The 72,089-nt window shown below is 44.3% G+C and overlaps 1 long non-coding RNA gene across 1 annotated transcript; it reads left to right on the plus strand.

Moving 5' to 3' along the window:
• Positions 1-3,532: 3,532 nt before the first annotated feature.
• LOC138745263 (uncharacterized) lies at positions 3,533-41,718 on the plus strand. The gene is made up of 3 exons (XR_011346113.1): positions 3,533-3,798; positions 6,113-6,208; positions 41,430-41,718. It is a non-coding gene; the product is annotated as an uncharacterized lncRNA (long non-coding RNA).
• The last annotated feature ends 30,371 nt before the right edge of the window (positions 41,719-72,089 follow it).

The following is a 72,089-nucleotide window of genomic DNA, read 5'->3' on the forward strand; positions in this document are numbered from 1 at the left end:
CTCTTAAATGCTCCTTACGTGATATTGTAATGGATAAATATATTTGGAGAATTTGGTAATATTTGGGATTTTGGTAAGATTTAGAGTAGGCAAAGGAGGAAAAACCCAACACCCAACCCCAACCAACCAATTTTCCCCTGCAACTGCTGCAACCGTGTCTGCCTGTCCCGCATCGGACTTGTCAGCCACAAACGAGCCTGCAGCTGACGTGGACTTTTTACCCCCTCCATAAATCTTCGTCCGCGAAGCCAAGCCAAAGAAGAAAAAAAAGAAGAGTAGGTTACATACATACACACACATACATTTTAAAACATCTTATTTGAAAGACTGAAGAAATATTGAAGGTCTCTGGAGAATGTTATGCACATTCACAAGTAGGTGTTAATCGAACTGATGTCATAAAATGAATGACCATTGTTTGGAAATGGAGCCAGGATGGCTACAAGTACCTTTCTGCAGGCTGCTTACAGGAAAGTCACTCCTAGGTTTTGTTTATCTAACACTAGGTTAAGCAGAAGAAAGAACTCCTGTTGTTTGGAATAAGAGGAATGGAACTCTATAGTAGCTTGCAGAAATAAGTTACCATCTGGAAAACCCTAACGGGGCAAAGTTCATCAGTGAGACATTGAGGTGACTAATGGTGGTACCTCAGTTGTGGAAATCCTGGAACAACACATCTCTCTAAAAACCCTACAAGAACTATCCTGAGCGGTAAACATTTACCTTTCGAGCACCAAATCCTGTTGAAATTTATACACATTCCATTCTGTGCACAGCGGAATTGCCTGCATCCAGAGAACTTGGAAGAAAGAGAAGTAAGATTGAACTGTGAACCAAATCACTTTTCTTAAATTTAAACACATTACAAATATGTGCACTTAGAATTAAAAAGGGGTTAATTTGGGTTTGTTAAGTATAGAGTTAGGTTAAAGTTTAATTCTATTTTCATGATTAAATTTGATTAAAAATAACTTCTCTTTTAAAAACCACTTGTCTTGCTGCTGGGTTTTGGGATCCTTTGGGCTCTTAACAATATCTGCTTGGATAATGACATTGGGCCTGTTCAAAGTAGGAAATGGCTTCTACCAGCAGGAATTTCTATTTGATAAAAAAATATTGATAGGTGGCTGGCCACATACTTTTCCTAAAAATTAATACCCTCTCCCTCCCTAAACCACATTCAGCCCCGTGACATCTTTCTACGTTGCATTACTGGGACCACCAAAGACCTGACCCATTTCCCATCTCTCCTTGCAATGCCAATAATGGCAGCTGCCATTAAGAACTGACAAATCACATTTTAATTCAGCAAGCAAGATGAAAATCATCCTGACATACTGCTTAAAAAGAAGGGTCAACAAACCTTCCTAATTTTGTCACTTCATTTTTATTTTGCTTCCCATGGGGCATTAGCAAAAACTGTCCTATCCATTGGCTCACCAAATTATGAGTAAAATCATGATCCCTGTTCATGAAAACCCATAATTTTCAATGTTACACAGATAAACTAGGAAGAATTCTGTAATAAAAGTGAATAAAACATTGAAAGAATTTCCCCCTTATCAACGCTGAGATTGTAGCGCACCAGGCAACTGGGCAAGCAAAAAAGGCCAAATCACTGAAACACTTGGACAGTCCAAGATGGCACAGAGTCCCCTTTACCACTGAGCAGGAGCGTGGGCCTTGCACCATGTGCGGGCTGAGATGCCCTTCACTTCCGCGTAGCGGCCAGCCAGCTGGAGAGTGATGCTGGAAATCAGGGGTACGTCACCAGAAGTGGGTGGGCCAGTGAGCACATGTGGGGAATTTAAACCAGAAAAGCCAGTCTTTGTTTTACACTCACCTTGGTTGGATGTCTCTTTATTTGGTAGCGCTGCCGCAGCGGATGCTACAAATGGAAAACTTCTTACTTGCTGCAACCAAACAGGTCTGCAAGATACACCAACCTAAATAGAAAACATGACCAGAAATCTCAGAGATCATAAATTCAAAAGGATTGGTGAAATCTTTACACTGTATTTTTAACACCAAAGTCCCTATATTTTTAAGGCATTCGATCAAGTAACTGAGAAACATTACATTTTAAACACATGGTACATCAGGATCAGAAGGATTGGAGCATTATTGTTCAAGTAACACAACTTTAAAAAAATAACATCTAACTTTATGAAGAATGTGATACTACAACAGGAAAAACGAATGGAATCAGACACATTCTATGAGCATTGGGAAGCAAAAAATGGATTGGTTTTCCATCCCTTCCTCAGCGACCCAATGACCCCGACAGGTCCTCCCCGACCTGCGACCATAGTGTAGTCCAAAGGATCAATCAGACCCCACAATGGTCGCAAGTCGGCGTTTTGCCCCCGTGCGAGGAGCCCTGAAGTCTTGTAGGAGTTTATAAATAGTTATTATTTTAATTAAAGGAGTTTAGTCCAAAGGTCCCACAAAGGTCGAGTCGGGAGGGAGGGTGGGTCCACGATGGTCGCAAGTCGGGGTATTGCCCCCGAGCGAGGAGACCTGAAGTCTTAGAGCCTATTTTTAAAATCAAATGATTTGACAAACGAGAACAGTCACAGGATTGACTTTGTGACTCAAGGTCCATTAGCTGGGGGCAGCCATCTTAATTTCGGTGCGCATGCGCCAGTTGCCGCTAGCGCAAAGGGTTCGTTTCGTCGCCCTCAATCGGCACATGCGTATCTGCAACATATGCGCGAACTCACCACGCATGCGCAAACAAGACTTGCCAATCACCTGACCCCGCCCCTTCCCGCTGCAAGTAACCCCGCGGCCTCCAGCCTCGCCCTGTCGGCGGCATCAGGCCTCGCACCGACGCCTCGGCTCCACCCAAACACCCCGCCGGTACCGGCCGCTCCCGGGTGGGGCCCGGTGGGCTGCGGGTCGCCCGCTTACCCTGGACCGCGCGGCTGTGGAAGGTTCCGGCGCCTCCGCCAACTTACTCCCATTCGCTCCCGAGGCGACACGACGGACCCCGAGCAGACGACGCTGCCGCAAATGTCCCGCCTCCTCACAGCAAGAGCCAATCAACCCGCGAACCCGCCCATCAATCCAACCCGACTTCAGCGTCCAATCAAATAGCGGCCTCACCGAATCAACCCGTTGCCTCGCGTAACTGAAGAAACCAATCAGCGAGCGAGCGAGCGAATACACAGGTGAATCCAATCAGCATCAGAAGACAAATCAAGCAGTCGAAGGATCAGAAGACCCTTCGGCCCTTCCACTTTTTACTAATCCAACAACAATCAAATCCTTGGGAAACACAGGATCACTTTGTTTTGGCTCCAGGATTCCTCTGATCTCAAGCAATACATTGTACCCCAACTGCAAGGGAGACTATTTATTCTCAATCTTTCCTTCATATTTATTACCGCTTCCAATTTAATGTCTGCTACTTTTTTCAAAGTATCTACATCTAAGTTCAATGCATATGATCCCTCTACGAGTGGGTACGGCAATAAACTCATCACAAGTCCATGGATCCCAATTTCAAATGCACCTTCAAAAGCGGAGAGAATTCCAAGGATATTACATTTTCATTGAAGACATTTCTTAAAGTCTAAGCAGCTGATCGGTTATTGGGAAATTGTGACACTTGGTGTTCGGCTCCTTTGCATTATCCTCTCTCGATCCGTGCTGCTGTGTCCTCTCATAATGTTGTAAGGTCATCTCCCTTTTTACCAACGACCAAGAGATCCACATTCAAACTTTCCTTCTATCACCTGCTTAAAACACCCCAGAAACAAATCTGACGATTTTTGTGCACTTCTCATGCTTCAGGTAAGGAAACTGTACACGTGACTCCCGATGTAAGATGAGCAAGACCATTCGATGTGAACTTGGAGCATGCGCACTACTGTGATGGGTGTAAAGGCGGACACACGCCCAAAAAAATCAAAGTCAAAGACTCCTTTATTACACTCGCAGCTCTGCTTCTATTCTCTCCCTGCTGCTATCGACTGGAGTGATGTCACATCCATGCCGGCCTCCAATTGTTCGGTGTTCCCTTCTTTGTTGATTCCTGCCGTGCGCGTTGTCCCCTGGTATGAAAGTTGTTGGTCCCCGTGGACTCTGAACAGTTGCCACATTCGTCGGCCATCTTGTGTACAGGGTGGCATCCCAGTTAGCATGATGCCCTACCTCCCTAGAACCAGCGCTGTTCGCTGCTTTCGGTCGCCTATATCTGGGTCGTGGGGGGTGAATTTGCTAATGTCCAGATGTGCTGGTTTGAGGTGGTCAATGGTGAAAGTCTCTTCCTTCGCACCGATATCCAGCACACTCACCATGATGTGTGGAATGAATGATACACACCCGTGAAGTCGAAGTCGAAGACTGGTTCATTGAACTGGCAGCTCTGCTTATATACTCTCCCGCTAGTGATGACAGGTCTTTCGAGACGGCAAAGCCAGCCTCGGATTGGTGGGTGTTCTCGCCATTGCTCATTGCTTCCCACTGTGTGGGATGTCACCTGGGACGAAGATGATTGGTTGCCGCAGGATCTGTGTAGTCACCGCGTTCGTCATCCATCTTGTGTACTGGCTTTCGTCCTGGTGAGCAGGCCGCCTCAACCATATATTGTGGAAGAATATGGACCCCATATTTAGAAAGGGTGGCTCTAACATTCCCTTTCTCCTTAAGGCCTCAGTTTTTGAAAAGGAACGTTAAAGTAATTGGTTCTCCTGTTGGGGGTCCCTTGTCCTCATTTTTCTTCTTTTTCTTTTAGCAAGGGGATGGAGGGCAGATGGGGTGGTTTAATGGGGGGGGGGGGAATTTCTTTATTCCTTCTTTTAACTATGACAAGTGTATTTATATTTGATTTGTGTTATTATTAATTGTGTGAATTCTTTGTGGATTTTATTTATAATTAATATTTTTAAAAAATGATCAGAGGTCAATCCACAGGACGTAAAGTGGCCTAGAGCAACACTGGGGACACCCTCCTGCTCCCCACCACCACAAATATCAATGTGATCCACTATGATCATTGACAAAATCATCGAGGACCCCTTCACCCGGCCAACAGCATCATCCAGCTATTCCCGTCGGGAAAGAGATCCAGGAATTTCAGAGCCAGTACCTCCAGGCCCAGGAACAGCCTCTTCCTCCAGGCAGGGAGAACGTGGAACGATTGATGAGCTGCTCATACAAATACTCCTCCACTCTGCTATTTACTCAACAATATCGAGTAATTTTTCTGGTCGTGCTGCACATGTATCATTTGTCTGTTGTGTGAGGGCTTGGTTGTGTGTATGCGTATGTTTATCCCAAGAACTCTGTTTTATCAGGTCGTACTTGTGCTATCCAAGGGTAATAAATTTGATCTTGTACTCTGGAGCGGGTGCAGAATAGATTTCCTGGATCGGAGAATGTATCTCATGAAGCAAAGTTGACTGAGTAGGGCTTTTCTCTTCCCCTCCCCCAACCCCGCAAACCTGACTTTATTTACAAATATTTTCCAAAGAGGAAGACCGTTCCGTCTTTTCTCCTCCTCCTGTTGTATCCAGATATTCCCTTCACTACACATTGCTGCATACGTCTCTGTTTACCTTCATTGCCACCACTTTGATACCGTGTGGTTACTGCCCCCCTCTGCTGTTGGAGGAGTTCCCCTTGCTCTCAGCCTCTCAGTGCACGGTTATGGAAGGATTATGATCCATCCCCTTAGTGCCTTCGTGCTGGCTACGCCAAGCCTCCGTGCATCCCTCAGCATGTACCCCTGCAGCCTGGAATGTGCCAGTCGGCAGCGGTCCCTCCCCGACATATCCGCTTGCTGAAAGACTGACAGGACACGTTTAACATAGAACATGAGAGCACAGTACAAGCACTTCAGCCCGCGATGTTGTGCCGACCGATGTATTCATACCAAAATAAAAGTAACTAACCCCTTCCTCCCTCATAACCCTCCATTTTTCTTTCATCCACGTGACTCAGAGCCTCTTAAATACCCCTAAGGTTTCAGCCTTCACCACCACCCCAGTTCTAGGGCTCGTCCCATGTCCATGACCTGGTACACATACACTGCATTCCCTCCCCTTGTCACCCTCCTGCTCCCCCCACCCTGAGCCAGTAGTGAAGGTGGTTTCTGTCCCAACAGGTGTTGCGGAGCTCATCCAGGGAGCAGATCTGGGAGATGAACCTAAACTGCAACGAATTCAGCTTCCCGCAGATCAAAGCACGTCCGTGGGCCAAGGTGAGTGACCGGAGGTGAACCAGAGCTCCAGGGGTGGTTTTGTCCTCTGGGTCCTTCCCTAATACTGTCCCCTGTCACCCACCTGGCCCTTCCCCAAAGCCCTCATCTCCCACCAGGCCTGTCCCCAAACCCCTCCCCCTGCTGAGATCATCCCCAAAATACTGTCAGGCCTGTCAACAAAGCCCCTATTCCCCACTGGGCCCATCCCCAATGCTTCACCCATTGCTTGGACCGTCTCCAGAGCTCCTGTCTCCCACCAGGGCTTTCAACAAGCCCCTGTCCCACAACATGACCAGCCAAAAGTCCCTGTCCCCGTCCCCCACGCCAATTCGCCTGTATCCAGGTCTGTCCTCCCACCAGACCAGTTCCCTCACTGGGACCCTCTCCAATCGATTACCCATCACAACTACCCCACCAAAGTTCTTTAACCTTCCCCTTCCCCCACCCACAGGCCTTGGTATCTGAGCTGCTCCTAGGACCCCTAGACAGTAGAGATGTGGGGAGGGCAGTGGTCCATCTCCTTCCCGTTGACAGTGTCCCATACCTTCACAAAACTAGGGAATCCCCTGACCCTTGGCACACAGATATCTATCCCATCTGAGCCAGTCTTCTCTCTCTCTCTCTCCCCCACCCACCATCCTGGAGAATGTGGCCCAGTTCAGCTAGCTGCTACAGTACACACTGCCCTTCACTCTTCCCCAGGACTCCTGCTCCCACTTGTCCTTCAACGAGCTGTGTGCCCACAGCCAGGAGCTTCCCCCTCCTAGTTACCCTTGGCCCTGTGGGTGAGTGGGTGGGACATGACAAGGGTTTGTAGGTGGTGGAATTGGGGTAAGAAAGTTTGGGTGAGACCTGGGAAAGAGAACGGTGATCATCCGGCCGGTGTGAGGCATTGAAGACGGAGTCAATGGGCAGTCCCCTGCCGGGTCCATCCCCCAGCATGTCTATCTCCAAAACTGACCCCGCCAGGTCCATCCTCAATATCATCCCCTGCCGGGTCCATCCACAATCCCGTCCCCTGCTGGGTCCAACCCCAAAACCGTCCCCCGCTGAATCTGTCCCCAATACCGTCCCCCGCCGGGTCCATCCCCAATTCTGTGCACGCCGGGTCCATCCAAAATCCCGTCTCCCTCCGAGTCCATCCCCAATCCCACCCCCCGCTGGGTCCATCCCCAATCTTGTCCCCCACTGGGTCCAACCCCAATACCATCCCCCACCTGATCCATCCCAATACCATCCCCCACCGGATCCATTCCCAAACGCATCCCCGCCGGGTCCATCAACATCCCATCTCCTGCTGAGCCAATCCCCAATGCCATTCCCAACTTGGTCTGTCACTAATTCTTTTGCCCGACAGGTCCTCCCACAAACCCACTGGTCTCTCCCCAAAGCCCCTGACCCCCACCAGGTCCATTTCCAAAGCCATTGTCCCCCACCGGCTGGACCCCAAAACTCCTGCCTCCCCACGGGATCTGTCCTGAAGCCCCAGCCCTCATGTGTGTCATGTCTGTCCTCCCACTGGACCGATCCTCTCGATCACCATTCAGAACTACCCCACCCCAATTCCCGAACCTCCCCCTTCCCCCACTGACAGGCCTTGGAACCTGAGCTGCTCCTGGGATCCCCAGATGGTGGAGATGTGGGGAGGGCAGTGGTCCAGTCTCCTTGCCGGTGGCAGTGTCCCAGACCTTCACCGAGCTGGGGAATTCCCTGACCCTTGGCACCGGGACATCTGTCCCATCTGAGCCAGTTCTCTCTCTCCCCCCACCCTGGAGGCTGTGACCCTGTGTAGCTGGCTGCTACAGTACACACTGCCCTTCACCCCTTGCCCCAGGACTCCTGCTCTCACTTGTCCTTCGACAAGCTTTGTGACTACAGGCTGGACCTTCCCCCACCTTGCTACCCTTGGCCCTGTGGGCGAGTGGGTGGGCCATGACGAGGGGGTTGTAGGTGGTGGAATTGGGTAAGAAAATTTGGGTGAGAGCCAGGAGAGACTGGTGATCATCTGGCCAGGGAGAGGCATTAGGGACAGAGTCACTGGGCAGGGGTCAGAGTCTCAGGGAAACAAGGGCACTGGAATTGGAAGCAATCACAGCTCATGGAAAGTAGGAGGAAGAACCCTGGGAATAATTGAGAGTGGCGAGTTTAGTGCCACAGTTAGAAAAACGCTGATAAGGGGCCAGCGAGCCGGGTTCAAATTTGACACTGTCTCTGGGGAGTTGTACATTCTTCCTGTGTCTGCGTGCATTTCCACCAGTTGCTCCTGGTCCTTCCACCATTTAAAACGGGGTTTGTAGGTCATTGGTGTAATTGAGTGGTTGTGGCTCAGAGGCTGAAAGGGCCTGTTCCCGGGCTGCATGTGTCAATCTTAAATCTCCATCTAAAATGATAGTCCTGCCTGTCATGAATTATTTAAGGATTCAACTCAAAAGTGTGGACAAGATAGACAACTCCGAAACCATCCTTTTGGCCCTTCTTTTCTGATGGCCAAGCTGCTTGCAAACAGTCCATATCCCTCTCATCCTTTTCATTCCACGGACCCATTCAACTCGCATTGCATTGTCAATTTCATGGCCTGTTGGAAGAAGTTATTTCCCTGTCTGGCAGCCTGATTTTGTTCCTCCATATCTCCTTCCTGATGGTAGTGGGTCAAAGATTCTGTGTGCTGGATGTCTGCGGGTCTATTTACAGGCCCCATCCCTGGACAATCAGAGGCCCCTTGTCTCGAAGTCCCATCCATGTGGCCCCTCACTCATCAATCCCTCGTCGGTACACAACTATCCCCTCCTACCTACCTCTACCAGCCCTTAGTATCCTCATGACAGTTCCAGGCACCTGTTATGTCGACCCTTGATGACCTGCGCCAGCTCTAATTTGGACCCTGGCCTCACCTAAACCATTGGAATAACCTGCGCCTTCTACCCTTGAGAGCCTGAGGGAATCTGCACCCTCAGCAGCGTCCTGCTGGTGCACCATCGAATGCCCTCCATCCCCTTCCACGGGTTCCCTGCTGTTATCATGCTCCTGGATGGACCCCACCCTGGAAAAACTACCCATATTTTCACTGATCCCTCTGTACCTCTACATTCCGTCCAGGGGTCAGGGTTGTGCTGTGGGACTGGTGGAGAATAAAACAACAATATCAGGAGACACTGAGCAGTGTAGAGACCCCCAGATCTCCAAGAAGGGGACAGTGCAGAGACCCCCAGCTCCAGGAGACAGGGAGCAGCACAGAGACCCCCCAGTTCTGGGAGACCGGCTGAGTTGTACACAAGTCTGTAAGTGGCTGGACCAGGAAGTATACAAATCTATGTTCCAGGGTAAACTGGAACAAAAGCGAGGAATGCACTTTGGTAAATCAGTCCGCTGTCCTCTTCACAGTCAGATCTGACTACCTGAAGGTGTCAGGGAACTGGCTTGGAGAGGCCGAGGCATGCAACAAAAAAATGGTCAGAGCCGATTGTAAAAGTCCACCAGAAACTGGGTCTGTGGGAATGACATTCCCTCTCAGTAATGGGGAAGAACCTGGTCATCAGGTGCAAGGTGCTCTCGGTACTGCTGCGTGTGATGCAGGCGTGGCCCATCCCACACACCTCTGCCCTGGCTATTACCAGAGCAGTTTCCCTCTTCATGTGGGGGTCCAAAATGGATGGAGTGGGAAGGAGGTCCATGTACATCACCAGACTATGGTGTTATGAGCCCAAAGGATCCCAAAACCCAGCAGCAATAGACATTCACCAGGACGAGTCGTTATTTAAAAATAAGTTGTTTTATTTATCTTTTAAAATGAAAACAGAATCAAACTTTAACTTATCTCTATTAACTTAACTAACCTTAATCCCCTTCTAAGTCTAAGTGCACGTGTATGATGTGTGTGTAAATTTAAGAAAAGTTATTTGGTTCACAGTTCAATCTCACTTCTCATTCTTCTAAGTTCATTGGTTGGAGGCAATTCTGATACTGTGCACAGAATTGAACATGTATAAAGTTCATCAGGCTTTGCCACTTAGGAAAGTTCTGTAGGGTTTGCAGAGAGAGGTTTGTTGTTCCAGGATTTTCACAACTGAGCTACCACCATTAGTTACCTCAATGTGTCGCTGATAAAACTTGGCCCATCAGGGTTCTCCAGATGATAACTTCTTTCTTTCAGGCTAGCACTGTGGTCCTTCCTGTTTCACTTATTCTGAGAGTAACATCAGGCAGCTAGCACTTCCAGCGAGCACCTAGGATTAGGTGGAGGTTAAACATGTGGCTCAAGGGGTGGAGTCAGAGACTGGGTTTCAATTCTTGGACAACTGGGACCTTTTTTGGGGAAGCTGGGACCTATACCATAATGATGGGTGACATCTTAATCTCAGAGGGACCAGACTCCTGGCGGGGGCATTTGCTAGGGCTGTCAGGAGGGGTTTAAACTAGTATGGTTGGGGACAGGGTTTCAAGTTTGGCAGGATGGTAGGGTGAGGGTTAGTAGGATAAGGAAAGAGAAAAGTTTAGATAATTTGAGGGAGGAAAAGCAGGAAGTAGTAAACAGATACTGCAGTGAAAATTGTGAGAATGGTATAGAGGAGGATATGCAGAAGGTAGGATGTTGGAGATCCCTGAGTTGTATTTATTTTAATGTGAGGAGCGTAGTAAGGAAGCTGGATGAGCTAAAGGTGTGGATTGACATGTGGCATTATGATGTGTGGCCATTAGCGAGATATGGTTGAAAGTAGGTTGTGACTGGCAGTTGAATGTTCCAGGATTTCGCTGCTTTAGATGTGACAGAGTTGGTGGATTAAGAGGGGGAGGTGTGGCATTACATGTCAAGGAGGATATTACAGCAGTGCTGAGGCAAGACAGACTGGAGGGCTCGTCAAGAGAAGCAGTATGGGTAGAGCTGAAAAATAAGAAGGGTGAGGTTATTATTATGGGGATTATTAAAGGCCTCCAAATGGGGAAAGGGAACTAGGAGAGCAAATGTGCAAGGAAATAGGTGGGATATGCAGGTGAAATAGGGTGGTGTTGGTTGGGGATTTCAATTTTCCAAATATTGATTGGGAAATGCAGTCAATAAAAGGGCAGGATGGCTTAGTATTTATGCATTGTGTTCAGGATTGCTTTTTGCAGCAATATGTTGAGATGCTAACTAGAGTGGGAGCAGCGTTTGATCTGTTGTTTGGGAATGCAATGGGGCAGGTGACAGAGGTGAGCGTTAGGGAGAACTTTGGATCCAGTGATCAGGCTTTGCCACTCAGGAAAGTTCCATGGGGTTTGCAGAGAGAGATTTGTTGTTCCAGGATTTTCACAACTGATCTAACACCATTAGTCAGCTCAATGTGTCGCTGATAAAACTTGGCCCATCAGGTTCTCCAGATGATAATATCGTTCTTTCAGGCTAGCACAGTGGTCCTTCCTGTTTCACTTATTCCGAGAGGAACATCAGGCTGCTAGCACTTCCAGAGAGCACCTAGGATTAGGTGGAGGTTAAACATGTGGCTCAAGGGGTGGAGTCAGAGACTGGGTTTCAATTCTTGGACAACTGGGACCTTTTTTGGGGAAGCTGGGACCTATACCATAATGATGGGTGACATCTTAATCTTAGAGGGACCAGTCTCCTGGTGGGAGCATTTGCTAGGGCTGTCAGGAGGAGTTTAAACTAGTATGGTTGGGGACAGGGTTTCAAGTTAGGCAGGACGGTAGGGTGAGGGTTAGTAGGATAAGGAAAGAGACAAGTTTAGATAATTTGAGCGAGGAAAAGCAGGAAGTAGTAAACAGATACTGCAGTGAAAATTGTGAGAATGGTAGATAGGAGGATATGCAGAAGGTAGGATGTAGGAGATCCCTGAGTTGTATTTATTTTAATGCGAGGATTAATGTGGATTGACATGTGGCATTATGATGTGTGGCCATTAGCGAGACATGGTTGAAAGAAGGTTGTGACTGGCAGTTGAATGTTCCACGATTTTGCTGCTTCAGATGTGACAGAGTTGGTGGATTAAGAGGGGGAGGTGTGGCATTACATGTCAGGGAGGATATTACAGCAGTGCTGAGGCAAGATAGACTGGAGGGCTCGTCAAGAGAGGCAGAAAAATAAGAAGGGTGAGGTTATTATTATGGGGGTATATTATAAGCCTCCAAATGGGGAAAGGAAACGAGGAGAGCAAATGTGCAAGGAAATAGGTGGGATATGCAGGTGAAATAGGGTGGTGTTGGTTGGGGATTTCAATTTTCCAAATATTGATTGGGAAATGCAGTCAGTGAAAGGGCAGGATGGCTTAGTATTTATGCATTGTGTTCAGGATTGCTTTTTGCAGCAATATGTTGAGATGCTAACTAGAGTGGGAGCAGCGTTTGATCTGTTGTTTGGGAATGCAATGGGGCAGGTGACAGAGGTGAGCGTTAGGGAGAACTTCGGATCCAGTGATCATTTTGACATACTCTTAAGAACTTGAAGAGGGAAATTAGAAAGGGAAAAAGAAGGGATGAGGTGTCCATAGCTAATAAGGCGAAGGTGAATCCTCAGGGTTTGTTCAGATATGTGAACAGTAAACGGAGGGTTAAACATAGAATAGGTCGACTGGATGATGGGACCGGAAACTATGTCAGGAACCGTATGAGATGGAGAAATATTGAACAATTTGTTCTCGTCTGTATTCACGAGGGAAACGGACATTGGGCAATACAAGATAAGAGAGGCAAAGGGGTTAGTTATGGAAAGGATAAGGATTAGTAAAGTGAGAGGTTTGGAGCTTCTTGGGTCAATTAAGCTGGATAAGTCTCCTGGTGCTGATGGGATTTTTCCCAGGACTTTAAGGGAGGTCAGGGAACAAATAGCGGGGGCACTGACAGCAATTTTTCAAAGATCACTGGAGGAGGGTGTGGTGCCGTGGGATTGGAGGGTTGCAAATATAGTTCTTTTGTTCAAAAAAGGCAGTAGGTGGAGTCCAAGTAATTATCGGCCAGTAAGTTTGACTTCCGAGTGGGGAAGATTATGGATGGTATACTTCGAGATAGTATGTACAAATATCTGGATAGGCAGGGATAGATCAGGGGCACCCAGCATGGGTTTTTGAAAGAAAAGTCATGTTTGATGAATCTTGTTGAATTTTTTTGAAGAGGATGAAGGTCGGGTGGTTGATGAGATCTATTTGAATTTTAGTAAGGCTTTTGATAAGGTGCTGCATGTAAGGTTATTTAGGAAGGTTCAGTCATCAGGGATTAATAGATAGTGGGATGGGTTCAGAAGTGGCTAGGACATAGACAGCAGAGAGTCATGGTGGACAACTATATGTCATGTTGGAAGCCTGTGACAAGTGGAGTGCCTCAGGGATCGATGCTGGGTCCCTTGTTGTTTATCATTAATATTAATGATTTAGAGGAGGGTGTGGTTAACTGGGTAAGCAAATATGCAGACGATACGAAAATAGGGGGAGAGGTGGACAGTGAGGTAGATTTTCTTGTTTGGAAAAGATGGCAGATGGAATTTAATGTTGACAAGTGTGAGGTGCTGCATTCCGGAAAAAAAAATAAAAAATAGAACATATGCAGTTAAAGGGAGGGGGTAGAGGAATGAAGAGGAACAGAGGGATCTTGGAGTTATGGTACAGAGTTCACTGAAGGTGGGTTCCCAGGTAGACAGGGTGGTTAAGAAGGCAAATGACATGCTGGCCTTCATAAATCATAGCATAGGCTAGAGTGCAGCTGTTTAAGGCATTAGGGAGGCCATGTTTGGAGAATTGTGTTCCGTTCTGGTCTCCAAATTATAGGAAGAATATAGATAAGGTGGAGAATGTGCAGAGATTTATAAGAATGTTGCCTGGCTTCTTTCTTCTTTGGCTTGGCTTCGCGGACGAAGATTTATGGAGGGGGTAAAAAGTCCACGTCAGCTGCAGGCTCATTTGTGGCTGACAAGTCCGATGCGGGACAGGCAGACACGATTGCAGCGGTTGCAAGGGAAAATTGGTTGGTTGGGGTTGGGTGTTGGGTTTTTCCTCCTTTGCCTTTTGTCAGTGAGGTGGGCTCTGCGGTCTTCTTCAAAGGAGGTTGCTGCCCGCCAAACTGTGAGGCGCCAAGATGCACGGTTTGAGGCGTTATCAGCCCACTGGCGGTGGTCAATGTGGCAGGCACCAAGAGATTTCTTTAGGCAGTCCTTGTACCTTTTCTTTGGTGCACCTCTGTCACGGTGGCCAGTGGAGAACTCGCCATATAACACGATCTTGGGAAGGCGATGGTCCTCCATTCTGGAGACGTGACCCATCCAGCGCAGCTGGATCTTCAGCAGCGTGGACTCGATGCTGTCGACCTCTGCCATCTCGAGTACTTCGACGTTAGGGGTGTAAGCGCTCCAATGGATGTTGAGGATGGAGCGGAGACAACGCTGGTGGAAGCGTTCTAGGATCCGTAGGTGGTGCCGGTCGAGGACCCATGATTCGGAGCCGAACAGGAGTGTGGTTATGACAACGGCTCTGTATACGCTTATCTTTGTGAGGCTGTTGTGAGAATGTTGCCTGGCTTACAGCATCTGGATTACAGGGAGAGATTAAGGAGACTGGGACTTTATTCATTGGGACGTAGACGAATGAGAGGGGACAATATAGCTATTTAAAATTATGAAAGGAATAGATAGACGAGACATAGACAGACACTTTCCCGTGAGGGAAGGGAAGGTTGGAACAAGAGGCCATGAGTTAATGGTAAGGAGGCAAAACTTCTGGAGAAATTTTAGAGGATGCTTCTTCACTCAGAGAGTGGAGGCAGAATGGAATGATCTTCCGAATGAGATAGTTGCGGCAGGGTCCCTTCTGTCATTTAAGAGAAGGTTGGATGTGTACATGGAGGTGAGGGGGTTGGAGGGATATTGGCGGAAATCAGGAGGATTGAGCTAGTGGAGTTGTTCTAGTGAACCGGTGCGGTCTCAAAAGGCTGACATGGCCTGTTTCTGCTCTGTAAATGGTTATATGGTTGCATGGTGCCACAGTTTTCATTTCAATGTCCCATCTCTCGTTACACAACTCTCTGCTCTCCACGTTCATGCTGCACATTTCTTCACTGCTGTTATGGCTGGACTCAGAAAATGTTTTTGATATTTATTCAACTTCAGTTTTGTATCTGCTTCATATCTCTGACCAAGCACAAATATTCTCACATCCTTTTGTATTTTAATCTTCATAATTTGTCCTAATAATAGACTGAAATCCTTCCACTTTTACACAGGTCCAAACCGAATGGAAAGAAAAGTCTCAATCACCTGATTACATTGAAAACATTTCTCGGAATAATTGGAGATAGTCCATTTAATTTATATGTAGTATAGCAGAATTGATGTGGAGATTTTTATTTTTATATCTGGCATTAATCATATTTGTAACACTCTTGACACAATCCTGACCCTATTTCTTCTTGAATTTGTATATTTCAATCTTCACACCACTCTGAACAGCTTCTTTCTGAAATCGTCACATCCAAGCCCGACTCCCATCTTTCTCCTGACCTCTGCTATCCTAGTTTTGGATTTTCTCTCTGGAGAGCATCATACATTTCATTGATAACTTTGGGTGTATTTCCCATCCAACTCTTTGTTCCATTTCACTAATTTTAGGTGGCGTCAATGTTGGTCCCTATCTTTCTCATAAGAACGATCTAAGTGGGAGAAAACAGAAGAAGGTCCCACTTGCCTCTCCATATTTGTGTTTAATTGTTTGAAGAATTTCTTCCATGTAGCGTCTTCAAAATATCTTATACTCTGTCATAACATAAATTTAATATTCTATTGCCTCTGTTCATAGGCAATAACACATTTTGACATACTTTGCTTCCCCTCCTCCATTGTTGTCACATTCGTGTGGGTCCCACAGATTAAGAACCAGACCAAAGCGGAGGTAAAAAGCACACATTTATTTCGGGGATGGAAACAGGACAACAGGGTTGATATGTTAGGCAAGCCTCTACACTTCTAATTAGGACGGAGAAACCGACAGAGACGGGGAAATTACATGAACATACACATTCAACATTCAGGATCAAGGTGATAAAAGGTGAGAAGGAATGCAGTGGTCATTGGGTCTCCATTGTCAGAGGTACAGACAAGAGATTCTGTGAGCCAGATAGGTATACCCACATGGCGTGCTGCCTCCCTGGTGCAAGGGTACAGGAATATCTCAAATCGGGTCCAGAGTATTCTGAAAGGAGACTGTGAGCAGCCTGATGTCTTGGTATATGCCTCATTGGGTACCAATGAGATAGATAAAAAGAGGGAGGAGGTACTAAAAAAGGATTACAGCGAGCTGGGACAGAAGCTAAAAAAAAGGACCGCCAGGGTGGTGATCTCTGGATTGCTACCTGTGCCAAGTGCAACTGAGGACAAAAATGGAAGGTTAAGACAAATAAATGTGTGGCTGAGGGGCTGGTGTAAAAGACAGGGTTTTGGCTTCTTGGATCATTGGGATCTCTTTTGGGGAAGTCATGACCTTTACAAGAAGGATGGGTAACACCTAGACCCAAAAGGGGTCAATATATTGGCAGCTAGGTTTGGTACAGCTGTCGGATGCGGTTTAAACTAATTTGGCAGGGGGATGGGAACCTGTATGATAGGGCAAAGGACAGGAAAGATAAAATAGGAAAAGTTAGGTTGGGCAGCGAAAGTAAAAAAATCAGAAAGAGCAGGGAAGGTAAAAAAAGCAAATTTGAAGGCTTTATATCTTAAGCATTCGGAACAAGGTAGATGAATTGGCTGTGGACATTGAGACAAACAAATACAATTTGATTGGGATTACAGAAACATGGCTGCAAGGTGGGTAAGCCTGGAAACTTAACATCCCGGGGAATATGATATTTAGGAGGGATCGACAAGAAAGAAAAGGGGGGTGGGGTAGCATTGATGGTGAGAGAAGGGACCGACACGATTGACAGAAAGGATATTAACTCGGAAGATACCGAATCTATATGGGTAGAACTGAGGAATAGCAAGGGGCGGAAAACGTTAGTGGGAGTGGTATATAGGCCTCCAAATAGTAATGTAGAGGTGAGGGAAGGCATAAAAAGAGAAATTAGATAAGGGAACAGCTGTCGGAGACTTTAATTTACATATTGATTGGACAAGCCAAATTTGTTAAAATACTGAGGAGGAGGAGTTCCTTGAATGTTTACGGGACGGTTATCTAGACCAATATGTCGAGGAACCAGCTCGGGAGCAGGCCATTTTAGACTGGGTAGTATGCAATGAATAGGGGCTAATCAGCAATCTTGTTGTACGAGGTCCTTTGGGTAGGAGCGATCACAATATGATCGAATTCACACTCGACATGGAGAGTGAAGAAATTAAAACCGAGACTAAGGTCCTGAACTTAAATAAAGGGAATTATGATGGTATGTGATGGGAGTTGAGTAAGATTGATTGGGTGGTGTTTATGGTGGGGGGGGGGTGTTGACGTTGGATAGACAATGGAAAGCATTCACAGATCTAATGGAAGAATTGCAGAAATCGTTTATACCAATTTGGCATAAAAATAAACCAAAAAAGGTGACTCAACCGTGTATAACAAGGGAAATTAGAGACAGCATTAGGTCCAAAGAGAGAGAATATCAATTGGCCAAAAAAGTACCAAATCCGAAGACTGGGAACAGTTCAAGATGCAGCAAAGGAGGACAAAGGGATTAATCAAGAGGGTAAAAATAAATTACGAGAGTAAGCTTGCGGCAAACATAAAAACCAACTGCAAAAGCTTTTATAGATATGTCAAGAGGTAAAGATTGGTGAAATCCAGAGTAGGTCCTGTTAGAAATAGAAGTACCTTTAAAGAAATTGCTCGAGACAAATATTGAGAACAAAGAACATTTATTACAACAACAATGCAAAGTTGGGTGCTTCCCCTTACCCTGGGAATACACGCATACACTGGGGCTCACCCAACTTTTATACAGTAAATTTCAGTATCAGAATACCCTCCCCCTTACATTCTTCTGCCCCCTGGATGGGTTTGGCAGAGGCAATCCTTCCTGCCTACGTGCAGTTTCAGTAGACTTGGAGGACCAGGGGGTATCCTGTCGGTGTCTTCTTATGCCATTATTCCCATTGTCCTTATTCACATCCTAGCCCTTGTCCCCATTCACACCTTCCCGACTCTCAGGGCTACAGTCCCTTCATCTGGAGGGTTCGTTAATCTTGTCTAGGGTTTACAAGTTAAATATGCATACTTGAAAAATCTGTTGTATGGCTTACTAATTATAGATGTATAACTTGCTAATACTGTCTAAGGTCTTCTAATTATTTATGCAAGCCTTGCTAATTCTTTCTGGGGCTTGGCGACCCTTATCTCGTTCAGACTAACTCTACTTCTATTCTCAATTGTCTGTCCTTCTCTCCTTCATTCAGTGAACTTGCTGGTGTAGGAGATTCTTATCTTACTCAGACAGTGTCAGCTTCCTGCCTTCTAATATCCATGTCTCATGTTGTTTGCACTGGCTTCATTCATTTACTTATGTATCAATTTTATTTTCTTCATTTCTTCATGTTCATATTGCAATGTCAGTTTTTCTCATCTCTCACAATCCTCACTTTTCTTTTAGATCAGTAATACTGATCTCACGCAATGATCAGTGTTACTGATCTCAGTGTTACTGGTCTCTCACAATCCTCCGTTTTCTTTTAGATCTGTATTACTGATGCGGTAAAGTGGAACTTGTCGGTTTTCCCAGCTGGTCAATAAAGGGATAGCAGTTTCCATGTCCTCAGAAAGATGTTGGGAATTGTACATCCTTTGGGTGTAAGTGTTCTGACGAAAGGGTTGATGAGTTAAACGATGTGTACCAGTCTGTATGTAGGGAAGCAGTAAGATGGTGAGAGTAATGAGTCCAGCTGTTAAAAGGGTTGCGAGTATCAGATTCCAGTAACCGGTGAAAAGTCCAGTCCATCCCGCAGAGGACCGAGGTTGCAAAGTCTGTCCCTGGGCATGGGAAGTTTTTTGACATCCTGAAGAAGTGTTCTTAACCACCTGCCCATTGTGAGTAGTGTCTTTAAGGAGTCTTTCACAAGTGCTGCGTTCAGCAGCGAAGCTGTAATCGAGAGGCAGGCGGTGTTGTTGAAGTGTGTCTGGTAAACGTTGTTTATCTTCAGCCCGTAACCTCAGGGCCATTGTGTTGTGTTGGATGATAATGCCCAAGGCTGCATGGAGTCTGATTAGATGTTTCAGATGGCAAGGAGCATTAGCGATCTGTAGCAGCTGTTGCCGTTTATAACTGGAACTTCCCTTAACGATGCAGTAGTAAGGATTGTAAATGCCGGCGGAACCCAAAGGATGTTTGAGAAAAGACCCATCTGGGGAGGATTGTGCATTACGATTAGAGATGTGTTTAACAGTCTGGGTAGAATTGAAGTTGTGAGTCGAAGCCTGTCTGTGTACATTAGTAAAAGTCTTCTCTCTCTCTCTCTGACAGGTGCATTGGTTACTGACATTCAGTGTGTCTGTGTCATATCGCTCTCTTTGTGCTACAGGTTTAGAACTCATACCTTTAATATCTATGTGGGAAGTTAAGTAACGGTCTCTACAGCTGTTCTGGTCCCCTGGTCCGTACTGGAATCCCTTATTAAAACATATCTTACTATGGCTAAAAACTAAATCTACACCTTCTCTAAACTCTAAAGGAAAAAAATTGTGACCTCTGCTGCCCCTATTCCAGGAGGACTTAATACATTGTGAGTAATTAAGTGATGTCCCAGAAATGGAGAAGCAACAATTAAACAATACAATAAAGAATAAAAACAACATTATGGCACTTTTTCACGGCGTAGTGTAAATTTCAGGTCAGAAGGATGAGGCACTGCACGCCAGGTGGAGGGTTGAGTTTGACTGTCTTGATCCTGTGGTTCGGTAGCTGGTTTAATCCATTGGATGTGGGTCCAGCCTTTTTCTCTTGTTTGCACGGCAGCGTCTGAAATCAAAAGGACACAGTAGGGACCATCCCAGGCAGGTTTCAGTTGGTTATCTTGCCATGCTTTGACATAAACCCAATCACCAGGTTTAATAGAATGGATAGGAAATTCCAGGGGTGGAGTTTGGGCTAATAATCCCTTCTGTTTCAGGTCGTGTATAGAAGTAGAAAGACCCTGTAGAAATTTTGAAATGTATTGATCATTAGCCTCAGGGATAGGGGTATCAGTGTGGAATCCCATAAATGGAAGTCCAAACATCATTTCGTATGGTGAGACTGCAAGGTCTTTACGAGGGGCTGTGCGAATTCTAAGCAGGGCTAATGGTAAAGATTTAATCCAGGAGAGGCCAGTCTCTTCATGAAGTCGAGTAAGTTGATTTTTCAAAGTTTGATTCATTCTTTCAACTCGACCTGAACTTTGGGGATGCCATGGGGTATGTAGTTGCCAGTCTATTCCCAGTTTCTTGCAGACACACTGGAGAACCTGAGAGGTAAAATGTGTTCCTCGGTCTGAATCAATGGTTTGAATCAGACCATATCTTGGAATCACAGATTCAATAAGTATTCCGATTACAGTGATAGCTCGATCATTCGGGGTGGGGAAAGCTTCAACCCATCGTGTAAAATGATCACCCATGACTAGAAGGTATTTGTAAATACCAATTTTAGGAAGTTCTGTAAAATCAACTTGTATGCGTTGAAACGGGCAAACTGCTATGTCGCGACCGCCAGGCAGTACAGGGCGCATAGATTTCTTATTAATTCTCTGACAGATCGGACAGCTGCGAGTAGTAAGTTTAGCTATTGTATATATACCGGAGCAGTGTAAGGATCGTTGAAAGGCATCAACAAGCGCCTGAGTTCCCCAATGTGTCTGTTGGTGTAGCTGATCTACCACTTGGCGGGCTAATGCTTTGTTAAGGACTTGACGTCCATCTGCCGTCCACCACAACCTGTCGGCTGTTTGGCGAAATCCCTGATCTTTCATTGAGACCTCCTCTTCCCGTGAAAAGATGGGGGTTTTTTTAATCTCTAGTGGTGTGGGCAGTAATAGGTGGATGTGAATAGTTTCCGCAAGTGCAGCCTGTTTGGCAGCTGCATCAGCCTGTCTGTTGCCCTGAGCTTCAGGACTGTCACCACTTTGATATCCTCGGACATGTACTACGGCTATTTCAGTCGGGAGCGTCAGAGCATCTAGGGATTGGACAATTAAGTGTTCATGGGCTAACTTCTGTCCTTTACCAGTTATCATTCCCCGTTCTTTCCAGATCTTCCCAAAGGTGTGGACTACACCAAAAGCGTACTTAGAGTCAGTGTAGATAGTCTCTATTTTGTTCTCTAAGCCGTGGAGTGCTCTACATAGGGTGTATAATTCACAGGATTGTGCTGACCAATGACCAGGGAGGCGACCGGCTTCAATCACTAGTCCTTGCTTCCCATCCACTACACTGTACCCACTATAGCGAGTTCCTGCAAAGCATCGTGAAGTGCCGTCAATAAACCACCTTTCACCTTCTTTTAAAGGGACATCAGTTAGATCTTCCCTAATTTTGGTTTGTAGATCTATGACTTCTAAGAACTCATGTTCTAATTTATTTGTGGAATTGTCCAAATTTGGAGCAACGAGGAACGCTGCTGGGTTAAGGGTTTTAGTCGTGAGCAAGGTCAAATCATCCCTATCCATTAGGATAGTTTCATATTTTAAAATTCTAGGGTCCGTGAGCCATCTCCCAGCACGTTGTAAGAGAATATTGCGGACTGTGTGAGGGGTGTGAACTATCATAGGGGCGCCGAAAGTAATTTTCCGTCCTTCCTCAACTAAAACAGCAGTGGCTGCGATGGCTTGTACACATTCTGGCCAGCCACGACAAATGGGGTCTAAAATCTTTGATAGAAAAGCCACTGGTTGTCTATAGCCTGCCCTGTCCTGGGTTAGTACTCCGGTGGCTACACCTCCTTTGGCATTAGTATATAAATCAAAAGGCTTATTTAAGTCGGGTAGTGCCAAGACTGGGGCACGCGTAAGGCTATGTTTAACGAAGTCAAAATCTTTAATCTCATCGTCTGTCCAGACTAGAGCTTTGATTTCTATAATCGTGAGTTTATCGTAAAGAAATTTGACAAGGCTAGAATAATTTTCCATCCAGATTCTACAGAATCCCACTAAGCCAAGGAATTTCCTAAGTTCCTTGGCATTTTTGGGAGGGGGAATCTGCAGAATACCACGTATCCTCTCTGAACTTATTTTCCTAGTTCCCTGACTTACCAGATGACCTATGTATTTAACTTCTGATTGAACAAATTGTAATTTGGATTCGCTCACCCTGAGACCTTTTTTTTCTAAAAAATTTAAAAGTGCAACAGTAAATTCTTTAGCCAATTCGTATGTTCTTCCAATAATTAACAAGTCGTCTACGTATTGTATTAGCTGACAATTGTCTCTCCGAGGAGCCTCATCTAGTATCTGTTCCAGGACCTGACCGAATAAATTTGGAGATTCTGTAAAGCCCTGAGGAAGAACAGTCCATCGGTACTGATTTTTACGTCCAGTAAAAGGGTTTTCCCATTCAAAGGCAAACATGTCTCTGCTTTCTGTTGCTAACGGACAGGTCCAGAAAGCATCTTTGAGGTCAATCACACTAAACCATTTACTATGGGGATCGATTTTACTCATGATCGTATAGGGATTAGGTACAACAGGGTGACGGGTGAGAATGATTTTGTTCAACTCCCTTAAGTCCTGTACTAATCGATAGGTACCGTCTGGTTTCTGGACAGGTAAAATCGGGGTATTAAAGGGTGACATACGAGGTTCGAGTATACCATCCTTAAGCAGCTGGTCAATTACGGGCTGCAGACCTTTGCGGCCAGCCATAGGAATTGGGTACTGTTTTCTTCTAATTGTTAAAGTAACTTGGAGGGGAGGAACGTCTAAAACTCCTCTATTGCCTTTTTCTGCCCATACTCTTGGATTGATAAGTTCTCGATCTTCCTCGCTTAAAATATAAAATTGAACCCTGATGCCTGATTCTAGTGGTCTGGTACCGATAGCCAATTGGTCCTGTAAGTCTCGTCCTAATAAGCATACTCCAGCTTGGGAAAGTAGTAGAAGATCCTCTACTATTACCTTATTTCCCATTTGGATTCTGACCTCTCTTAATACAGGGACTGTGAAGTCTCTTCCTCCCACCCCCGAAACTATCATTGTCCCTTCTATTTTAACCCCCTTTGGTTGGTGTAAAATACTAGATCGGGCTGCTCCAGAATCAACTAAAAATATCATGTTGTCACTGTGGGGTCCTATGCATAAATTAACTAATGGTTCTCCGTGCAGCCCCACAGTGTGTATTGACTGAGAACCGTGACCCCCCTATTCATAATCTGCTTCCATCAGGGCATAGGATCGTGTGTCCCTGGCTCGCAGTGGGCAATCCTTTTTAAAGTGTCCTTCCTTTTTACAATGGAAACAGACAAATGTTCCCGTTTCCCCAATCTCTACCTGGGTTTCTAAGGTGCCCCGGGAAGGGTCTTCGTCCCCGGAATCCTCCTCTACTCCTCCATCCACTGGGGTCCGCACTTCCCCACCCGTGGCTTCCCTCACCGCATACAGGAGCTGGCACACAGTCCCTATCCTTTTTATGTCGCTCATCTACTACCTCTCTGACTGCTTGGATTAATGTTTTTGCCTTCCCTATTTGCTTATCTTCAGACCTCTGGACAAATGCTTTCTGTGCAATATGTAGTAGCTGGGTAATTCCTTGCTCATGCCAATTTTCTGTTTTTTGTAATTTTCTTCTAATGTCTGGGGCTGAGTTGGTAACAAAACCAGTTTGTACCAATTGTTGCCCTGCTGGGGATTCTATGTCGAGACCCCCATATTGCTGTATTGCCGTGCGCAATCTATTCAGAAATGCGGAGGGGGTCTCGTCGGGACCTTGGGAAACCTCAAAGGCTTTCTTGAAATTCTGTCCCTTTGGGACAGATTCCTTGATTCCTCTTATCAAATTAACCCTGTACTCTTCCATCAATACCCGACCGTAATTGGTATTTTTATCCCAATTAGGTCTTGCCAAGGGGAATTTAGTTTCTCCTGGTACCGCATCTAGTCCCCCTTGGTGATCCCTATCCCAGACTTTAATCCCTGCCTGGCGGATCATTCCACGCTCATCCAAAGTAAACAGGGTCTTAAAGATAGATGTTAACTCCTCCCAAGTATATAGATTTGGTCCAAAAAATTGGTCTAACTGTTCGGCACATCCCTGGGAATCTTCTATCAGGGAGGTGAGTTCTTTCTTAAAGTTACGCACTTCAGTACTGGTCAGGGGCACATTTACGAAACCAAGACCCTCTCCTACGGGAACTTCCCGCAGGGTTCGCATCCAGTTGGTTTCTGGCTTATTAGGTCTGGGTTCCTGCCCCCTGGGAGATGGATTGGGGGGCTCTGCCCTTTCTTCCTGAAGAGTCTCACACTGTTCTGAATTAAAGTTTCCTCTCTCTCCTGTCAACGGGGGTGGTAATCGAGTGCTTTGTGAGCGAGTCATCATACCACTCCTGCTCTCTTCTCTCTTCCCTAGTGGTGGGGGAGGTGGGGAAGGTGCAGAAGGGTAGGTTATAGGAGGGGGAGGAAAGATAGGAGCCGGCATAGGAGGAACATAAGGTGGAGGGAGGGAATGTAGCACATCCCATCCTTGTGGTTCAGGGACAAAAGGTTCCTCATCTCTCTTGTCCCTGTACTCTTTTTCTTTCAAAATCAATTGATCACACGATCCCCTAAGCCAGCAGGCTGCATATTCCTTGCTCTCTAGGTTCTCTCCCTGGTTTTGATAGAGCCAGATGTTCAAAGCTTGACACATCCAGTCATCCTCGGATCCGAGTTTTGGCCAGTACACGGAGCTCCCTTTTATCGGGTATTTAACCCAGTCCCTACAACAATACCTGACCATGGTCAGTTTGTCCTTTCCACGGGTCCTTCCCGTGCCCCAGTCAGATAACATCAACCCAAGCGGGCTGTGTGTAGTTATCTGATCCTCACATCCTTTACCAGGACTCTCTTCCTTCATACCCATATTTCCCATACTGATAGGCAAGTAAAATTCCTCTTACCGGGTTCCAGTAGCAAGGCTCTAGCGCGCTTCCTTAACGTTCTTCCATTGTTTGTTCTCAATGCCTCTTCTTGGATATCACTCGCTTCTTCCACTGACTAGCCACCCGTCGTCCGTGAGTCCAGCTGAATCAGCTGGGATGCACCTACTCTCGTCGTCGGGCACTCTGTCAGTGGAGGGAGTGTGATCCCGGACAAGACCCCATTTGTTAGAAATAGAAGTACCTTTAAAGAAATTGCTCGAGACAAATATTGAGAACAAATAACATTTATTACAACAACAATGCAAAGTTGGGTGCTTCCCCTTACCCTGGGAATACACACATACACTGGGGCTCACCCAACTTTTATACAGTAAATTTCAGTATCAGAATACCCTCCCCCTTACATTCTTCTGCCCCCTGGATGGGTTTGGCAGAGGCAATCCTTCCTGCCTACGTGCAGTTTCAGTAGACTTGGAGGACCAGGGGGTATCCTGTCGGTGTCTTCTTATGCCATTATTCCCATTGTCTTTATTCACATCCTAGCCCTCGTCCCCATTCACACCTTCCCGACTCTCAGGGCTTCAGTCCCTTCATCTGCAGGGTTCGTTAATCTTGTCTAGGGTTTACTAGTTAAATATGCATACTTGAAAAATCTGTTGTATGGCTTACTAATTATAGATGTATAACTTGCTAATACTGTCTAAGGTCTTCTAATTATTTATGCAAGCCTTGCTAATTCTATCTGGGGCTTGGCGACCCTTATCTCGTTCAGACTAACTCTACTTCTATTCTCAGTTGTCTGTCCTTCTCTCCTTCATTCAGTGAACTTGCTGGTGTAGGAGATTCTTATCTTACTCAGACAGTGTCAGCTTCCTGCCTTCTAATATCCATGTCTCATGTTGTTTGCACTGGCTTCATTCATTTACTTATGTATCAATTTTATTTTCTTCATTTCTTCATGTTCATATTGCAATGTCAGTTTTTCTCATCTCTCACAGTCCCTTGCGGTCAGAATCAGGGGAATATATAATGGGGAATAAGGAAATGGCAGACCAATTAAATTCTTACTTTAGTTCTGTTTTTACAATAGAGGATACAAATAACCTCCCAAGGATGTTGGGAAACATAGAGACTAATGTAAGGGAGGAGGTGAAAGAAATCAGTATCTCTAAAGACATGGTCTTGGGGAAATTGAAGGGATTGAACGCCCATAAATCCCAAGGGCCTGATAATCTACATCCTAGTGTACTTAAGGAAGTGGACATTCTGAATTATTTTCCAGAACTCAATAGACTCAGGATCAGTGCCCATGGATTGGAGGGTAGCTAATGTTACCCAACTATTTAAAAAGGGGGGTAGAGAAAAAGCGGGGAATTATAGGCCGGTGAGCCTTACATCATTAGTGAGCAAAATAATGGAATCCATTATTAAGGATGTAATAGCAGAGCCTATGACTAGCAGAGAAGGGATCGGACAGAGTCAACATGGATTTACAAAAGGAAAATCGTGCTTGACAAATCTATTGGAATTCTTTGAGATGGTGACAGGTAATATAGATGGGGGAGAGCCAGTGGATGTGGTGTACCTGGACTTCCAAAAGGCCTTCGATAAGGCCCCACATAAATGTCTGGCATGCAAAATCAAGGCTCATGGGATTAGGGGCAAGGTATTGATGTGGATTGAGAACTGGCTGGCAGATAGAAAACAGAGAGTTGGGATAAATGGCTCATTTTCTGAGTGGCAGGCGGTGACCAGTGGGTTGACACAGGGATCTGTATTGGGACCCCAACTGTTCACAATTTACTTTAATGATCTAGATGAGGGGATTGGATGTAATATCTCCAAATTTGCAGATGACTCTAAGCTAGTGTGCACTGAAGATCGGGTCAGGAAGCTCCAGTGTGATTTGGATAAATTGGGGGACTGGGCAGATACATGGCAAATGCACTACAATGTGGATAAATGTGAGGTTATCCACTTTGGTAATACAAACTGGAGGGCAGATTACTATTTGAATGGCAATAGATTGGGAGATGGGGAAGTGCAGAGAGACCTAGGGGGTTCTTGAGCACCAGTCACTGAAGGTGAGCATGCAGGTACAGCAGGCGGTTAAAAAGGCAAATGGTATGTTGGCCTTCATATCAAGAGGGTTTGAATATAGGAATAAGGATACCTTACTGCAGCTGTACAGAGCCTTGGTGAGACCCCATCTGAAATATTGTGTGCAGTTTTGGTCACCTTATCTGCGGAAGAATGTTCTTGCAATGGAGGGAGTGCAAAAGTGATTCACGAGGCTGATACCTGGAATGGCAGGTATAACTTATGAGGAAAGATTGCGCAATTTGGGATTGTACTCGCTGGAGTTTAGAAGATTGAGAGGGGATCTCATAGAGACATATAAAATTCTGGCAGGACTGGACAGAATGGATGCGGAAGGGATGTTTCAAATGGTGGGGGAGTCCAGAACCCGGGGCCATGGTTCGAGGATAATAGGCAAACCATTTATGACTGAGATGAGGAGGAATTTATTTACCAAGAGGGTGGTGAATCTGTGGAATTCATTGCCACAGAGGGCAGTAGAGGCAGGTTCATTGAATATATTTAAGAGGGATTTAGATATATTTCTTCAGTATAAGGGAATTAGGGGTTACGGAGAGAAGGCGGGGACGGGGTACTGCACTTTAAGATCAGCCATGATCTCATTGAATGGCGGAGCATGCTCGAAGGGCCAAATGACCTCCTCCTTCTCCTATCTTCTATGTATCTATGTAAGCTATATGGGGAAAACACCACTGTCAAGTCTTCTGCCTTAAAGGAGTAATTATATTCAAATGGGCAGTAGATCAAGAGATGGAAACAGTGAAATCAGACAGAGGTGAGTGGCTGCTTAAATTAGAAACATTCGTGTTCATGCTATAGAGTTTAAGGCTGCCCAGGAGGAATATAATGTGTTTTCTTTAAGATTGTTTGCCCTCACCTTGGCGAAGGATGGGGCCAACAGACATGTTGCTGGAAGGGTTCGAAAATTCATATGGTAGGTCACAGGAAGCTCAAGTTTAGATCCACAGAGCACAGGTGTTTAGCAAAATGGCCTCCCAGTCTGAATTTGGTCTTGCTGATATCGAGGTCAACTGAGTCGACCAAATGTATTAGATTAGGTTGGATGGGGTGCATGTGAAACTCTGCCTCACCTGGAAGGCCTGATTGTGGCCTTGGATGGAGGTGAGAGGAGATGTAGGGACAAGTTTGGCAATTTCTGCAGTTCCAATGGGGAGTGCATCAGGTGGTGGTGGGTGGAGAGGGAAGTGCCGTCGAGGGAGTCACAGAAAGACGTGCACCTATAAAAAAAGGATATAAGTGGAGCGGGTTAGATGTAGCAGGTTAGAGAATGGTGCTGAAGTTGGAAGTGTCCAAGGATAATGTGTCAGATGTGGCAGCTGATGGGTGGTAAGTGAGAAATCTGCGGGATTCTGTCCGTGTTCTGCCGGAAAGGAGGTGGGGTAAAGGCAAAAAGATAATTGGAGATATGGGTGCAGGCTTTATCAATGACTGTATGGGGGAATCGGCAATTATTGAAGAAATAAGACATTTTGGGTATCCTGGTATGAGGACCTAAACTTGGGGTTGTTACAGGCCCAGAGGACCCCAAAACCTAGCAGCAATAGAAAATCACCAAGACAAATGGATACTTCAACAAATGTCTTTTTAATTTCCTTGAAACAAAAAAAAACAGGATCAAACTTTAAACTATCACTATTAATTTAACTGCCTAACATTAACCCTTTCTAATTCTAAGCACAGGTGTATGTAAAGTGTATAAAGTTCTTTGACACTCCTACGTTCACCGGTATCTATCAATTCTTATACTGTGCACAGAATTCAACATTTATGACTTTTCACCAAGCTCTGGTGCTTAAAAGTAAATGTTTACCCTCCAGGAATGCTCTTGTTGGTTTCAGAGAGGGATTTCTTGCTCATTGGACACACAAAAACTGATTCCCTCTGATCAGCCACTTTGGTGTCTTGCCAAAGAAACTTTCACCATCAGAGTTTTCCAAATGATAACCTCTTCTGCAGGTCACCATTGAGTTCCTTTTGTTTCCCTTATTTTAGGTGAAACACCATTTCTAGCCAGCCATTTCCTCTTGTATGTAGAACAAGGTTTTTCAACAGGCTGAACTGAGAACTCACAACCCGTCTTCAAAATGGGGTTTCAACAAGATGCCAGCTTGCCATCTCTCACTCTCTCTCTTTTAGCAAAAAGCCTATTTGGTGTCTCCTCTCTGCTTGAAAAAGCACATGACCTTCTTAGAACAGTAAACTTCTGAGTCCAATAATATGTTGTTTTAAAAACAATATTCCATTTTGCACCTGCTTTTGAAATTATTTAGCAAAACAATCTTTGCAAAGGCTCTCGGCGGATCTGAGCGCCTGCATGACTCACTCTCGGCAAAGGTCTTGCATTTTAAGTAAGAGCTGTTTTGCAAAGTGTTTGTATTTGTTTGTGACCTACACGACTCCTACAATCTATCCTTCAAAAACATATCTACATACAATATAAAATATAGATAATCTGTCATAGGACAGATGCAGCAGAGGAGTTGTGATAAAATCAATGGTGTCCTTGCAAAAAAATAAGTGGGAAGAGGTATAATCCAGGTAGCTCTGGTGAGTGGAGTTTATAATAGTTTGAAACTTGAACCTCTCTCACTATTTCAGGAGGCAATTTACTGTCATGTATTTAAAATGTGTCATATCACACAAAGTTGCTTTTTTCTTGCTGAAAGACAGACAGATTCTCCATTTTCAGAAATTGCCTGAAATGCCTCTTGCAGCCAGAGAAGGAAGGAAATGAGAGTCACTCTCCCCCACCCCCACCATTCCGAATCCTGGGCCAAGTCACTGAGGGTCTGTGGATTCTCTTTCAATGCTCACAGACCAATCCAAGCCATTGGTTATGCGAGCTCCAGTTTTGAACCTCTGACACGATTAGGAACCCTTCAGCACCCACTCATATCCCAGGTCTGACACCCTTTTAGCCAGTCTTCAACCAGTCTCTAGGAATCCACGGACTGGTGTGAGTTCCTTGACTGCTTTATGCAGAAGCCCACAGCCTGCGTGGGTTCCTCTCCTCAAGTCACCAACAGCCTGTCACCTGTGTGGTTCCTTCAGCTGCAGAACCCCTCACTGGTCTGCTTCCATTGTCACTGACCTGTGGATTGAATCCTCTGCTTCTAAGATGTTGATGGGGTTTGGTCTTCTTGTTTTCTGGTGCCCTGCCCTAGTCCTTCGCTTCCCTAGAGTTTGCGGTGCCGAGGAAATTTAACACATCTAAATTAAAATTTTACAACTTAGAGGAGAATCTCCCATGTCTAGAGGGATGGAAAGGGCATTATTACAAATTGAAGCCTAATATTTGAATATTCATGTGCCAAATTTGGAAAAGCATAGAGTATATATTTCTCAAGCTATATGTAATTTTTTCCAAAAGAATACAACTTTGAATGTTTGCATGTCATCTTGGCATCCCTAAAAATATATCTGATTTCCAAGTAATGCAATACATTTCCTCATCACCACTAAGGCTAATTTAACAAATTTCAATTGATATATTAATAGTTTTAATTTGGGCCTTGTTTATTCAATATTTCCTAATAAAAATAAAGTTTGATTTTGCGGAAAAACATCTGCTGTAGCTTGTTCCAAAAAATTTATAATTCTCCCTAAAAAGATCTTACATTAGGGCAAAGATAAGTTTAATGCAAGAAAGTTGCCACATCTTCACCACACCTAAAACATTAATCTGATAATTCTGATTTTATTCTAATCAATTTCTCTAGTGTAAGAAGTAACTGTAGAAGAAAAACGAGTTGTGAATTCCTTCCTCACTGCTGTAGTGTGGAACTCTGGTCAATAGTTCCAGACTGCTGAGTTGAAGTGAATTAATACATCTCCCCTTGATCAAGTGATCTCTATTGCCAAATCAGCTTCCTACAGTGCTTTTCATATCCAACTGCCTGAGTCACCTGATTCCAGGTGTAGCTTTCAGATAAAATCCTTGCTGACATCTGCTCCATGACTGATGTAAAAACAATTATATTGAACTAATTTATATCATACATTACTACAACATTAAAATCCATTTCCCACATTTGTCTAGACTTATGAACTCCTCATTTAAAAGTTCCTACTAGTAATAAAGAATACATTATCGAAGTAAACATTTTAACTATTTCTCTTTATAAGGAATTTCTATTTCAGTACAACATGGTTGGTCCTAACTTATCCTTCAAATATGTCCTTAGTTGGAAAGAGCAAAAAAGATTGTGATGAGTTATACGATATTTATTTCTCAGTTGCTCAAATGACATTATTTTACCCCTTTCATCACAATCTTCAACATTTATAATTCCCTTACGAAACCAGCTATTCAGAAATTGATGATCCTTTGAAAAAGAGACGAGGATTTGTATATCCACTTACACCAATTTCATCATTTATTTGATTCCATATATTAATCAAATGTTTCAACAATGGTTTATCTTTATCTCCAACCATTAATTTCAATTCCCACTTGGATATAGATTCTTCTGGTTTTCCTCTCTCCTATTTTATTTGATTCAATTTTAACACAAGGCAATTTTTTCCCTTTCAAAAAAAGAAGGAAGAAATCTCATTTGAGCTGCTCGATACTAATTTTTAAAATGAGGAAGCTGTAGTCCTGTCAATGTAGAATTTGCATTAAGACAAACGCAGCTGTCTTTAGCTACCTTATTGAATTGGCTAAAATGGCATAACATGAGAATAAATGTCCCGGAGGAGTGTGGGTCATTTGTAACATGGGATTCGATCGGAAATGGTTTCACATGACATAAACTCATGACGCAGACTGTTTTATAAGAATGGAATACAAGAGGAAGGTTGTCTAGGTCTCCAGCAGGATATAGGTCACAAGATATAGGAGCAGAAGTAGGCCCTTCGAGTCTGTTCCACTATTCTTCCACTCAGCCCCACTGCCCATCTCTCTCCCCATAACCCTTGATTTCTTAACTAATCAAATACCTGTCAATCTCTGCATTAAATAAACCCAATTACCTCAGTTCCACGGATTCATGACCCACTGACAAAATAATTTTTCCTCATTTCTTTTAAATTGACACCCTTTTATCCTGAAATTATGCTCTCCTGTCCTAGAATCCCCTACCATGGGAAACATCTTTGCCATATGTACAATGTCCAGGCCTTCCAGCATTTGAAATGCCTCTGAGGTCCCCCTTACCCTTCTGTACTCCAACTAGTACAGTCGAAGAGTCGACAATTGTTCCTCATACACTAACCCTTTCATTCCTGATATCATTCCAGTAAATCATCTTTGACCTTCTCTAACACCAGCACATCTTTTCTCAAATATGGCACCCAAAACTCTAAACCTGATTGAATGGAAAGGGAATTCTCCAATGACACAAACACAACAGTTAAATGATATTATGTCGTGTTGAAATTTACAAAAAATTATTAAAGAGTCAAATAATAACTTGCAAAAGATGCCGGGACCCAATTATGGACAATTATCACAACCTAAAGAATTCGGGTTGTTCTGAAGCTTGGTGCTGTGTTACGAGACTAGAGGATCCCAAAACCCAGCAGCAATAGATATTCACCAAGACAAACGGTTGCTTAAATAAAAGTTGATTTTAATTATCTTTCAACATGAAAACAGAATTACACTTTAACTTATCACTATTTTACTAACTTACTTTACCTAACTTAGCCCACTTCTAATTCTAAGTGCACGTGTGTGTAATGTGTGTGTAAGTTCAGAAAAGTTCTTTGGTTCACAGTCCAATCTCACTTCTCATTCCTCCAAGTCCACTGTTTGCAGGCCATTCTTATACAGAATTGAACATATAAAAAGTTCACCAGACTTTGGTGCTCGAAAGGTGAATGATTACCACTCGGGAAGGTTCTTGTTGGTTTTCAGAGAGAGGTGTGTTATTCAGGGAAGCATTAGTGTTTATTTGTGCTCAACGAACCAGCATCTGAAAACCATTATATCATCAGAAAAGCTCTGATAGCTTTAGCATGGAGCAGAGCTGATCCAGGACTTTGCAGGTATTTAAGGGAGTGTGTGGGCAGGGTTTGTTCTGGACCAACCAATCTCACCAAATGATACTGCTTGAAATCAAGATTCAAACCATTTTGAGGAATACAACAGGAATTGTTCAACAAGAGCCTGGTGTTCCCTGAGGAGTTTTCTTTCAATAGTGGAAATGATTTTTTTTTAAAGTCCATTAATCTTCCTGATGCAGATCTTTGTATTTAACTTTCAGGTTGCTATCTGTTGTTAACTTGGAGGCCTTTAATGGGGTGATGGGGTGGAATCTTTGCTTTAACCAAGCAGTTCTCTTGCAATTTTCCAGCTGTAGGATGCGGTGCAGTTGCTTGCAAGTTTAGCAAGTGGGATGATGATGTGAAACTGCAAGTCACAGCGTCATTTTTGTGTTTGAAAAAGCAAATGTGAAAATATTAACTTTAGTCTCCTTGGTTTGCTTAAGTTTAAAGAGGAGACGTTGGGTCAAGCTGAGAAGACAGAGTTGGATGCACATTTGGCGAATCTGCTGGGCAAAGCAGAAAGTACAAAACAAGGGACTGAAAAAATAATGAAGCAGAATGAAGTGCCGTTGAAACCAAACCCAAGTAAAATTTAATTTTGTGCAGCGTACTTTAGAGACCAAACGATTTGGGGTTTTAGTGGTGACCTATTTAAATGAACAAAATCTGATTAGAATTGAAGTTCATGGAATGTTTTGAAGTTGCCACAAAAAAAATGAAGCATCTAAATTAGATGTTGTAATTAAGATAAATGAGCAATACAATGAGCCTGGTGTCACAGTATCTGCCTCACCGTTAAACCTTCTCCCCAATATGAACCTGATGTCAAAGTATATGCCAGAATTTATTGTACATCACTGTTAAACTTTCGCACTACAGTGAATCCGGTGTCAGAAATATCTGTCTAAGTTAACTGTACATCACCTTCAACATTCTTCCCACTCTGAACCTGGGGTCACAGTATCTAACAGAGTTTATCATACAACACTGATAAACCTTATTACCCCTGTGAACCTGGGGGTCACAGTATCTTCCACAATTTATCTTAGATCACTGCTAAACCTGCTCCCCACCATGAACCTGGGGTTACAGTATATTTTACAGTTTAGCGTACATCACTGATAAACCTTTTCCCCATTGTGAATTTGGTGTCACAGTATCTGCCTCAATTTTCCGTGCATCACCATTAAACCTCTCCCCAATGTGAACCTGATGTCACTTTATCTGCCACATTTTATTTTACATCACCGTTAAACCTTCTTACTGTGAAACTTCTGTCACTTTATCTGCCACAGTTTAATTTTTTATCACCGTTAAACCTTATATCCATAGTAAACCTGCTTTCACAGTACCTGCCACAGTTTATTGTACATAACTTTTAAACCTTCTCACTACTGAAAACCTGGAGTAACAGTATCTGACTCAGTCTACCGTACATCATCATTAAACCTTATACCCACTGTGCACCTGACGACACAGTATCTGACACAGTTTATCGGACATTACTATTCAACATTCTCACTGCTGTGAACCCAGTGTCACAGTATCTGTCTCAGTCTACCGTACATCATCGTTAAACCCTCTACAACTCTGAACCTGGTGTCACTGTATCTGCCTCAGTCTACAGTACATCACCATTAAACCTTATCCCCACTGTGCATCTGGTGTCACATTAACTCCCTCAACATACCGTACATCACCGTTAAATCTGATCCCCATGTTAACCTGGTGTCACAGTATCTGACACAGTTCATAGTATATCACTGTTAAACCTTCTCACAAATGTGAATCCTACTATAAAATAATGCTCCCTTTCTAAGTCTTGAATCCCCACCTATTTTAAAAATTCCAAAAAAAAGAGAAAAATCAATCTCAAAACAAGCTACTCAAAAGTAGTAGCCCCCTAAAAATCTGGGTGTGGTGAAGTCCACAAGTGGCAGGTGACTAAAGGACTCAGTGTCACCCACCCCCAGTCAGACTTTCACAAAGTACTGAAACAAAAACATTCAACCCACTGATTCCAGTCCCACTGATTGTTCCGGATCTTCAATATCGAGAAGACTTTGCGTCAATTCAACTTTTTTCCCATTCTTTCCGTATTTTCCAATCTTCCCATTTCCATTCCCATTGACCCTTCCCTTCAGTGACAATGGTGACGATCGCCCATTTCCTCGAACATCTGACAATGAATATTAAAGGATCATGGTCATTCTCAAAAAACTGAGATTGAAAATTCCCCAAAAAATCTTTCAATACTGCCGCATAACGAAAAGCAAATTTATTTCCCTTTCGCCACAATACTTCTTAGACTGAATTAAATTCTCGGTCTCTTCTGATAACTTCTTGACTCAGATCTGCATTTAAAAAAAACCCTATTATTTTGAACCATCAGTGGAGCCTGATTTTGCCGTGTTTTCTGCACCACCAATCGGAGGATCATCTCTCTGTCTTGATATTTAAAACAGTGAATCAAAACTGCTCGTGGTAATTGGCCTAGAAACGGTTTTTTCCTTAACGCTCTGTTCGCTCGATCTAATTCCAGTCCATCTGGAACGAATTACATGCCCTACACTTCTGGGATCCATTTCTTCAAAACCTTCACCGGATCCAATCCTTGCATATCTTCCGGAAGACCTACTATCTTAACATTATTTCTACGACTTTGGTTTTCTAATGAGTCAAACTTCTTCAATAATTCCTTCTTCTGAATCCCCCAATCTACAAAAGGATCTTCCACTATTTCCATTTTTTCTCTATTACGCTCTACTTGACTCTTGCATTCAAGAAAGCCTCCTCAATCTTTTTAAAATGATCTTGCACAGTATCCACTGATCATGTCCATCTCGTAACATCACTCTTAACTACATTAATATCTTGCTTCATGAAAGTTATTTCTTCAAACAGTGTTCATTTGAGTTTTCATTTCCGAAAATCCTTGAGTCATCTGATGAGTCATCTGCATTGATATATTTGACATATCTTCCATGAGCTGAGCAATCCCTTCCAGAATTGGAAACACAGAATCCAGTCCAGGATCCATCACCTCCCTTTGAGGCCGACCGTCTTTTGCCTCAGTCCCCAGTTCTTCAAATTCTAATGAAGTTGAGCATCTTCTTCCTCCATAGCAATAGGTCCTCTTCCGGTGCTGCTGCAGGTCTGGACACCCGACAACAGTGTGCGACCTCATCAGTTCACTGTCGCTCAGGCTCCCTCACAGCCCACACCTTCTCCAAAGGTTTGTGGACCCTCGACGCACTGTGCATGCCCGGTAGGGCCACCGACTGCGCAGGTGCATCTTCTGATGCTACACTGTACCTCTCCTGACCACCAGGCAATACTGCAGGCTCACGGGCCTGTCCTCGCTCAGCTGGCCCACCCTCACTCCTGTGTTCATGAGCTCACGAGTCGAAACCGCTGAACTAATTGCTGAGCTGGCACCATCTTGCGATAGCGCAAATGGTGCTGACAAAATACTTAGCCGGGCAGGAATCCTCTGAGGCTTGGGGACTCCAGTCAATGACTCCGTTGCTTCAACTTGAACTTGGCCTCAATTCTTCAACACTTTTGTAAGGTAATTTCTTCTGTAACTGAGTTTTCACTTTTTTTCACATTTGCAGCTATTTCGATCCTCCACTATTCAAAAGTCTATTAACAGTATTTTTAATCACTTTTACAACTTTGAAAATTGAGCATTTAATAATCTAACTGGGGAAGGGTGGAACCACACGTCTACCCTCTGCGCCATCTTGTCACAGTATCTGACACAGTTTAAAGTAAATCACTGTTAAACCTTCACATTCCTCTGAATCCTGTCTCTCAGTTTCTGCCTCCGTCTACCTTTAATCAACATTAAATATTCTCCCCCTGTTAACTTGGTGTTAAAGTATCAGCCTAAGTTTACCACACATCACCATTAAACCTTCTCCCAAGTGTGAGACCGTTTTTACTGTATCTGCCATAGTTTATCGTAAATCACTATTATACCTTCTCACTACTGTGAACTTGGTGTACAGAGTCTGCCAAAGTCTACTGTACATCATCAGTAAACCTTCTCCCCAATTTGAGCCTGGTGTTATTGTATCTGCCACAATTTATTGTACATCACCGTTAAACATTCTCCCCAATGTGAAGCTGGTGTCACTGTATTCACCAAAGATTATCGTATAGCTCTGTTAAACATTTTCCCCACTATGAACCTGGTGTCACAGTAACTGTCTCAGTTTCCCATACATCACCAATAAAGCTTTTTTTTCCTACTTTGAGCCCAGTATCAACGTATCTACGTAGTCTCCCGTATATCACCATTAACCTCCTCCCCATTGTGAACCAGATTTCACAGTATCTGCCACAGTTTATTGTACATCATTTTAAAACCTTCTCACTATAGTAAACCCGGAGTCACAGAATCTGCCTTGTTCTCCAATACATCTCTGTTAAACCTTCTCAGTACTGTGAACACGGTGTCACAGTATCTGCCATAGTCGACTGTACATCACCGTTAAACATTCTCCCCTCGTTGACCCATTTTTCACTGTTTTTCCCACCGTTTATCATACACCAGAGTTCAACCTTCTCCCCACTGTAAACTTGGAGTCACAGTATATTCCACAGTTTATTGTACATCACTGATATACCTTCTCCTCATTGTGAATGCAGTGTTACTGTATCTGCGTCAGTCTTCTGTACATCACCATAAACTCCCCAATGTGAACTTGGTGTCACTTTATCTGCCACAGTTAATATTACATCACCATAAAACCTTGTTCCAACTGTGTACCTGGTATCACGGTATCTACCACAGCTTATCATGCACTACTGTTAAACCTTCTCACTACTGTGAACTTGATGTCATAGTAACTGCCAAAGTCTACCATATATCACTGTTAAATATTCTCCCCATTGTGAACCTCGTGTCACAGTATCTGACACAGTTTATTGTACATTACTGTTAAACCTGCCGGATAAGCTCCAGATAGCGAAAGAGGAGTTCTCGCATATGCAGGAACTGGGGCCTCGCCGCTCCACCTGGTCCAGAGCCTCTGGTGGCTGGTGCCCCTGCAGAGATTATCGATGGCTTAATGACACGTCAGTACCTGACCGTTACCCCATCCCTCTCATTCAGGATTTTACGGCCAATGTGCATGGTGCGAGGTTATTCTCCAAGGTCAATCTGGTGCGCGTGTATCATCAAATCCCATTGTAGCCTGAAGACATCCCTAACACGGCCATCATCACCCCCTTCGGCTTGTTCGAATTTCTATGCATGCCTTTCGAGCTCAAAAACATCACCCAGACCTTCCAGCACCTCATGAATACAGTGCACAGGGATTTGAATTTCATGTTCATTTATCTGGATGACATTCTTGTCGCCAGCAGAGACTGGGCACAAATCAAGTCTCACCTGCACACCCTCTTCTCCCGACTGGCCGAATCTCGCCAAACAATCAACCTGGCCAAATGCCAGTTCCAGAAAGAGTCCATGCAGTTTCTGGCCCACATCATCATGGCCGAAGGAGCTACACCAGCTGCTATGAAGGTCACTGCAATCAGAGATTTTCCATGCCTGGACAACCTCAAGGGGCTACAAGAGTTTGCAGGTATGGTCAACTTCTATCACCGATTCATTCCAGGAGCTGCACACATCATGCAGCCACTCTTCGCCAAGGACAAGATACTCGCCTGGACTCCAGTGTCCAACAGGGCATTCAAAGCCACGAAAGTTGCCCTCATGAAGGCTACCCTGCACCTCCACCCACGCACCGACCTTCCTATGGTGCTCTCCATCAATGCCTCTGCCAATACCATTGGTGCTGTCTCGGAGCAGCAGGTTAATGGACAGTGGAAACCACTGGAATTCTTTAGCCAACTTCTTCATCCACCAGACAGCAAGTATAGTGCTTTCAACTGAGTTGCTAGGCATGTACTTTGCTGTGCCTCATTTTCACTATTTCTTGGAGGGGAGGCCTTACACAATTTATACCGACCACAAACCCCTCACTCAGGCTCTCGCTATAGCTAGAGATCCCTGGTCAGCCCACTTACACCGTCACCTGTCCTTTGTATCGGAGTTCACCACTCACATTCCGCACAAGGTAGGGAAAGACAATGTGGTCACTGAAGCCGTCTCCCAACCGGCCATTTGCTCGCTGATACCCAGCCTAGACTACGACCAGCTTGTCCCGGATCAGAAGTCCGACGAGGAGATGCATCCAATGGTTCCCCAGCAGTGGCGCAGGCAAATCTTCACCATATCCACGACCTTTTCCACCCTTCCATCAGGTCCAAGGTTCATATGGTGGCAGAACACTTCATCTGGCACGGGCTTCGAAAGCAGATTGTGGACTGGGCCAGAACCTGCACCCATTGCCAGCTTTCCAAGGTACACAGCCACACCAGAATGCTCATGCAGGATTTTGAACACGTCCGAGAACGTTTCAGCCACATACATGTGGACATTGCCAGCCCCTTACCCATTTCCTGAAGTAACTGTTACCTTTTCACAGTGGTAGACTGCACCATTCGTTGGCCTGAGGTGATCTTGATGCCAGATGCCTCCACGGACTCCTACTCCCAAGCAATTTTGACCGGTTGGGTTACCTGGTTCGGCGTCCCGGTCCACCTCACCAGCGAATGTGGCACGCAGTTCACCTCTGCACTCTGGGCACAGCTCACCAACAGACTGGGAATTGGGCTTCATCACACAATGGCCTATCACCCACTTGCCAATGGACTGGTCGAACGATTGCATCGCCACCTTAAGTCGGCACTTATGGCCTGCCTCACCGGCCCCAACTCGGTGGATGAGCTGCCTTGGGTACTCCTGGGAATCCGCTCGACCCCCAAAGAAGACCTGTAGATGTAATCTGCTGATCTGGTCTATGGTAAACCACTAGCCCTGCCTGGTGAGTTTATCAATGCACCTCACAACCTGCAACAGTCACCGCACAGTTTACTTCCTCGCCTCCGGGCCCAGTTGGAATCCTTCACACCCCCATCACCGCCCAGACTTGGCACACAGGCCTCTTACATCCTCAGTGAGCTGTATTCCGCAGAGGATGTTTTTATCAGATGAGGCCCTTCCACAGCACTCCTTCAAAGACCACATGAAGGGTCGTACAGAGTCATCCAGCATTCGGGATCCACCTTCACACCAGACATCAGTGGTAAGAGGGAACTGTTTATTGTGAACAGATTAAAGACAGCACACCTCGACCCCAACGAGCCAGTGGTCACGGCTCAACCCAAGAAGCGAGGCCGCCCGGCAAAAAAGGCCATTGGCGCCGGTTCTGGGGGGGCTGTGTGGCGGCAAGCCATGAGGCAGGCGATCCAGCCCCTCATGTCACGCACGTGGCGGGGCAGCCAGCCAAAATGGCGCTGTCGGGGGTTTCTCCCTGACCTCGGCACCAGACTCAGAAGCCCGCTACCTGCGGCCCACGTGACCCCCCAGCGACGTCAGGGCCTCCGGTGTGCTTCTCAGCCAGGTCCGGGATGGGAGCATAAGACCAGCCAGGCAGACCTGAATAAAGGAGTTTTTGCTCACTGAATTCAACCCGTCTGGTTGTGAGGTCATTCAGTAACAGAGTAGCCGCTGCTACAGTATTATCTTAGTTTCTTTTCCTTTCTTTTCTTTTTTTATATGTTATCAACATATATTTGTAAACACTGTAACATTGTGATTTGATATTAATTGTTATAATATTTGATTTAAAGGAGGTTGGTCCAAAAAAGGCATAAAAAAGATTTTAATATGGGGACAGGAATAAAAGAAAAACAGAGGGTACTGGTGTGAGGGAGGGAAGGGTAATATTGTTGTGGGGTTGGTTCAGATGGGTCAGCTGAAGGGACTCGACCGATCCATCCATGATTTGTCCAGCACCTTGCTGCCATGTAGTGGTGAACCAGGGTGTTGCCTGATAGGGACACGGTGCTCTGAGCTCTGCACAGATAGATTGTGCTTTTCTCGAAAACACACTTCCTCAGGTAAAGCAGAGGAAGTGGAAAGCCCTAGTGTGAAGGGGTAGGGAGGGGGGTGATGGGGGAAGAGTTGGGACCCTCCAAAATCATTATGATCAGGCCTCGGAGACAGCATCTCTATCACTCGTATGTCTCTTCCCAGGAGGAGTGATCTCAGAGACAAGACACGAGTCCAGAAAAACCTCGCATTCCAGCTGAACAGAGGATGGACAACATCATGATGCCTGAATCTCTCCCCTTCTTTTCCCTCTGGCCCTGCCAACCCCATTCCCTGCATCTTCCATGTCCCTTTACCCACGCCCCCTTTCTCCCCTATACCTCCTCCATCCCAAACCCCTTCCCTCACACCTATGCCCTAACCCAAGCCCTCCTCCCTTCACCTCCCCTTCCCCTTCCCCCTTTCCTTCCTACCCTAACCTAGGGGAAGGAGTGGTAGGGGAAGGGGGTAGGAGAAAGAGGGTAATGGAAGCGGGGTGAGTAAGGGGTAGGCTTGGGGGTGTGGGTATGGGGTAGGGATAAGTGGTATGGTTTGGGGAAGGGGATTGGTGTAGGGGATAGGGGTAGGGTTTAGGCTTGGGTTGGGTGAGAGTAAGGGTTTGGGCCGGGATAGAGGTAACATCATGGTTAGGGTTAGGAGACATGGGCTAGAATTAGTTCTAGGTTTAGGGTTAGGTTTAGAGTTTGGGGAAGTGGGTTTGTATTAGGTTTAGGGGAAGGGGGTAGGAGTAGGAGGTAGAGGAGGGGTGAGTGTTTGGGTTAGAGGAAGGTGGGTAGTATTAGGGTTGGGGTTAGGGCATGGCGTAGGGGTAAAGATAGAGTTAGGGGACGTGATAGGGGTAGAGTTAGGGGATGTGGAGTAGTGATAGGGGGTATCGGTAGTGTTAAGGTTAGGGTTTGTTAGGGGTTAGAGTTAGGAGTAGGGGAATGGAAAGGGGGAGGGGAACCGGGAGGCGAGCGGGGGAAGGAAATGGGGAGGGTAATGGGCAGGGGTATGGGGAGGGGAATGTAATGGAAGATTTAAACCGTGTTTTTTTTTACTTTTGCAACCTTTGCTTCTGCAAGGCTGAGAACCTGCTTTTTTTTTACAATCAGCAGACTTAAGCCAAATTCCACCGAGGGGCCAAAGATGCAGTTATCTGACAAAAGGACATCTGTGTACCAAGAACATTTAATCTTCCTGCTTGTTTTGGTCACAGACTGTCAGAGGCCTAGCCTTGATGCAAAATAACCATTGTATTCAAAGTGATAAGCTGAAAATTATGTTATTTATTAGAAGCCTAACATGCTAGCTTGCTTGCTTATCTTTCTTACTGTGCTGGGAATAAATGCTTAGTTAAGCAGTTTTTGGGTAATATAAGCCATGATCCCATCCCACTGCTGAAGTTTGAGACTCTCCGAGAGGTGGCAACATCTTTCAGCAAGAAGAACTTCTAGAGTCCAGCTAACGTCCCGGTTGAGGGAGGTGGAGAAGTTGCTACCGGCACCCCGACAACCTATTACAAGTGTGCAGTCATTGCCTTGCTTCGGCACTTGGGACCAGTCCAGGCGTTGATAAGTATAATTTTGAAGGGCTTGCATATTGTAGTTTGAAATCAGCTTTTGAATTTGTAATAAAAATTTGTTTAAACTGAACTGCTCTCAGTGTGGGTGTCTATTTTCTTTTGGTAGCTCGAACACTGTGACCAATCTAAAATGAACAAAGTGAGAGGTACAAGTTTACCCAGGACAGGGAATGGGGTGGAGGAAAGGGGAGGTGAATGGAGGAAGGTATCTCTACCCCCTCCCTTCCCCACCCCTTCCCCTACATTATCCCTGCTTCTCCTCTCCTCCTTCTAGCAGAAGTCGGGCCTCATTCCGGCCAGAACCTCCCTGTGGTTTCAGAGTTTCAGGGAGTGCCTTTGATGCTCGCTGCTGGACAAACATCTTGTCTCTTGATACATTCTGTACCGTTATTATTAAATTAAAAAATGTTTGAGTTTTTTTAAGCTTGAACTCAAAAGGCTGGTTCAGATAGACAACACAGAAACAGGCCCTTTGGCCCCTCTCTCCTGCTAGCTGAGCAGTTGTAATCAGCCCATATTCCTCTCCCCCTTTTCATTCTTTGCTCCCAGCCAGCTCATGTTGCCTTGTCAATCTCATGGCCTGTGGGAAGAAGCTGCCTGGCTGTCCTGCTTTTATTCCTCCATATCTCCTTCCTGATGGCAGGGGGACAAAGAGGCTCTGTGCTGGATATCTATTTACAAATCCCATCCCTCCAAACAATCAGGGGTCCCTTGCCTTGAGGTTCCACCAATGTTGCCTATCCCTCAGCACTCTCTCGTCAGAACACTACTGCACCCTCCTTCCCCTCCTCTCCCAAGTCTCAGTATCCCGCTGACAATTCCAGTGAGCTGCCATGTCTATACCCTTCCCCACCTAAACCGATGGATCGATCAGCACCTTCTCCCCTCAAGAGTTTGAGGAACCCATTCTCTCGCTATGTCTTGCTAATGAATGTCCTGCATTCTCCTTCCCCCTTGGTTTCCTCCTGTTATCAGGCACCTGGATGGACCCCACCCTGTTGAAACTACCCGTGTTCTCACTGATCTCTCTGCACCTCTGCCCTCCATCCAAAGGTCTTGGTTGTCTTGTGGGGCTGGTGGAGAACAAAGCACCAACTCAAGGAGATGGGGAGCAGTACAGACACCCCCAGCTCCAGGAGACAGGGAGAACCACAGAGATGCCCAACTCTGTCAATCGGATAAAATCTGATCATCAGTTGCAAGGTGCAAGGAACTCTCGGTACTGCTGCACGTGGGGCAGGTGTGGCCCATCCCCACACCTCCAGCCTGGCAATTCCAAAAACAGTTTTCCTATTCATGTGGGGGTCCATGTACATGGTCAATCAATGGGGGCAAGTGTGTAACCAGCATGGCCATCATTGTGTGTGGCTGTGCGTGGAACCAAAGTGCAAGGGCACCAAATGCCGCTATGTGCTGAGGATCTACCTGGCTCAGGTATTGCGAAAGATTGGTCTGGCCCTGGTACCGCTCAATGACCCAGTCAGCAGGACTTTGCCCCTTCACCTTCCTGGGAATGGTTTCATAGACAAACACATTTGACCACAAGGCTGTCAGGCAGTGGTCAGCAGAGCATTGCTGACACAGAGACTCTAGGACTAGATGGGATACTGCGGGGTGGTCCACGGAGCAGAGTATCCAGAGACAGACATCCAGAACTGCGGAAGACCAGAAACTCGGTGAAAGATGCCCTTCGGTTTGCCTGAAACCCAAATGGGAGTTGCAAACACTAGAAGACATCTGACAAAAGCAAAGGGAGGAAGGATTAGGGCAATATGAGAGGTACTTGTTTTTACACAGAGTTGTGGGTGCCAGGAATGCCTTGCCAGGAGTGGTGATGAAGGCCAAAACATTAGGGACATTTAAGGGGCTCTTAGTCACATTGAGGGGCTGAGACCAAGAAATATATTCTCCAACAGCAGAGGGTGGCAGTAACCACAAGATATCAAGGTGGTGGCAATGAAGCTAAACATAGACCATCTAAGGCGACTGTGCGCCTGGCTGCAGGAATGTGGACTTACTATAAACCTTACTTAGTGCCAGTTCAGGCTGGAAACGTTTGACTTCCTGGGGCATCAAATCAACAGGCATGGAACTAAGCCCGTGCTTGAAAAGGTAGAGGCTGTTCAATGCTTACCCAAACACACCATAAATTCACCAGTACAATTAATTTTTATAACCAATTCATACCAGTAGTGGCCCACATCATGCGGAGAAAGGTAAAGACATTACCTGGGACAATGAGGATTTGGAGGTGTTCCAGAGGGCCAAGGACGCACTGGCCAACACCACCCTTCTGGTACACGCCAGGCCAGAGACACCCACCACTCTCACAGTAGATGCTTCCAGCACAGCATTAAGGGGCGCACTGGAGCATTTCATTGAAGGTCAATGGCAGCCCCTGGCCTTCTTGAGCAGACACCTCTGGCCACCCGAACTCAACTACAGCACCTTTGGCTGAGAGCAATCGGTGCTGTATCTGGCAGACTGAGGCAGGTAATCTGACCACAGCTTCACAGTGGGGAGAATGTTTCACGGAGATGTACGAAAAACTATCACAAACACTGTGACACTTGGTTAACAGCAGTGAGAAGGTTTAACACTAATGTACGATAAACTGTGTAAGATAATGTGAAACCAGGTTCACAGTCGCGAGAAGGATTAATGATAATGAGATAGATGCTGAGACAATGGGTTCACAGCAGTGAAAAGGTTTAACTGTGATGTACGATAAACTATGGCAGAAGCAGTGACAAATGGTTCACATTGGGGAGAATATTTAACTTAATGTACGGTAGATATGGCAGATATTGTGACAATGAGTTCACAGTTGTGAGAAGGTTTAACGGAGATGTACGGTGGACTGTGATGGATACTGTGAAACCGGGTACACATTAGTGAGACAGTTTAATAGTGAGGTTCAATGAACTGAGGCAGGTACTGTGACACCGGGTTCACAGTGTGGAGTAGGTGTAAAGGTGACACGTGATACATTGTTGCAGATACAGAGACACAGATTTAACAGTGGGGAGAAATTTTAATGGTGATTTTCGGGAGACTGAGACAGATACTATTTCACCGGGTTCACAGTGGGGAGAAGGTTTAAAGCTGATGTAAGGTTGACTGAGATAGATACTGTGAAACTGGGTAAATAGTGGGGAGAGGATTTAGCGGTGATATATGGTAGACTGAGGTAGATATTGTGACACCGGGTTCACAGTCGGAAGAAGGTTTATCAGTGATGTAAGATAAACTGGGGCAGATACTGTGACACCAGGTTCACAGTGGGAAAGAGGTTTAATGGTAATATACGATTCAATGTTGCAGATACAGTGATACCGGTTTCACAGTAGGTAGAAGGTTTAACATTAATGTACAGTAGAATTAGGCAGATTTTGTGACAGTGTGTTCACATTAGGGAGAAGGTTTAATGCTGATTTTAGGTAGATTGAGACAGGTACTATGACACAGGGTGCACGGTAGTGAGAAGGTTTAACAGTGATAACTATATAACCATATACCCACTTACAGCACAGAACAGGCCAGTTCAGCCGTAACAAATCCCCACCCTCCTAGTCCCACTGACCAGCACCCGGTCCATACCCCTCCAGTCCTCTCCTCTCCATGTAACTATCCAGTCTTTCCTTAAATGTAATCAATGATCCCGCCTCGATCACGTCTGCCGGAAGCTCATTCCACATCCCTACCACCCTCTGCGTAAAGAAATTTCCCCTCATGTTCTCCTTATAATTCTCCCCCTTCAACCTTAAACCATGTCCTCAAGTTTGAATCTCCCCCACTCTTAATTGAAAAAGCCTATCCACATTTACTCTGTCTGTCCCTTTTAATATCTTAAACACCTCTATCGTCTCCCCTCAATCTTCTACGCTCCAGAGAAAAAAGCCCCAGTCTGCACAACCTTTCCCTGTAACTCAAACCTTGAAATCCTGTCAACATTCTCGTGAACCTTCTCTGCACTCTCTCTATTTTGTTTATATCTTTCCTATAATTTGGTGACCAAAACTGTACACAGTACTCCAAACTTGGCCTCACCAATGCCTTGTACAATTTGATCATAACCTCCCTACTCTTGAATTCAATACTCCAATTTATGAAGGCCAACATTCCAAATGCCTTCTTCACCACACTATCTACTTGAGTATTAGCCTTGAGGATACTATTTCCCACAACTCCTAAATCCCTTTGTTGCTCTGCACATCTCAATAGCCTACCATTTAATGCATATGACCTATTTAGATTTGCCTTTTCAAAATGTAACACCTCACACTTATCTGTATTAAATTCCATCAGCCATTTCTCAGCCCACACCTCCAGCCTTCCTAAATCACCTTTTAATCTCCAGTAATCTTCCTCACTGTCCACAACACCACCAATCTTTGTATCATCCGCAAACTTGCTTATCCAATTCTCCACCCCTTCTTCCAGATCGTAAATATATATAACAAACAATAGTGGACCCAGGACCGATCCCTGAGGAACTCCACTAGTCACCGGCCTCCAATTGGACAAACAATTTTCTACCACTACTCTCTGACACCTCCCATCCAACCATTGCTGAATCCATTTCACTACCTCCTTATTTATACCTAATGCCTCCACCTTTTTTCCTAACCTCCCGTGGGGAACTTTGTCAAAAGCTTTACTAAAGTCTAAATAGACAACATCCACAGCTTTCCTTTCATCAACCTTTTTTGTAACCCCCTCGAAAAACTCAATCAGGTTTGTCAAGCATGATCTACCCCTGACAAAACCATGCTGATTACTCCCTATCAATCCCTGTACCTCCAAATATTTGTAAATACCCTCCCTCAGAACACTTATCATTAACTTACCCACCACAGACGTCAGACTCACGGGCCTAAAATTCCCAGGTTTACATTTGGACCCTTTCTTAAACAGAGTAACCATGTGCGCCACCCTCCAATCCTTTGGCACTACCCCTGTGACCAGTGACATCCTAAATATCTCTGTTAATGGCCCCACTATCTGTCCAAAAGCCTCCCTGAGTGTCCTTGGGAATATTTTGTCCAGTCCTGGAGGTTTATCCACCTTTATCTTTTTCAACACACCCATCACTACCTCCTCAGTTATCCTTATATGCTTCATGACTTCCCCACTATTTTTCTTTACTTCGAATGGTTCATTCAAAATTTCCCCCATTTCCTCTGACTTCTCACTCAGCCTACCTTCGCTATCTACAAGGGGTCCAATTTTATCCCTCACTAATCTTTTACTTTTAATGTACCTATAGAAACCCTTTGGATTTATTTTTACTCTGTCTACCAAAGCCTCTTCATGCCTTTTTTTGGCCTTTCTAATTTCTTTCTTAAGATTCCTTCTACACTCCTTGTAGTCCTCCTTCAAATTGTCAGCTCCCTGTTCTTTATACCTCTTGTACACCGCCCTTTAACTCCTAACCAGATTTCCAATATTCCTCGAAAACCAAGCCTCCCTGTGACTTCCAGCCTTTCCTTTGATTCTCACTGGGACATATCTACTCTGTATCTCCAAAATTTCTTTTTTGAATATCCTCCATTTTTCATTTATATCCTTACCTGAAAATACCCTGTCCCACTTAATACTCCCCAAATCCATTCTTATTCCTTCGAAATTTGCTCTTCTCCAATCCACAACCTCAACTTTAGGCCCCTCCTTGCTCTTCCCTCAAACTACCCGAAAACTAACAGAATTATGATCACTAGACCCAATGTGTTTTCCAACCTTAATGTCCGATACCTGACCTAGCTCATTCCCTAACAGGAGATCTAGTATTACACCGTCCCGAGTCGGGTCTTCTACTAATTGATTTAGAAAACAATCTTGAACACATTTAACGAACTCTAGCCCATCCAGCCCTCTAACTGTATGGGTATCCCAATCAATGTGAGGGAAGTTAAAAATCTCCCACGATCACTACCTTATGATTCTCACACATATACGTTATCTCCCTACAAATTTGTTCTTCTAATTTTCTTGGTCCATTTGGTGGTCTGTAATACACCCCTATTAGCATCCTCATGCCTCCTTCACCCCTCAATTCCACCCAAACAGCCTCACTGGAAGATCCCTTCAGACCATCCTACCACTTCACGGCAGTAATGTGCTCCTTATAAGCAGAGCAACTCCTCCCCCTTTTTTTACCCCCTGCTCTATCACATCTAAAACAAATGTATCCTGGAATATTAAGTTGGCAGTCCTGCCCCTCCTGTAGCCAGGTCTCACTAATTGCCACAATATCATGACCCCAAGTATCTGTCCATGCTCTCAGCTCATCTACCTTGTTCACTATGCTTCTTGCATTAAAATATATGCATTTCAGAGAGTGACCCTCACCTATATTCCCTTTTCTAACTTTTATCCTAATCTCCATCCTACCAATGTTATCGTTATTATTCCTATCTAGGTGGCCATGCTCCCTTGACACTGCACTCACACTCTGTTCCCCACCCCCCTGCCAAACTAGTTTAAACCTTCCCCCACAGCTCTAGCAAATCTGCTTGCCAGCACATTGGTCCCCCTCCAGTTCAAGTGGAGTCCGTCACTTTTGTACAGGTCCGACCTTCCCCAGAAGAAATTCCAATGATCCAGAAATCTTATCCCTTTCCCCCTGCACCATCTCTTTAGCCACGCATTCATCCTCCACATCCTCCTATTTCTACCCTCACTAGCTCGTGGCACGGGCAGCAATCCAGACACTCCAAGGAATAAAGTCCAAACCTGTTCAACCTTTCCCTGTAGCTCAACTCCTGAAGATCTGGCAGTGTCCTGGTAAATCTTCTCTGCACTCTTTCAATCTTACTAATACCCATCCTGTAGCTAGATGACCAGAACTGCACACAATACTCCAAATGTGGCCTCACCAACATCTTATCCAACCTCACCATAACTTTCCAACTCCTATTTTCTTTTTGTTAATTAATGAAGGCCAAGATGACAAAAGCTGTCTTTAGAACCCTGTCTTCCTGTGACACCACTTTCATGGAATTATGTAACTGTGTTTTATCTCTTGCTGCCGATTTCTATAACTTGGCTGTTCAATTTCATAATGTTGGCTTCTGGAGTATTTTATTGTGTCCCTTGATCTGGACAGTTCTGGCAAAGCAAAGCAATTTTGTTTTTTTTTGTAAGGTCAAATTTTGTCACATTGATCCAAAAACAAGTATTTTCACCATTCCTTCATTTCATATTCTCTGCAGCTGTCGTATTGTACCTCACAGTGACGGCATCATGTTTGTCTTGTTTATTCTTTACCCCTCCATCCAGATAGATGTGCTGACTCCACTCATCCAGCACCACTGCCATTTCTGCTGCTCGGGCTTTTCATCCCATGTATTCAGTTTGTTATTTCCCCTCTTCTTTTTCTCAGCAAATAGAATCAGGTTTGTTTGATCATCTTTCTGAATCCCAGTGAAAGGTTTTCAACCTGAAGGATTTAACTCCGATTATTTTTCCAGCATTGAGTTTTTATTTTATTGCCTTGGTGTATTACTGAGTGCTTTGAATGGGAGAAGAAATATGGGTTGTGTTAAGTGGAGATGTCTAGATTATGGAGTGGGATAAGAAAAATAATTGTAAAAGGGAAGGGAGCATGGAAATAGTTAATTCATCTTTTCAAATTGTTTTCTGAGCTATGAGTGTTTTCTGATGTACGCGCAGTGTTCAGAATAAAAAAAATTATTGTGATGAACATGTCACAAAATTTGTCATTTTGTGGCAGCAATACAGGTGCAAATATTGTTCTAAATTACATTTTAAAAAAATAAATCTATTTGTTCAAATTGAAGAGTAAGTGAGGAGTGACTCTGGTTCCTTGTCCATTCAGAAATCAGATGGCAGAGGGGGAGAAGCTAAGTTTGTATCATTGGGTATTCGTCTTCACACTCCTGGACCTGTTTCCCTGGTGATAGCAGTGTGAAGAAGGCCTGGCCTGGGTGGGAAGGGGGAGGATAGAGGTTGTTTTCTTGAGACTCCGCCTCTTGGAGAAGTCCTTAATACATGGGCTAAGGATGAAAGGGGAGAATTTTAGTGGAAACATGAGGGGGAGCTTCTCCACACAAGGTGGTGGGAGAGTGGAACAAGCTGCCAGCTGCATGAGGAAATGTGAGCTCAATGTTAGTATTGAAGAACTTGGACAAGTTCAGGGATACAAGGGGGATGGAGGGCTATGGACTGGATGCTGGTCAGTGGGACGAGGCAGAATAATAGTGATTCAGTGAGCGCGTGAAACCATAAGACACAGCTGGGTACTCACCCATTTAATGGACCGTGCATGGTGCAGCGTGCCGAGGAACAGCACGTTAATTTGTGGAGTCTCCTGCCGGAAATCTCAGGATATTCACGGGGCTTAATTTAATCCTGCCGGCAGGAAACTCTTAATGATGTCCCACCTTGTCCCGTGGAGCCTGCCACGTATAACCATATGACAGATTACAGCATGGAAATAGGCCATTTCGGGCCTTAGAGTCCGTGCTGGTTCACATGAACCACTTCACTTGTTGCCCCATCCCACACTCTGCCTATATCCCTCCAACCCCCTCATCAATGTACACATCCAACCTTCACTTAAATGATAGAATCGACGCTGCCGCAACTATCTCTTCTGTAAGATCATTCCATTCTGCCACCACTCTCTGTGTGAAGAAGCATCCTCTAACATTTCTCCTTAAGCTTTGCCCCCTTACCCTTAACTAATGCCCTCTTCTTCCAACCTCCCCTGCCCTCAGGGAAAGAGTCTACTCATGTCTAGGCTATCTATTCCATTCATAATTTTAAATACCTCTATCATAACCCCCTTCAACCGTCTATGTTCTAATGAATAAAGAAACAGTCTCCTTAATCTTTCTCTGTACTCTAGATTTTGTAAGTCAGGGAACATTTTTGTAAATCTCTGCACCTTCTCCACCTTATCTATATCCTTCCTATAAGTGGAGATCAGAACTGAACACAATTCTCCAAACCTGGCCTCACCAATGTGTTAAACAGCTCTACTCTCGTCTATGCTATGATTTATGAAGGCCAGCATGCCATATGCCTTCTTAACTACCCTGTCTACATGGGAATCCACCTTCATTGAACTCTGTACCATAACTCCAGGATCCCTCTCCATTCCTCGACCCCCTCCCCTTAACTGCATAGGTCCTATTTTGGTTATTTTTTCTAGAATGCAGCTCCTCACACTTGTCAACATTAAATTCCATCTGTCAACTTTCAATCCACTTTTCCAAAGAAACCAAATCCTGTAATGCAAGAAAATCTTCCTCACCATCCACCACTCCTCCTATTTTCATATTGTCTGCATATTTGTTTACCCAGTTAACCACCCCCTCATCCAAATCATGAATATAAATGGTAAACAACAGAGGACCCAGCACCGATCCCTGAGGCACACCACTCGTCATATGCTTCCATCATGACAGACACTAGTCCAACATGACTCTCTGCTGTCTGTTTTACAGCCAACTCTGAACCCAGCTCACTATCTATTAATCCCTAGTGACTGAACCGTCCTAAATAACCTTATCAAAAGCCTTACTAAAATTCAAATAAATCTCGTCAACCACCCAACCTTCATCCACTTTTCTTGTCACCTCTTCAAAAAATTCAACAAGATTTGTCAAACATGATTTTCCCTTCACAAACCCATGCTGGGTGTCACTGATCAATCCCTGCCTATCCAGATATTTGTACATACTATCTCGAAGAATGCCCTCCATAACCTACCCCACCACTGAAGCCGATAATTACTTGTCCTACACCTACTGCCTTATTTAAACAACAGAACTACATTTGCAACCCTCCAATCCGGTGGCACCATACCTTCCTCCAGTGATCTTTGAAAAATTACTGTCAATTACTATTTGTTCCCTGGCCTCCCTTAAAGTCCTGTGAAAAATCGCATCAGGACCAGGAGACTTATCCACCTTAATTGACCCTAGATGCTCCAAAACTCTCAATTTACTTATCCCGATCCTTTCCATAACTAAGCCCTTTGCCACTCTTATCTTGTATTGCCCAATGTCCCATTCCCTCATGAATACAGATGAGAAAAAAATGTTCAATATTTCTCCATCTCATACGGTCCCTGACATAGTTCACTGGTCCCATCATCCAGTGGACCTATTCCATGTTTAACTTTCCTTTGACTGTTAACATATCTGTAAAAACCCTTAGGATTCACCTTCGCCTTATTACCAAAAGAAACCTCATACCTTCTTTTTGCCTTTCTAATTTCCCTCTTAAGGTTCTTCCTGGAAACTAAGTAATGACCGTACATCTCCTCAATCCCTTGTTTTTTATATTTGTTATAGGCCTCGCTCTTGTCCCGAACCAACTTCTTAATTTCACCAGAAAACCACGGCTCCCTCAAAACTTTAGTCTTCCCCTTTGTCTTGACTGGAACATAAAGATCCTGTTCTCTCAAAATCTCACCCCGAAATGCCCCCCCAAATTTTCTCTACATTCTTTCTGGGAAAAAGTTCAGCCCACACCACTCTCTGCAAATCCCTTCTCATTTCTCCAAATCTGCCCTTCCCCCACTCAAAAACCTTCAACCTCGGACCAGATCTATTCCTTTCCATCATTAAGCTAAAGCTAATGGACCCATGATCACGGAATCTGAAGTTCTCCCTAATGCTCACCTCCGTCAAAAGTTCATGGAACCTGCCTACCACCCACCCCCCCAAACATTCCCAAACCACAGATTTGGGATTTGCATTCCCAAACCACAGATCGAACACTGCTCCCCCTCTAGTTGGCGTCTCAACATATTGCTGAAGAAAGCAATCCTGAACACTAAGCCATCCTGCCCTTCTACTGACTGCGTTTCCCAATCGATGTTTGGAAAATTGAAATCCCCAACCAACACCATCCTATTTCACCTGCACAGCTCACCTTTTTCGTTGCACATTTGCTCTCCTCATTCCCTTTCCCCATTTGGAGGCTTATAATATACCCCCATAATAGTAACCTCACCCTTCTTATTTTTCAGTTCTACCCACACTGCCTCTCTTGATGAGCCCTCCAGTCTATCTTGCCTCAGCACTGCTGTAATATCCTCCCTGACATGTAATGCCACACCTCCCCCTCTTAATCCACCAACTCTGTCACATCTAAAGCAGCGAAATCCTGGAACATTCAACTACCAGTCACAACCTTCTTTCAAGCATGTCTCGCTAATGGCCACAACATCATAATGCCACATGTCAATCCACACCTTTAGCTCATCCAGCTTCCTTACTACGCTCCTAGCATTAAAATAAATACAACTCAGGGATCTCCTACATCCTACCTTCTGCATATCCTCCTCTCTACCATTCTCACAATTTTCACTGCAACATCTGTTTACTACTTCCTGCTTTTCCTCCCTCAAATTATTTAAACTTGTCTCTTTCCCTCTCTGACTAACCCTCACCCTGCTGTCCTGCCAAACTTGAAACCCTATCCCCAACCATACTAGTTTAAATCCCCCCTGACAGCCCTAGCAAATGCCCCCTCTAGGTGACTGGTCTCTCTGGGATTAAGATGTTACCCATCATTATGGTATAGGTCCCAGCTTCCCCAAAAAAGGTCCCAGTTGTCCAAGAACTTGAAACCCAGTCTCTTACTCTACCCCTTGAGCCACATGTTTAACCTCCACCTCCTCCTATTTCTGCCCACACTGTCATGTAGCATAGGAAGCAATCCAGAGATTACAACCTCAGTGGTCCTCCTTTCAAGCTCCCTACCCAACTTCCTATACTCATTCATTCCAACATTATTGGTACCAATATGTACCACAACCTTACGCTCCTTCCCCTCGCCTTTTAGGATGTTCTGAACGTGCATAATCACATCCCGGACTCTGGCACCAGGGAGGCAAACCACCATCCGGTTTTCCTTATCACATCTGTCCTCCTAACCATTGAATCCCTTATGTCTATCGCCCTTTTCCTTTTATCCCTACAGAGTTTGGCACCACACCTCTGCCCATCATAGTCTGACTATCCCCCTCCTCAGTATTCAAGGTGGAGTACTGATTTCTGAAGATTACAGACTTGGGTGCTTGCACATGAACCTGACTCCTCCCTTTCCTCTTCCTAACGGTAACTCACTGCCTCTCCTCCCGTGGGCCCCTGTGCGACCACCTGCCTGTAGCTCTTCTCTACGATAGCCTCATTCTCCCTAACCAGAGTAAGGTTATCGAGCTCCAGCTCAAATTCTCTGACTCGATCCCTTAGATGCTGTGGCTCAGCACACTTTGTGCACACGTGGATATCCGGGAGACATGAAGACTCCATTACTTCCCACATATAACACTGAGAGCAGAAAACTGCCCTGATACTCATCCTGCCTCCTTCTCCTCACACCTTACAAAGTCAAAAAATTAACAGATCTGTATTAAATTAACTGTGAATGTCTTACCTTTAGTGCAGTACGCTCATCCTCAGCCTCTGGAGCCAAAGCCTCAAGGACCCACACCTTCCCTGTGCCACTCACTCACTGGGCTGCTCCACATTGGCAGCTCCCCTATACTTATCCTCCTTTTATTGGCCCCTTGACCAATTAACCCCCTCACTCTCTCCAAGCTCCTCCTCCTCCAGATCGTTGCTCAAACTCCAGTCCCCGCCTCCTCTGACTCACATCCTGAAACAAGTAGGTCCAAGCCCTGGTAAGCCCTGAAATTAACAGCTTACCTGCCCATCACTCTCTCCAAGCTCCTTCTCCAGATCGTCGCCCGAGCTCCAGTCGCCATCTCCCCTAACTCACAGCCCGAACCAAGTAGCATGTTAGAAAAACATTGACTTCTGGTTGAGGAATCAGATCAGGAACGGTACATGGATATGGCGAATAAAAGTCCATTGACATCTTCCACATCACCCAGTTCATGGTTAATAATTATTAGCTAGAAAATCAAATAACTCTGGGAATAATACCAACTGTATAAATTGAGGTGTTTTTCTCTCTTTCTTTGGGGAGAAGGAGGGAGGCGGTGTGCAGAAAATAGACCAAAGATTTGGTATCATTTTGCATTCTGTTGTTGTAAGATATTCTCTTTATTGGCTTAATGCTTGCATTGATGTAAATGATAAACAAAAAAAGATGTGGGACTGAGACAGGAACTTTTTGACGTGCCACATGGTCGTGGCTGAAGGTGAGGCCATTTTGGCAAGAAAAATTAACCAGGGATAACAGGAGTGGCTTTCACGGGCAGCCCAAAGTGCTATCTACTAGGTAATGTTATGGACGTCAGCAACAAATTGAACAAATATACAATCTCATTGATAAAAATAGCATTGGCTGGAGCAAAAAAAGTGGCGTGATCACTTGGACGTCAGACTTCTAGCAGAATGGATGGCAGAAATGGACAGCTGGAAATACATGGAAAAAGTCACATCTAACTTAAAGAATAAATATGACACTTTTGTAAAGATCTGGCAGCCGGTCCTGGACCACATTGGGGCTCAAATATAGTCATAAAAAAGAAAAGGGACTGTAAATGCAACTATTATATTTATTTAAGCATGGTTTCCCCAATTGGATACTATATATTTAAAAGACATATAAACTCTAATGGTGAGCGGATTCATTTGTTTGGAAGGGGTGGGAGGGAGGGAGGGAGGCTTTTGTTGATTGTAAGAAAAAAGTTTCATATTATGATATTGAAATATTTATCAAGTATATTTTTGAAGAAAAAGTAAATAAAATATTCAAAAACCATTTCCATCCAAGCAAACCTTCCTTAACATCTCCTAGTGATGGTCACGTGATGTAGTGAGGTGAGACGGACGCTGACAACTAATTCACAGAGATGGCGTTTGAACCCCACCCATCTTCAAAAACCAGATTTTGGAAAGGATATTAGCGACCAGTTATTGTGCGAGTCAAACTGTGCCTCTTCGCCCAATAGTTTTATATTATGGGGATAATATCACATACAAAAGGGATGAAGAAGAAATACATGGCAGAAATAGAAGAGCTGTTAACAAATTTGGAAATTGGAAAAGGAGTTCCAACAGTTTGGTTCCAAGAAATTTTTAAAAATTACTTTTAAACAAAAAGCTCCAATACGTCACATCCTTCGAGAGCTGAAAACGACATGAAGGGAGAAAGCCAAGTGGTCTTGTTCTGGCAACTGAGAACAGAAGAAAGTTGAAGGACAACTGATGCAATTCAAACTGGAGCAAGTTAACTCTCATATAATCCAATAGAAATTAATGACACAGATTTATACAAATTTATATCCATCAGAGGCACACAAAAAGAAATTGAAAAGGTCCGAGGCTAATTACAGTCAAATAAATCACCAAGGGAAGATGGTTGATCTCCTGAATTTTACAGAGAATTTAAGGATTTACTTAAATAATACAACCCTCTCATCATGGATGTTATTAACTTCACATCTAAATTTCAAACTCTGCATCGTGGGGGCTGAGTGGAATACCCTGACTTTGCTAATGTCCAGATGTGCTGGCTTGAGGTGGTCGATGGTGAAGATCTCTTCCTTCGCTCCGATATACAGCACACATGTCGACGTGTTGTGTTCGGCTACTTTCTATAGCCACACTCCGATCAAAAATATACACACAGGTCCCTGAAATTTTGGATCCAAGGATTTGGCCTGGCTGTTCAGAGGAGGCTGCAGAGGGGCTTGAGTTCCCATCTTTCCTTTTGTTTTGTCATTGAGGCCGTCAGGTCCTGTGGATTCTTGGCAGCAGCCAAAACCTTCCTGGTATCACCATCCCGGCTGCTGAGGTGTTGAATTCTTCTTTGAGGTTTACAAGAATGATCCTGTGGATTTGAGCATGATGGGGCGGGGTTTGCCAGTGGAGATGTCGCAGAGCAGCGTCTACTTACCAGAGTCGATGGCGACATCCTCCAGACTGAGCTGGAAAACTGCTGTCCCATTTGCCGGGATCTCAGTATCTTGCAGCTGTGCCCTGCCTAGGACTGCAGAGTCTATTCCCTGGGACAGACTCGATCGTGGGGTGAGACAGTGCGTCAGCCACCATGTTGGTTTTATCTACGATGTTTTGAATGTCTGTAATGAACTCAGACTCATATGAGAGGTGTTGCTACTGCCTGGCCAACCGTGGGTCCAACACTTTATGGAAGGCAAAGGTTAATGGCTTCTGGTTCATGAAGACACTGGATTGTCTACCTTCAAAAAAAACACATGAAGTGTCTGACTTCCAGGTACAGCACCAATTGCTGTCGGTCAAAGGCACTGTAGCTGAGTTCAGGTGGCCAGAGCTGCCTGCTAAAGAAGGTCATGGACAGCCATTGCCCTTCGATGAATTGCTCCAGTGCGCCCCCTACTGCTGAACTGGAAGCTTCTACTGAGAGAGTGGTTGGCGCATCTGGCCTGGTGTGTACCAGAAGGGTGTGGGCCAGTGCATCCTTGGGCCTCTGGAATACCTCCAAAGCCTCATTGACCAAGCTAATGTCTTTTCATTTCTCCGCCATAAGTGCAAAATGTGGGTGCATGATGCGGGCCACTGTCAGTGTGACGCAGTGATAAAAGTTAATCACCAGTGAATTCTTGCAGCCCCTTCACTGTGGTGGTGGTGAGGTGGTTTGGGGAAGCACTAAACAGCCTCTACCTTTTCAAGCAGGGGTTTAGTTCCGTGCCTATTGATTCAACCCTCAAGGAAGTCGAACGTTTCCAGCTTGAACTGGCTCTTAGCAAGGTTTATCCTTAGTCCAAATTCCTGCAGCCTGGCGCACACTCACTCTTAGATGGGCTGCATGCTCTGTGTGAATGCGACTGGTGATGAGAATATCATCCAAATAGATGAACATGAAGCTGAAATACCAGCCCACCGCATCCATCAGCCTCTGAAGGGTCTGGGCTGCATTTTTAAGTCCAAAGGACATTTACATGAATACAAAAATTCTAAGAGGGGTAACGATGGCAGTTTAAGGGATGCAATTGTGCTGGACCAGGATCAGGAGATAGCCCCTGATGGGGTCAACTTTGGAAAATAACCCCGCCCCTTGTAAGTTTGTACAAAGTTTTGGATATGAGGCACGAGGTAACATTCCAGTGGGGTGGTCCCGTTGGGGCAGGGATAGTCACCACATGGCCTCCACCCTCCTGCCTGCTTCGGTACCATGTGCAGGGGGGAGGCGCAGGGGCAGCTGTTCCAGGAAAATCTGCTGAAAGAGCAGCAAGGCCTGTCTCCCTCAGCAAGGGCAAGCATTTGGCTCAGTAGGGTAGATGGGACTCTGTCTGCAGGAACCCAAAGGTAGGGGTTCATCGCTCCTTGAGGGTATCGTATTTGCCTTGCTCAGGAGGCTGCTGCAGGGGGTCAAAGACCCTTGCTGCCGTGTCCTAGTCGAGCGAGCTCACCACATAGTAGTCACGCATGTCATTGGCGGTGATCTGCTAGAATTGGGCCTCGGTCTGTTTAAACCACGTGTGGTTGTGATGCCCAGAATATTGACAGCTTCAACTAAACTGCATGAAGAACCACCTGATCTGTCATCTTCAGGCCCAACTAGTGGTTGGACCTGTCGAGGTCACCAATGAAGCATACACGATACACCAAAGTGTGGAAAGAACGACACACACCCAAGAAGTCGAAGACTGGTTTGTTAAACTGGCAGCTCTGCTTATACTCTCTCTCACTGCTGATGACAGAACTTACGAGACAGTAGCACCGGCCTTGGATTGGTGGGTGTTCCCACCATTGCTCATTCCTTCCCGCCATGTGGGTTGTCACCTGGGACGAAGTTTGTCTGTCCCTGCGGAATCTGCGCAGTCACCACGTTCGTCAGCCATCTTGTGTACTGGGTTGCGTCCCGGTTAGCGGGCAGTAACAACCATATATTTTGTAAGAATATGGAGCCGATATTTACAAAGGGTGGGTATGAATATTTAAATGAAGCTCAGACATTCCCTTTCTCCTGAAGGCCTCAGTTTTTGAAAAGGAACGTTAAAGTTTTCATCACTCCTGCTGGGGGTCCCTTGTCCTCATTTTTCTTTTTCTTTTATCAAGGGAATGGAGGGGGGATGGGGTGGTTTATGGGGGGGGGGGAAATTTCTTTATTCTTTCTTTTAACTCTGACTCGTGTATTTGTGTTTAATTTGTGTTATTTTTAATTGTGTGAATTCTTTGTAGTGTTTAATTTATCAATAAAATATATTTGTAAATGATCGGAGTTCAATCCAAGGGACCATGAGTGGCCGAGAGAAACACTGGTGACTCCCCCTGCCCACCCTGATCACAAATATCAATGTGATCTACTAGGATTATTGACAAAATGATCAAAATGTGTGTTTACATGTGTTTTCCCCAAGAACGCTGTTTCATCAGGTTGTACTTGTGTTATCCAATGGTACTAAATTTAACCTTGTACTTTGGAGCAGGTGCAGAGGAGATTTCCTGGATCGGACAATGTCTGCCTGAAACCCAGATGTGAGTAGCAAACACATCTGTACAAAACAAAGGGAGGAAGGTTGAGGGGAGATTTTCTTTTACCCAGAGTTGTGGGTGTCAGGAATGCCTCACCAGGGGTGGTGGTGAAGGCCGAAACCTTAGGGGCCTTTAAGAGGCTCTGAGTCACGTGGATTAACGGAGGGTTATGAGGGAGGAAGGGGTGAGTTATTTTTATTTTGGTAGGAATACATTGGTCGGCACAACACTGAGGGCCAAAGTGCTTGTACTGTGCATCTTATATTCAATGTTAAACCTGTCAGTCTTTCAGCATGCAGACATTTTTTTTTAAACTTTATTTAAAATTTTATGACATGAATAAAATAAAAATTACATTTAAAGAAATAATAAAAATAAGATAATAAAAATTAGAATACTACATCATTAAACTACACAAATTAACCCCCCCCAATAATTATAACACAACATTAATCGTCTAATTTAAAATTAGACCAACCCTCCCCCCCCCAAAATAAAGAGTGAAGAATTAATTAACAATGTTGTAAAATTCTCTATCGAAATTAACTTAATTTTATTAAACTCTTCTCCCTCAATGTATTTGTACTTGGTTTTCTTCTTTTTCTTCTTATCACCTTTCCCCTCATCTTCCTCATCATCTAATTCAACATCCTCAATTTTTGACTTATTATCTTCTGTGACATCATCCTCTTAAAAAAGAGAGAAAAATAAACCCCAAAAAAAGAGAAAAAAAGGAGAAAAAACCTCCAAATTCCCTCTCAATTACAATCAGAAAACAAAAAGAGTTAAAAAAAATATTTATTTAAAAAAATAATTAAAAAAAAAACTTCACTTAACCCAAAAATTAAAAAGAAAAAAAAAACAGGTCGGAGGTCACGACTACCTCCTCCTGTTTAAACCGCCCAAAGCGGTAACTCCCCCAAAATATTGGGTGTGAGATAACTCACAGGTAGCTGATGACTTCTGGAAACTAGTGCCCACCCAGTTCCCTCTCCCAACTCCCATTTCATTAAACTATCATCATTATTTAAACTATTTAAACTCTTCTCAAAAAAAAAGATAAAAGATTTATTTTTTTAAATCAACATTACCACTTCGGTCACCATTGCTTCCATTTCTTTTAAAAATCTGGATCCCACCTTACATCTCTACTCTCTTTGGAGACCTTGAAGGACTACATCGTTCCTGAAACTGCATGATTGGTAAAGACTGAGCAAAGTCCATAACCTCTTTAGGATTGTCAAAGAACTTTGGCTGATTTCCATCCTGAAAAATCTTCAGTACCGCAGAATACCTGAATGTTCCCTTATGTCCTTTTTTCCACAACTGTTCTTTCACAGAATTAAATTCGCGTCGTTGAAACATAATTTCTTGACTCAAATCTTGATAGAAGAAAACAGGATTATTCTGAACCATCAAAGGAGATCTATTTTGCTGGGGTATTTCTAATAGCCGTACGTAAAATTGTCTCTCTGTCACAATAGTTTAAACAACGGATCAAAACAGATCTTGGATTCTGTCCTGAAAAAGATTTTCTTCTTAAAACTCTATAAGCACATTCCAGTATTAAACCTTCAGGGAATTTATCCTGTCCTAACACTCGTGGAATCCATTCAGTAAAAAATTTTCTTGGATCTGTTCCTTCTATGCCTTCTGGCAAACCAACAATTTTCACATTGTTCTGTCTAGATTGATTCTCCAAATAATCAACCTTTTTTGCTAAATTTTTATTTTGGATCTGCAATGTTTCAATTATTCTATTTTCATCTTGCAGTTGATCCTGTGCATCGACTAAACCTTGATTACATATTTCAAATCTTTCAATGGTTTCAAGCTTAAAAGCTCCATTAATGACTTCCGCCATCACATTAATCTTGGAAATAAACAGGTTCACAAAATTAGCTAAGTGACTCGATACAGAATATATCTTATCTTCAAGATCCTTAACAGACATTTCAACAGAAGTAGATTCAGGCATAATGGGGTCTTGCTGGTCCTTGGAGACCACGGAATCTTCTGTCCCTTCCCTTAATTTAGTATCTTTTCTAGCAGTTTGACTTTGTATAAAGATCCCTCTCAAAGTCCCCCCAGCAATGCCAGGAGACTGAAGATCAGGGTTATCTTTAAGCCAAATCTCTTTAATCATCTTCACTGAATCGATGTCTGGAAAAACCGTTGTAATTGAAGATGCATTTTGCAGCGCCACCACTGTAGCAGTCGAATGACAGCTCTTTAACTCTCCAGCTGGTAGCGCCCCAGCTGATTCAACTGTCAAAGTCTCAGTAACAGCACTCACAGTGGCCGTTGTGTGAAATACTGGCACCCGTCTAGCTCTTTGGTCTGAAAACTGTTGAATGCGACCTTCAAAGAGCCTCACCGGCTTAAAACGGAGTTTCAATGCCAAACTCTGTACGTCTTCCTTTGGATCCATTCTATGCTGAGTCCTGGCTTCTTGTAAACAAGTAGGCTCAGACAATTTCGGAAAATGTAGATTTTTAACAGTCTGTTAATGTTTTCTTTTACCTTTTTTTTTGCATATAAACCATTAGGCACTAATCCAACACCTCTTATTATTTATAAATTTTTAAAAGAACTTTAATGGACACTTAAAGACAAAACAATAAATCAGAGTCAGGAGATGTCTGGAAGGCACGTCTGTTCCCTACGCCATCTTGCCACGCCCCCGACCTGCGCCAGTTCTAATTTGGACCCTGGTCTCACCTAAACCATTGGAATAACCTGCACCTTCTACCCTCGAGAGCCCGAGGGAATCTGCACCCTCAGCAGTGTCCTGCTGGTGCACCATCGAATTCCCTCCATCCCCTTCCACGGGTTCCCTGCTGTTATCATGCTCCTGGATGGACCCCACCCTGGCAAAACTACCCATATTTTCACTGATTCCTCTGCACCTCTACATTCGGTTCAGGGGTCTGGGTTGTGTTGTGGGACTGGTGGAGAACAAAGCACCAATATCAGGAGACAGGGAGCAGTGTAGTGACCCCCAGCTCTGCGAGATGGGGAAGAGTGCAGAGACCCCCAGCTCCAGGAGACAGGGAGCGGCACAGAGGCCCTCAGTTCTGGGAGACCGGCTGAGTTGTATACAAGTCTGGAAGTGGCTGGGCCCAGAAGTATACAATGCTATGTTCCAGGGTAAACTGGAACAAACGCAAGGCAATGCACTTTGGTAAATTAGTCCGCTGTCCTCTTCACAGTCAGATCTGACTACCTGAAGGTGTCGGGGAACTGGCTTGGAGGGGCCGAGGCATGCAACAAAAAAATGGTCAGAGCCGATTGTAAAAGTCCACCAGAAACTGGGTCTGTGGGAATGACATTCCCTCTCAGTAATGGGGAAGAACCTGGTCATCAGGTGCAAGGTGCTCTCGGTACTGCTGCGTGTGATGCAGGCGTGGCCCATCCCACACACCTCTGCCCTGGCTATTACCAGAGCAGTTTCCCTCTTCATGTGGGATCCAAAATGGATGGAGTGGGAAGGAGGTCCATGTACATCGCCAGACTATGGTGTTATGAGCCCAAAGGACCCCAAAACCCAGCAGCAATAGACATTCACCAAGACAAGTCGTTATATAAAGATAAGTTGTTTCTAATTATCTTTAAACATGAAAACAGAATCAAACTTTAACTTATCTCTATTAACTTAACTAACCTTAATCCCCTTCTAATTTAAGCATATGTGTATGATGTGTGTGTAAATTTAAGAAAAATTATTTGGTTCACAGTTCAATCTTACTTCTCATTCTTCCAAGTTCATTGGTTGTAGGCAATTCTGATACTGTGCACAGAATTGAACATGTATAAAGTTCATCAGGCTTTGCCGCTCAAGAAAGTTCCATAGGGTTTTTAGAGAGAGATTTGTTGTTCCAGGATTTCCACAACTGAGCTACCACCATTAGTCACCTCAATGTCTCGCTGATAAAACTTGGCCCATCAGGGTTCTCCAGATGATAACCTCTTTCTTTCAGGCTAGCACAGTGTTCCTTCCTGTTGCACCTATTCCGAGAGAAACATCAGACGGATAGCCCTTCCAGCCATCCGCCATTCTGGAGCTTTCTGTTTCCTGCAATCTTCTCCTAGCTTGCACTGTTCAGCTGGTTTCATTGCCTGGCTGAGAGAGCTTGTTTCACCCCTTTCTCTCTCTCTCACTCCAACTGAGACTGCTAGAAAGCCCATGTGACTCTCTCACTTGCAAACCCCCCCCCCCCCCCACCTCTTCAGCAAACAACAGAACTTATCCTTCTTTGGCAAGCCCTTGTCTTAGCTAAACAAATCCCAGGGGTGACCTTTCTATCAGCACTTTGTAGATATTCAACCAGCCAGCCTGTCTCCAAACCAAAACAATGGTCTATTTATTTCATGACCTCATTTCAATTAGCAGCTACTTGACAAATGTGCATAGCATTCTCCATAGTTTCTGTGATGTAACTGAATATGAATTCTTCAGTATTTCAAATCAGATATGCTTTAAAATGTGTGTATGTATTTAACCTACACTAATTTTACCAGATTCTCCCAAATATATATTCCATGACAATGGGGTTAAGGGCGTAACCAATGTGGCCTTCATCGTGTGAGGTTGCATCAGACTGAGCATGGAAACTAAGTACAAGGGTACCGAGTGCCGCTATGAACCAAGGATCTACCTGTCTCAGGTGTTCTGAAGGATTGGCGCAATGTCCCAGTCAGGTGGACTTTGCCACATCACCTTTGTGGAAAAGTTTTCATAGATAAACACTTTTGACCATAAAGCCATCAGGTAGTGGTCAGCACGGAATTCCTGCTGACACAGAGAGACCAGGATTTGATGAATAATGTGTGATGGTCCTCTGAGCAGAGAATCCAGAGACAGACTCCAGTCCTCCCTCTGGTTAAGGAGAGTGAGGTCATCACGGGCAAGGCATGTGGCCTGAAGGACCGGGTCAAGGAACATGAGCTGCAGCTCGATGACCTTACTCTTGTTAGGGAGAATGAGGCTATCGTAGACAAGAGCTACAGGCAGGTGGTCGCACAGGGGCTCACGGGACGAGGGACAGAGGGTTACCATTAGGAGGAGGAAAGGGAGGGGTCAGATTCATGTGCAAGCACCCGAGTCTGTAATCTTCAGAAATCAGTACTCCACCTTGAATACTGAGGAGGGGGATAGTCAGACTATGGTGGGCAGAGGTGTGGTGTCAAACTCTGTAGGGATAAAAGGAAAAGGGCGATAGTTATAGGGTGAGAGTTAGTAGGATAAGGAAGGGACAAGTTTATATAATTTGAGGGAGGAAAAGCAGGAAGTCGTAAACAGATGTTGCAGTGAAAATTGTGAGAATGGTAGAAAGGAGGATATGCAGAAGGTAGGATGTAGGAGATCCCTGTATTTATTTTAATGCGAGGAGTGAGTAAGGAAGCTGGATGAGCTAAAGATGTGGATTGACATGTGGCATTATGATGTTGTGGACATTAGCAAGATGTGGTTAAAAGAAGGTTGTGACTGGCAGTTGAATGTTCCAGGATTTCACTGATTTAAGTGTGACAGAGTTAGTGGATTAAGAGGGGGAGGTGTGGCATTACATGTCAGGGAGGCTATTACAGCAGTGCTGAGGCAAGATTGACTGGAGGGCTCGTCAAGAGAGGCAGTGTGGGTAGAGCTGAAAAACAAGAAGGGTGAGGTTACTATTATGGGGTATATTATAGGTCGCCAAATGGGGAAAGGGAACTAGGAGAGCAAATGTGCAAGGAAATAGGTGAGATATGCAAGTGAAATAGGGTGGTGTTGGTTGGGGATTTCAATTTTCCAAACATCAATTGGGAAACGCAGTCAGTAAAAGGGCAGGATGGCTTAGTATTTATGCATTGTGTTCAGGATTGCTTTTTGCAGCAATATGTTGAGACGCCAACTAGAGTGGGAGCAGTGTTTGATCTGTTGTTTGGGAATGCAATGGGGCAGGTGACAGAGGTGAGCGTTAGGGCGAACTTCTGATCCAGTGATCATGGGCCCATTACCTTTAGCTTAATGATCTAAAGGGATAGGTCGGGTCCGAGGTTGAAGGTCTTCGAGTGGGGGAAGGCCAGATTTGGAGAAATGAGAAGGGATTTGCAGAGAGTTGTGTGGGCTGAACCTTTTCCTGGAAAGGATGTAGAGAAAATTTGGGGGGGCATTTAGTAGTGAGATTTTGAGAGTACAGGATCTTTATGTTCCAATCAGGCCAAAGGGGAAAACTAAAGGTTCGAGGGAGCCGTGGTTTTCTGGTGAAATTAATAAGTTTGTACGGGACAAGAGGGAGACCTACACCAAATATAAAAAACATGGGATTGAGGAGATAGATAAAAAGGGATGTGTCTATAGCTAATAAGGCGAAGGTGAATCCTCAGGGTTTGTTGAGATATGTGAACAGTAAAAGGAGGGTTAAACATAGAATAGGTCGACTGGATGATGGGACCAGTGAACTATGTCAGGAACCGTATGAGATGGAGAAATATTGAACAAATTTTTCTCATCTGTATTCACGAGGGAAGCAGACATTGGGCTATACAAGATAAGAGAGGCAAATGGTTTAGTTATGAAAAGGATAGGGATTAGTAAAGTGAGAGTTTTGGAGCTTCTTGGGTCAATTAAGGTGGATAAGTCTCCTGGTGCTGATCGGATTTTTCGCAGGACTTTAAGGGAAGTCAGGGAACAAATAGCGGGGGCACTGACAGTGATTTTTCAAAGATCACTGGAGGAGGGTGTGGTACCACGGGATTGGAGAGTTGCAAATGTAGTTCTGTTGTTCAAAAAAGGCAGTAGGTGTAGGCCAAGTCATTATTGCCAGTAAGTTTGATTTAGGTGGTGGGGATGGTTATGGAGAGTATTCTTCGAGATAGTATATACAAATATCTGGATAGGCAGGGATTGATTGGGCGCTCCCAGCAGGGGTTTGTGAAGGGAAAATCATGTTTGACGAATCTTGTTGAGGTTTTAAAGAGGTGATAAGAAAAGTGGATGAAGGTAGGGCGGTTGACGAGATCTATTTAAATTTTAGTAAAGCTTTTGATAAGGTACTGCATGTAAGGTTAGTTAGGAAGGTTCACCACGATGGATTAATAGATAGTGAGATGGGTTCAGAGGTGGCTGGGAGATAGACAGCAGAGAGTCATGGTGGACAAATCTCTATTAGGATAGAAGCCTATGACGAGCAGTGTGCCTCAGGGATCGGTATTGGGTCCCCTGTTGTTTATCATTTATATTCATAATTTGGATGAGGGGGTGGTTAACTGGGAAAGCAAATATGAAGATGATTTGAAAATAGGGGGAGTGGTGGATGGTGAGGAAGGTTTTCTTGGATTACAGGATTTGGTTTGTTTGGAAAAGTGGACTGATGGAATTTAATGTTGACAAGTGTGAGCTGCTGCATTCCGGAAAAAAAATATTCAAAATAGGACCTATGCAGTTAAGGGGAGGGTGTCGAGAAATGCAGAGGAACAGAGGGATCTTGGAGTTATGGTACAGAGTTCACTGAAGGTGGATTCTCATGTAGACAGGGTGTTTAAGAAGGCATATGGTCTGCTGGCCTTCATAAATCATAGCATAGAGTGTAGGAGCTGGTTGGTGATGCTGCAGCTGTTTCAGGTATTGGTGAGGCCAGGTTTGGAGTACTGTGCTCAGTTCTGGTCTCCATACTATAGGAACGATATAGATAAGATGGCGAGGGTGGAGGGAAGATTTACAAGGATGTTGCCTGGCTTGCAGCATCTGGATTACAGGGAGAGATTAAGGAGACTGGGACTTCATTCATTGGAATGCAGATGACTGAGAGGGGACTTGATGGAAGTATTTAAAATTATGAAAGGAATAGATAGAATAGACATAAACAGACTAATTCCCCCGAGGAAAGGGAAGGTTGGAACAAGAGGCCATGAGTTAAGGGTAAGAGGGCAAAACTTTAGGAGAAATATTAGAGGATGCTTCTTCACTCAGAGTGTGGTGGCAGAATAGAATGTTCTTCCAAATGAGATAGTTACAGCAGGGTCCCTTCTGTTATTTAAGAGAAGGTTGGATGTGTACATGGAGGTGAGGAGGATGGAGGGATATTGGCGGAGAATGTGAGGATTGAGCTAGTGGATTTGTTCTAGTGAACCGGTGCGAACTCGAAAGGCTGACATGGCCTGTTTCCGCTCTGTAAATGGTTATATGGTTACATGATGACACAGTTTTGCATTTCAATTTCTCATCCCTCATTACAAAACTCTCTGCTCTCCATGTTCGTGCTGCACATTTCTTCATTGCTGCTATGCCTAGACTCAGAAAGTTTGTTTGATATTTATCCAACTTCAATTTTGTATCTGCATCTTAAATATGACTAAGCACAAATATTCTCACGTCCTTTTGTATTTATATCTTCATAATTTGTCCTAATAATCTACTGAAATCCTTCCAAAATTCTTCCACTTTTACACAGGTCCAAACCGAATTGGAAAAAAAAGTCCCAATCACGTTATTACATTGAAAACATTTCTCGGAATAATTGGAGATAAGTCCATTTAATTTATATGGAGTAGAGCAGAATTGATGTAGACAATTGTGCTTTTATAACTGACATAAATCATATTTGTAACACTCTTGAAACAATCTTGACCATATTTCTTCTTGAATTTGTATATTTCAATCTTCTTTGCACCTTTGTTTCGATTTATATAAATCCTTTTCCCCATATTATATTTGATGTCTATAAAATCTCTTTCCCACAAATTTAATATTCTATTCCCTCTGTTCATAGGCAATAACACATTTTTACCCACTGGTGCTTTTCTTGAGATCCCTACCTTTTTTCCCTAAACCTACATTGATTTCTTGCCACGTTCTGATCGGATGTAACTGTGTTTTTCTTGTGATTTGACTCTCCATTTACTGATAAAATACTTTGCTTCCCCTCCTCCATTGTTGTCGGGTTCGTGTGGGTCCCACAGGTTAAGAACCAGACCAAAGTAGAGGTACAAAGCACATTTTTATTTTGGGGATGGAAACATGACAACAGGGTCGATATGTTAGGCAAACCTCTATACACAGAGTACGCAGGGAGTAAATATACACTTCTAATTAGGAGGGAGAAACCGACAGAGGTTGGGGGAAATTACATAAACTTACACATTCAACATTCAGGATCAAGGTGATACTGTGAGCTCCCACCCCTTGACCGATATGGACATGGCTCTTCCTAGCTGACCTCGAGACTCACCCCAACCCAGTGTGGAAGGTGCTACTTCCTAGCCACGATGAGTTGAAAGAGGCAGAACAAAGGGGGACATGGTTCTTTATAGTTCTGGGGGACCGTGCTGGGAGGGCCAATCACTCAGGAAAGGCTGGTCCCCGTTGACTGCTGTGGCCAATGCTCGAAGCCAAGTGCAGGGGCTCGGCAGGGGTCAGTCGAGGTGATTCACCTGGGCCAATTGGGTGAAGGTCAGGGCTGAGTCTGGCCGGGCTGCCTGGACTGCAGCTCCTGGTGATTTAGGTGGGCCAATCGCAAGGGTCACCTTGATGGCTTGGAGTGAGTCTTTGACCTGGATTGACAGGTAGTATGTCCACTGAACAGGAGTACAGCAGCGCCACCAGGTGGTGGACACTGCCTCTCCATGACAATCCACCCCTTCGGAAGACATGCTGCTTGCCAATAAAGTGCGACAGGTAATAAGAAGGTCTAACGGGGCAATGCAAAGGTGCATATAAATTGACGATCACATCATGGAATAACTATAGCAATGATAACAAAAATAAGTGCAATCCCCCAGTGAATGATAGTCACCCAAATGCCCCTCGTGGAGCCAAATGGCCCCCAGGGTCCCCATGAGGTGGTGATACTGGTGGATCTGTCCCAGGATTTTTGAATTTTGGCCACCGAGTCCCGAATGTGGTCTGCCAGGTGGGTGATGTTAGAGGATTCCTTGGGAATGTAGGTGCAGCCCTCCTGGCCATTGACAGCACAGCCACCAGGAGGTAGTCCAGGGCCATCCGATTTGGCATTGGCACTATACGTCTCTCCTTCAGCTCCACAACTGTTCAGGTCAGGGTGTCCTTTGTATGGTGCAGGGACACTGCCATCTCGTTGGCCAACAACTCCAGGAGGGTGGCCATCCGGTTATTTCGTTGGAGAGCCATGCGGTGCCATATCTGGGGAAGGCGATCATCCAGAACAGTTCACCTGCAGTAAAGGCCCTCTTGTTCCAGTGGTCGCCAAAGGCTGGGTGCTCCCCTAGGTCATCGAGAGAGTGGATGTAGGGCACCTCGAATGTGGGGAAATGGCAGCCCTACCAGGTGGTAGGAAGCCAGGTGTAGGCACTGAGGCCGCCTACCCAGTGGGTGCCATTCAAGGTCCAGGGGCCCCCCAGCTTGGTGACATCAGTGGAGGTGGTGAGTGCGGAGCCCGGGTACCCTCTTTTTTTAAAAAAACTTTATTTAAGATTTTATAACATGAATAAAATAGAAAGTTACAGTAAAAGATTAAACATAAGATAATAAAAATTAGAATACTACATCGGCAGTCTAAATAAACTGAATCCCCCCCAAAATTAGTACACAACATTAATGACCTAGCTTAAAGTTAGTCTAACCCCCCAAAATAAAGAGTGAAAGAGTGAAGAGTTAATAAAATGCACAATAATTATATAAAAAAACCCTTACACAAAAAATGATAAAAACATAACAAATAAAGATGCTAACATCAAAAAAAGAAAAAAAAAATTAAAAAAAATTAAAAAAAATTATCAATACTAAAATATCAAACTTAAAAACATATTTAAATCAAACTTAAATGCATATATTTAGCAAATGGAGTCCACTTCAACCTATCCTGAATTGAAAAAGATATCCTTTCCATAGTCAAACAGAACTTCATCTCCAAATACCACCTATCTAAAGTTAATATATTTCTATCTTTCCAAGTAAGAGCTATACATTTCTTGGCCACAGCTAAAGCTAAATAGATAAAAGAAATCTGATAATCTTGTAGGCCCAAATCAATTAATGATTGCATATTCCCTAATAAAAATATACCAGGATCTAATACAAGACAAATATTATATAAACTATTAAATATAGATTGAATACCCTTCCAAAACTGTTGCAACCGATCACAAAACCAAACAGTATTCAAAAAAGTATTAGCCGTCTGGTCACAACGAAAACAGCAATCCGACTTACTAAGACCAAACTTTTTTAGTTTTTCCGGTGTTAAATATAACTGATGTATAAAATTGTAATTAATCATCGCCAATCTAGCATTAACCAATTTCCTAATACTATTCTGACAAATTTCCATCCAAGCTTCTTCAGCTATTATAAAACCTAATCTTTTTCCCATTTCAACTTATCCTTATCCCAATCTTTTTTACTATCAATTTCTTGTAAAATACAATTCAAATCAGATATATATCCCTTTTGTGGTATTGAAAGTACATATTCCTCAAAATTAGAATCAGGCAATAAAATCATATGTCGACCACATATCTGTTTTACAAAAGATCTTAAATGATAATACACAAATACAAAGTTTCCACTAATACCGAATTTCCTTCGTAATTCATCAAAAGAACAAAAACATCCCTCAGAAAAACAATCGGATAAATTTTTTATTCCCTTCCTTTCCCATTGTTTCAAAGTAATATTGGAGACTGTAAAAGGAACAAGTTGATTGTTATATAATGGCAATCGTCCAGACCATTTACTTTTGATCCCCAATTTATTAAGTTTACTTGTCCATAAATTTAATACATGCTTCAATATTGGGACATCATAAGTTCGTAATAAATTTTTATTCCATCAAAACAAAAACTCATGAGAAAATTTTTCTGAATTAACTG

This window comes from Narcine bancroftii, chromosome 11 (genome assembly GCF_036971445.1).
Source record: "Narcine bancroftii isolate sNarBan1 chromosome 11, sNarBan1.hap1, whole genome shotgun sequence".
Classification (NCBI taxonomy): Eukaryota; Metazoa; Chordata; class Chondrichthyes; order Torpediniformes; family Narcinidae; genus Narcine; species Narcine bancroftii.